Genomic DNA, 60,948 nt, shown 5'->3' with positions numbered 1-60,948 from the left:
GTGTGTGACAATGTGTTATGGGCACTACGGTGTGAGGCAATCATGTGTAATAGGATTTACGGTGTAAATTTTGACCATCACTGGTTTTGGTGTGTGTGTGTGTGTGTGTGTGTGTGTGTGTGTGTGTGTGTGTGTGTGTGTGTGTGTGTGTGTGTGTGTGTGTGGGGGGGGGGTATCAATTTGTTTTCTAACACAGGGCACCAAAATGTCTACATATCTACATATGGTATTGCTGCTACTAAGCCCATTACGGGCAGGCATTGAGGGTGCAAATTTTTAGTTTGCAGGGGGGTGCCGAACACCCTAGCACCGGCCCTGGCTGTGAGGCAGTAATACTAACCATTACACTGTCCGTGCTGCATGACAATGACTTGCTAGCTGCCTAGTAATCTAGTTTGGCCAATATTGACAATACTAATAGAGGGGACTGTTAAATCAGCTCAGCAGGATTGGAGGTGGCTGGACACTGGACAGATAGGTCAGCTCAGCAGGATTGCAGGTGGTTGGACACTGGAGAGAGAGAGGTCAGTTCAGCAGTACTGGAGTAGATGGGCAAAGGACAGATAGGTCATCTGTGCAGTACTGAAGTGCATGGACACCAGACAGATAGGTCAGCTCAGCACTGGAGTGGATAGACAAATAGGTCAGCACAGACTGCCAGCCGCACACAAATATAAGTTCCTGCACCTGAATCTCTGCTGCAGGAACTTATATTGAATCAGAATCCTACAAGATCTGATGCTGAGGTGATGACGTTTTTCCTTCTTTTTTCCTTGTCTTGTGGGATTCCCTGAGATCCCTGAAGTATGGATGGGCTTGGTTTTCCCAAAAAATCAAGCCTACACATCTCTACACAAGTTGTACCACCAATCCACCATTTGTACTGTCATCCAGTTGTGCTGAAATTCACCATTCAGCATGGTGAGAGCGACTTAGTACACAACCACTAGGAGGCACCTGGGAGGCAGGTAGAGAATGCTGTTTGTCTGATTGTGGGTAATTTGGCTGACTGGGGGTAATTCACAATCATAGAAGCCAGACAGCATTCTCTGTTTGACACCCAAGAAGCTCTGGAGCCACCACGACCAGCCTGATCCTGCTTGAATCCCTCCAGAATCATGGGGCCCTGGGCAACTGCCTATACATTAAGATGTCCTTGCGTGTCCGCACCCACTCTTATCCTTCTGTTGGGAGACTTTGCACTCTTAAATAGGTTAGAGATAGCAAAATGGAGCTATTGACCACACTGGACTTCTTTTTATGTAATGCATAGAGAAAAACCCTCAAATGTTATTTTTTGCTCAAAAAAAATCTTTTTTTTATCATTTATTTGGACATCACTCTGAAACAATTACTTTTCCTCTGCATTTACTGCTGTCTCAAATATCCACTGGTGCCATTGTAAAAACTTGCAATTGTTACCCTCTAGGGCAGTAGGTGATACTCTGTCAACGTGTTTATATTTTGTAAGAAGATCCTGTTACATATCCTGCTTCTCTTTTGAGGCGGACTACCTCTACCTGTCTATGACAGCAGACCGTTTAGCATTTTTCTTGCTGAAGGCTCAGAAGGACGAGGTCTAGGTGTCCTAGAGAAAGCTTCAGACTCCTTCTCCCTCCAGTACTCACTTCCCAGCACCCTACATACTTTACTTTTGTAAAATAGAAATAATGTATATTTGACCTCTTCTTGGCTGGTTGCCTGAGTAGTCTAAAAATATATATTTTTCTGATAATGATCTTTATAAAGGCTTCACTGCTGTCCTTAAGAAATCAAAGAGACAACAATTATGAAAGCATGAGAATCTCCACCAGCTCTTCCCTTATATATCCCTCTGTCCACTAGCTTTCCACTAAAATATCCCTCTGCCCATCAGATTTCTTTCCTTTGCCTATCTGAGCATCACATGTCACCCCCTTCCCACCAGCATTTTCCTTACATGGCCCTAATGCCCATAGATTTTCCCCCTCAAGTTCCATTTTTAAGCCAGCTTGTTACTCAATGCTTATCTACCCATCAGGTTTCACTAACGACCATTTGCCAGGACTATGTAAAAACCGGCCCCCCAGACCGGACATCAAAATCTGCAGTTCCGAGCTTGTATTGTTTGGTCCTGGGGGAAGGGGGGGGGGATGCCTGTGATAGCTTTCAGCTTTCACCTGGGACATGGGGAAGGGGAGATTACAGCCTCACTGTGTGGTACAGACTGTTCCGGTTTTTGCTACATGTCCAGACCATGTCCCCCTCCTCTCCCTGGTGACAGCTGTCATGTGAAGCCCCCCCAGACAGGACACCCCCAGGACAGGACACCCCCAGGACAGGACATCCCCAGGACAGGACACCACAAGCTCTGGACTGCAGATTTTGATGTCTGGTCCGGCGGTTTGTCCTGGTTCATTTTATACCCATACCCCCATTTGCCCACCCTTTTTTTTTCACATGCCCCTTTGAATACCATCTTTTCCTTTACGTGTCAACTGTTACCCACCACCTTTTCATGCACATGCCCACCGCTGCATTGTAACTTTTCTCTTACATACCACCAGTTTTCCAACAGCTTTCCCCTCCCACATTCCTTACTATACACCTGATTTTCAATTACATGTACTGCAACCCACTAGCTTTTCCCTCACATGCTCCACTGCCTCCCAACTTGTTGATTACTCTTAATAACAGTATACTTTTGAATGTTACTAATTCAGACTTAAACATCTAATATTAATCTTTGCTCTCTTGGTGCTAAATATTTTCAGAAGGCTTAAGACTGAAGACCAGTTGTACGTTGTTCACACAAGTGAATGTTATATAGTATATAAAATAAATAAAAAAATAAAAAAAAAACAGAAAAAGAGTGAACCAGAGTTTCTACAGTCACTGAAAGGAAATGCCAGAGGACATACATAGCTAATCTTAAAATGTAATTTAGTGTATTCTAAGCATAGTGCTCCTAATTATAAAGCAAACTCTTATCTGGAAAAGTCACAAGCATTCCAGATATTATATAACATGCATGTATAATATTTCCAGGAGTTGTTAGAATAAAAATCAGTTTATTTCATGGGTGTTATGTTACGAAACATTTAATATGTATTTCCATAAATCTCCCCTTAATTAATACTTACCCAGCTAGTGCATTTACAACATCTATTTGGTTTGTTCTCTTGGACATAGTACTTTCAGATACTTTATGCAAGCTATGACATAGTTATACATTTCCTCTGACATCATTGATTGGCAGCTGTGTGATAAGAGATATTTTTTTAGTTTCTGGAGCATCTAAATGTGGGGCATAAGAATTAAAACAACCCAGGTCACGGCTTATATGCCTTTTACACCAGCCTAAATTCCCAGGTTGGGCCTGGGAACAACCCGCGACTAGCTCTGGTGTGAAAGGTTCCCGGGTAAATTTTCCGGGATTTCAACCCTGCTTACTAGCAGGGTTGCATCTGGGCCCTTCTCGGAATTCATGACGGTGTGAACGGGACTTACCCGGCATCCTGGTTTTCTGACGCTGGACACGGTGCACGCTCTGCACTGCTGGTGACTGCTTTGCTTCATCCCTAAACCACCAAATAAATATCCAGAATGACAACCTGGGTGCAGGCGCCTGTGCTGAGGCAGATTGCGGCTCTGTTCTGCTCATTTAATAAAATAGTGCTGTGAGCTCAGAGGTGTCTCTTAGAATGCCATCATCATTTTTCAAGGGCATTAAATTGGCTGCAGCCTGTTAGCCTAGTAAGCGGGTTTTGTGGCCACACAGAAAGCCCCTCCCACAGCGCTGTATATGCTGATATATGCTACAGCAGCCCATGGTTCTGCCACATATAGCCCCCTCAAACCAGAGAATGCAGGAACCAGGCTGGTGTGAAAGGGGACAACCCATGAATGTCCCTGCATGACCAGGGACCATATTCCCAGGTAAGTCCCTGCATTTTCTGGTGTGAAAGGGGTATTAGTGGAAAAGGGTTCCTGAAAAATAACCCGGGTCCAGTAACCCCGGGAATCCTACCAGGGTTGCTACAAGGGTTGGACCAGGGTAAGGCTGCAGTGTAAACAGGTGGGTCCTTTAAAAGGCCATGAATGTCTGGCTCATCGCACTTAGCAATGATGTAATCTCCAAGGGCCAGCAGGGGAAATACCCACCAATAATCTAGGTCTAGCCTGTAGAGTAAGAAAAAAAGGGGGGGTCAGTTACCAAAGTAACTGAAGGGGCGCCTGTATGAGTGGCCTCAACCAGCGGCTGCCAATAAAGGGATTGTCAGATGCGCTTATTGATGACAGAGTGAGGAAAATTAAAAAATTAAGTTTTTAATACTACAATAGCATGCTACAATGTAAACACATAAAATACAATTTACACAGTAAAAGAAGGGGGGGGGGGGGGAGAGGGAAATATAAAATGCTGCATCCACTGAGGTATTGATATCACCTTTGTATGTCCACAGTTCAATGGGTACCCGATAGATGGTGTGATCCTGTAGTGCTTGGCCACAGCGGTGCTCAGTAGTAACCTTATCCAGATTTGATATGGGGGTTGCAAGGTCTGCTGCTTTTTGCGGCGAAACGCGTTGGCCCAGGCTCCTAACTGCCCACTGAATACACTGCTTTCCACCATCACCATCCACTACCCAAAACCAACTGGAGATCCACACCTGCTTATTACCATCGGCACATTTGACCTGGAGTGAGGCACTCACCTTCTGAAGGCAAGCCGCCTATCTAATACCCACCCAGAGTCATCCTGCGGACGTCTCAACAAAACTTTCCATTCCGAATTGGGAGGCTTGCAACCCCCATATCAAATCTGGATAAAGTTACTACTGAGCACCGCTGTGGCCAAGCACTACAGGATCACACCATCTATCGGGTACCCATTGAACTGTGGACATACAAAGGTGATATCAATACCTCAGTGGATGCAGCATTTTATATTTCCCTCTCCCCCCCCCCCTTCTTTTACTGTGTAAATTGTATTTTATGTGTTTACATTGTAGCATGCTATTGTAGTATTAAAAACTTAATTTTTTAATTTTCCTCACTCTGTCATCAATAAGCGCAGTCTACCTCTCTCTTTTCTAGCCTGTAGAGTGAATGGGGTTTCAAGCCGCTGAGAAATGGCTTGAAACTCATGTTCAATTACCTGGGTTTCAAGTGGAAAAGTGGTAATAAAATCAGTACAAATTGGTTATAAGTAAAAGACTCAGGGGTAGATTTATTAAATGTTGATCAGGGGAATATGCGCTATCCCTGTGTGTTGTGGCAGGGGTTATCACTTCCCCTGATCTATGACTCCCATGCTGCAGGTGTTAAACAGGCAGCGGTGTGGGGCAGGAGGCTTAACACAGATGCAATATTTTAAAATTGGCGCCTGCACCTTACCTTATGTATGATCCGGCGATGTGGGGCTTTGTTCGTTATGGAGCCCCATCCCGGATCGCCATCTTTTTCTGGCACTGCTGGTCTCATGTTTCTAATGGTCAGCACAGCTTGCTGGTCTCCGGCATCTTCAAATTAAAACAGGGCCTGCACCGGGCAGAGCCAAATTAAGGTCTAAGTGGGCCTGGAGCTGAAAATTATCAAGGGCCTATTATGCGCAATGATAGGGGTTGTGGCCAGCACCTAATAATGTAGGGGGCGTGACCAGTGTTCTGTTTTGGTGGTCTGCTCATGGGTGTATCTCTATTTGTGTAAATACTTTCAACTAATTATATATGCCTGGAAAAGGCAGGCTGCTGGCCTAGGAAAAATGCAGGGAGATATATTGCAGGGTGCCCTCCAAAGGTGCACCCGCAGGATGCCGATGTCCTAAGATACTTGTAGGGTGAGGCAGCACTCCAGTCATAAAAAAAATACTGAAAGCCGAAACTTGGTAGACAACATTTCAGCACCTTTTATGTGGTCACCTAAGTTTACCACACCATATACTGTACCCCTTATACTAATCATGCAACACAATAGTAACCTCCTTATACTGTACTTGCCTATTACACAATATGCCACATGGATTGAGTCAAAATTCACGTTATATCACACAGATTAAGGCAAAATTCACATTTTGCCACATGGATTGACCCAAAATAAACACTATACCAAACAGATTAAGCAATAATGCACAATATGTTCCATAAATGGGGCATTGCGCGCCGAAGGCGTGCATTAAAAATTTACACCATAATGCCCATTACATGTTAAAGCCACACACCAAAATGTCTTATACGTATTATGCCAAACACAATAATGCCTATTAAAAATGATGCTACATAAGTGCTGCTTACCTACATGCTCATTGCCAGGGGTTCCATGCTCATTGCCAGGGGTTCCATGCTCATTGCCATGTGGGATTACATGCTCATTACCAAAGGGGAATACATGCTCCCTGTAACTGGGGGACAGCTGCGCCGGGCAGAAAGGACAGCCGGGCAGAGAATAGGAGGATGCCCGGCTGTATTCAGAGCACTGCAGGTCCCGGCTATTTGAAATAGTACCCCTTTCACACCATAAAATGCAGGGACTTACCCAGTAATATGGTCCCACGATCATGCAGGGACATTCCCAGGCTGGCCCCTTTTATACCAGCCTAGTCCCTGCATTTTCTGGTGTGAGGGTGAAATAACCCCTCCTTTAAACAACCAGCTATATCTTCGGAACCAACTGACCCATTTTCATTTGGGCTTCAAATGATTTTGGTCCCGTGAATCTGGGCCATTTGGTTCCAGAGAAATATGCCCTCAAACAACATGAACAGCCATCAAATTACATTTCAGAAATGAAAAAAATCGGTTTACCTGCAATATCTCTAGAACCAATGAACCCATATGGACCAGCCTGGTATCAGATTGAAGGCCCAGTGATTTGAGATCAACCTCAAGCTTCAGTGATGCCAGAGGGGGAACTGGCAGCCGTTGGAACAGGGTGGGGTTGGAATTAACGGGTCCCATGTTATCCTATGGGGAAAACGTTCCAGCTTTGCCTGGCAGTATCTCCAGTTCCCGGAAAGCTAGCAATGCAGGGCCAGGCTCGTTGGAAAGCCCTGGCCCTCAGCTACAAAATGGGCCTATTTTGAGAGTGGGCCTGGAGCTGTAGCTTCATCAGGCCCATTGTTAATCCGGCCCTGGCACCGGGTATACAGCATCCCCTGCGAACATTACCCGGCGCATGTGCAGTTTTAATTTGAAGACACGGAGACCAGCAATCGGCGCTGACCATGGAAAACAACAGCACACGTGCTGGAAAAGAAAACCGGTACATGTGCAGTACAAAAAAAACAGAGGGACGCACAGCAGCTATGGGAGGAAGTGTATCCCTGTCAGGTGTGGATAATGCACTCCCATAACAAACACTTGTAAAATGATACATTCGTGCGATGTGCGGGGTTACTGAGGATGCTAGAAGATGCAGTATCCTCTTCTAGCATACTTAATTACTGACTACTGTAAGGGGTGGCCATTTTGTGATGGGCATTTTTCATTGGCAGCAGGGTAGATCTGCAGGTCCCAGCTACAGACCCAGCAGTGGCGGCAAACAGACTGGTTACACCACTGTACAGGACATATGTGCAAGTAATCCCCTCACTATTTTTTCTTTTGTATCTTATTATTTGGAAAGTAATTGCAGTGAGATGGCAGCTGCTTACAAGCAGCAAGTCAAAGAGTAGCTGATTAACATTTGATAGCAGGGATATTTAGCCTGTACAGACCATTCTAAGGAGAGAGATGGTCAAAAATATCATCATGAAGGCAGCAAATCAGTATGGGCCTTATTCTAGTTCACTCTTTCTGACAAAATCCTTCTTAGATGGACAAAACCATGTGCACTGCAGGTGGGGCAGATGTAACTTGTGCAGAGAGAATTAGATTTGGGTGGGGTTTTACTTCAAAATGAGATCTATATTGCAGTGTAAAAATGAAGCAGCCAGTATTTACCCTGCACAGAAACAAAATAACTCACCCAAATCTAATTCTCTCTGCACATTTTACATCTGCCCCCCTGCAGTGCACATGGTTTTGTCCAACCAAGAAGGATTTTGTCAGAAAGAGTGAACTAGAATAAGGCCCTATGTGAGGAGAGTTCTCCTATTAGTGCTGCTGGGGTAGAATTTGGACTTTGTTCAGGTCATCTATTTTCTGCTAATAAAAACAGTGCGACTTTGGACATTTATTCAAATATCATGTGTAACATGTGGGACCAATGTTAAGAAACATTGAGGAACCTATGGATATTTCTGCAAAATTAGACCTGATGATCTGAAGGTTCCAGGAGATACAGGTGAATTTTTTACCTCAGGAGAGAGATGGTGTTTATATGCTAGAAGCAACATTAAGCATACCTCCCAACTTTTTGCGGGAATGTTCCCGCATCCCCCCAGCAGTGTCCCATGGTGGGGGAGAGGGGGTTATTAAGCTATTATTAAATATTAGACTACTACATACTCAAATATAATTTTCATTAAGTGTCTTATCCCTAGACCCTCTCATGTAAACATTAGCATCTATACATTGTGTACTAGTATTTATTTTAAATTATTGCTTTTTATTTTACACACTACTGCTGAGTTTCCCCATTTTTTCTGGCAAACTAAATTTACCCAAATGAAAAAATGTAGTTTTTATTACCAGTTTCTTATATAGCGCAGATATATTCCACAAGTGCTGTACAGAGAATAATTGAACATTCACATCAGTCCCTGCCCCAGTGGAGTTTACAATCTACTGTATATTCCCTACAGTACATACCTTTTGTACTTTGCGATGCGTAGGAGCATGTATCACCTCGAAAAGCAGGATCGCTCTGTGTATGGGCACCTATAGGTTTTGTAGAGGAATATTTATGGCTTTCTCAATCCGAATGCAATGTAAGGGGTGTTACTATACCCTTAATGTATTTGGGCTACAGCAACCCATCCCCTTCAGTTCTCCATTTAGCTTCTCTAAGCACATTCATATTTAAGAAGTACATATCAATCTGCATACACTGTGGGGGTATTAGAGTTTGATCCACAGTCAAAGACCTAACCACAAATAACCATTATTCTCATCAGAGAATGAGGAATTTGCAAAGTAGCATTTTGCATAATTACAGTGTCATGTTGGGAATGGTTACACAAATATGGGATTTTTTTACACTGATCTATATTGTTGCTTTTTTTTTGGCACTTTACCCGTACAGCACTGTGCATTTGGGAGGCCAGCAGGCTATAAGAATGATGTTCTAGCTACTCCAGCACGTACTATTTTGGGGCAATGTCCAATGGCTGCGTACAACTGGGAAGATTTAACAAGTGATATTCCTGTTATCATTCACTACAAATTATAAATGCTGCTCATGCCTATTAACTCCTGTCATGTGTTTGAAAAATGACGAGATGATTAACTAGAGCACCATTTCTCATTCATAACAAGTGAAAATATCTGTACCAATGTGTGACGTCTCCCCTTTCTCACATCATAAGTGTGTCATAACCATTACCTTGTACAAGGTATAGGCAACTTTTCAATCGTGGCATGCTCAGAAAAAATATCCTTGTCATACTAGATGCCAAGTACAAAACTTTATTTAGGACAGAAATTACTGCTGGCCACACATCAGACCAACTGTCCTCCAAACATCCAACTAGTTGCTTGGATGGAATCAAAATATGGTACTGAATGGGAGCAAAGAACAATCAGAAATGTGCTAAAAAATCCAGGAAAATGGACAAAAACATTCAGTCAAATTGTTTAAATCAAACAGGTTCAACTTCAGCTCTGTGTCTGAGCGACAGTTTTTGTCCTTTTAAAGATTTTGGGAGTAAATGTTACATTTGCTCCCATCCAGTACCATATTTTTATTCCATGCAAACAACTAGTTGGAACTTGGATAGTTGGAGGAAAGTTGCGATGATGTGTGGCCAGCATAAGGGCTGGATGTACTAAACTTCGCCGTTGCATCCCACCACACATCAGATCTATACTAATTGCATATACACCAACATATGCGATTAGTAATGCAAAGTACAGCTCTTCCAATAAGAGCTGTCCGTTGCAATGCGTTCCCATCCCTGGACTTCCAGGTGTGAAACCTGGGAGCCCCACTGTGCATGAGCAGAGCGACACTGGTGGGCACGGGGCATGCTGGGAGGGATCTGTGCAACCAGCGCTGTGGAATAAAATACATAGGCTTCCATAGGGTAATGCTGATGTGCAGACGTTAGTGCACATCGTAATACATAGTCCCTAAAGATTGTAGACTCACAGCAGGGCCCTCTTACCTCCAAGTCTGTCTGTTACCCAGTTTGTTTTATCACGGTGTACAATTTTAAAGCGCAGCAGAATCTTAGAAACTGTAACTTAATAATGCAGTAAAGACACTGAAAACGGGGTTTTACTGCATTTCTGCTTTAGTGCATCTCTTTCAAAGTCTTTTATAATGATGAAGACACTTACACAATATCCAGATAAAGTATGGAGTGCATGGGGCAAATAAATCTATGGAATAAAATCATACATATATTATTACAGTTGAAGACATTGATGCATGTTTTTTTCCCAAATAAAGCAATAGGTTTTAACAAAATATAAATGTAATTACAGAACTTTTTTTTTTTTTTTTTAATCCCATACATTAATGGCTGATCAAAAGTGGTTTCAGGACTAAAGCATTATCTCAATAGATTGGCTTCACTCTGAACCCTTCCTATTTCATTAATGATGTCCTGGATAGTAGATTAAGGGCAGATGTACAAAGCCTCAGATAATACAGGGGTAGATTTATGAAGCAGTGAGAAGACTGGAGAAGTGTGCCATGGCAGCAAATCAGCAATGAAGTAACATTTGTACAAGTCAATGCCAAAAAATTATACCTAGCAACAGATCTACCCCCCAAAGTACCAGCCAACCAGCTCCTGTCATTGTTCAAACACAGCATGTCACATGGCAATTGGGCACTGACTGTTTGGCACTTCATCTCCATCCACGGCTTAGTGCATATGTACCTAAATAAAGTCTCATCTCAGAGCAGTCCGAAAATGGGTATGGTATGGGGGACCTACAGTCGGTACAGACTTGGTAATTCACCACAGGTGCTATTCTTTCTCTACGGGGTCGTGGATCCACACGAGGAAAAATAGCGCCTGCAAGTAGGGATGCCGACTGTAAGGGTTTTAACCAGTCGGGATTCCAACATCGGTCTACAAATGTATGTGTGAAACCATGAAATGTGTTTTTTTTTTTCTTAAATAAAACTTTTACATTCCATCCCTGTGAGTATGAGCAATGTAAGTACGTTTGTAACTACTGCTTGCAGACTATAGTCAAATAACCCCATGCTTCTAAAATTAGAACACACCTAAACATTCATCAGCTTACAGCTAGTAAAAACGCTGAGACTATAGTCTTTTAGGCTGCTGACATGCTACGCTCTCTGGAGGATGCTGATGACTCCCTTCACAGTGTGTTACATGTAATGAATGGCTTTGTGTGAGGACTTTGCAAGCAAAAAAAAAAAAAGTAATGCCCTCTACACATGACTTGATCACAAGTTTTGTGAACTTAGGACAAGTAATGTTAACCAGTTGAACCACAGCAGCCGTGTTAATCTAGGCTCCCTCCGAAATACCTAAATCATTGATGTGCCAAATCTTCGCTCATTTCCTAACTATAGCCAATCACTCAAGAATAAAGCTGTGTACACACTGCCCGATATATTGGCCATTTCATTAAACACATTGTTACGTGTGTACGGGCAATCTACCAACTACCCATACAGCCACACTGGGAGCCGCTAGTGATTGACAGCTCAGTGCGAGGTTAGTCCTGACAGAAGTCTGTAATTTCGTTAATTTAAGCATAGATGACATTTAAGTGACTTCCTTGCTAGTTTACTTGTCCATACATTATTCTCTGCCATGCCTTCCTCCTAAAGGAGCTCATGACCTTAATTAGCAGGTCAGAAGTGCTTAAGTAGCAAAGAATAGTAAATGGATTATTAGGCTCCAGGACAAAAACCTTAGCAAAGAAGATGGTTGACCGTAATGTATCACTGGTTAGGGATAACTACACCATTACAAAAGGCAGCAATGTCTGCATATATTGCTAAAACAACCATGTACAAAGGCTAAAGAAGCAGCACAGCACATGTATAGACCCAGGAGTGGTGGTATGGGAAAAAAATAATTTTCTGCTTTGTCCAGTGTTTAAATGCTCTAGAACGGAGTTTCTCAAACTGTTTTCATGGAACCCTAATAACACATTTTAACCCTTTCAGGTCTATCTAGTCAGGCTTAACAGAGCCCTAGTAGAAAATCCAATGGTGAGCCCCTTTAATATAACATTGACATCGTTCAATATTCAATGCAGACCATTTTTGTATTAAAAAAAAAAAAAAAGATAGTTAAGACCAGCCGCAGGAACAATTTGTACAGTCTGTTTATCTATTGTTTTCATCATCTTACACACTTGTGTACTAGCTAAAGGATCTGGATAACATGCAGTTTGGGTTTAATGAGGACCAGGTATGAGAAGCACTGTTCGAGTGAAAAATCATATTGAATCTGACCTTACCTTCGATGCAGTAATGATCACCAGATATCATACAATGTCATTCAAGATTCCGAGTTCAATAATCATTAAGCGAAACTGTTACCGGTAGACATTAATCATGTAAGTAAGCCATAAACACAGAAAAGAATGGCAGAGAATGCACAGAATCAATGATACATCAAAAGGTGAATAGGAGAAAAAATATCCAAGTTAAAAAAAAAAAATATATATATATATATATATATATATATAGCAACAAATTTGCAGATGGCACTCACAAGATTTAAACGAAGTCTGCACGGCGGCAGCAACAATAGAACAAAAAGGAATCAACACAAGCTTGTGTTGATTCCTTTTTGTTCTATTATTGCTGCCGCCGTGCAGACTTCGTTTAAATCTTGTGAGTGCCATCTGCAAATTTGTTGCTACATCTTTCCTTTGAGAAATTGAGAGGCACCGCGAGTAGTTGAACCTTCCAGACGAGTGCCAGGACCCCCTTGCCATATATATATATATATATATATATATATATATATATATATATATATATATATATATATATATATATATATATATATATATATACACATATATATATATATATCTATACACATATATATATATATATATATATATATATATATATATATATATATACACACACACATATATATATATATATATATATATATATATATATATATATATATATATATATATATATATATATATATATACACATATATATACACATATATACACACATACATACATATATCTACACACACATACATATATCTACACACACACACACACACATCTATATATCTATCTACACACACACACACACACACACACACACATACATACATACATACATACAGGGGGCCCTAGAGTGTGTGGTGTGGGTGCTGTTTGCACCATATTCTTATGCTGGGTACACACCAGGACGACTAGGGCCCGATCCCCACAATCTAGATCCAATTCCGATCAATTGGATGTAGATTGTGTGCTGATTGGGCCCTTTTCTGACCTGCTGTGGACCGATACCGATCCGATGCGCGGTCCCGCGGGTCGGTCGTTATTGAGATCCTACCTGCTGCAGGTAGGATCTCAATGACGACCATGCAGCCGGGTGCGGGTCGCCATCGGATCGGACCCGCTCACGGTGCACATCGTGAGCGGGTCGTGCCCCCCCGCATCACCGTGAGCGGGTCGGACGAGACACTGACGACCCGCTCACGATGTGCATCGTGAGCGGGTCGTCCTGGTGTGTACCCTACATTAGGAATGGTGAGTGTGTTTGTACGTCTGTTAAACAACTTAGTAGCTTCTTAAAATGTATTCAGTTTGAGTATCTTATCCAAAATGCTCCTGGTTCTGAGCATTTTAGGTAACTGATTATTCTGGAATATTTTTATATTTCAATGAGGTATCTTGGAGTGATGATCACAAAATGAATTTATTGCCCCATGCACACAATTCAATTTGGTCTATTTTTCTATTTGATTTTGCTTATATAAGCAAAATCAAATGGATTACAGCAGCATCCAGCAAAAAATAATAATAATTCGACTGTGTAGGCAAAGATAGAGGATAGTACAGATCTGTACTATACAATCCAAATAGAAAGTTTTGCTTGCCGTTCAATTCCAATTGAATCGGGATCGAATTGCAAGCAAAACACCATGTGAACACCCCATATTATGTATCTATATGTCTAGTGTCTGTGAGTCTCTGAAACACTGCCATCTGCTGGCAAAGAGTGAAACTACATCTCTTCCTCACACATGCACAAACACAGAAGGTGGCAGACTAGCTTTCAAGGCTTTTGCTCCAAGCGGGCTAACTAGTGTGGTATGAACACATAACTTACACAAATATACATGAAACCAGTTTGTGTACTATTTTAGGCACTGAATTTGAAAGCTACGCAATTATTGCACATAATGCCAGTTACTTATCCCCAGTAGTGCCAGTTACAGATGTTCATAGTCATGCTTTTAGTAACAAAGTACATTCTGGAAACTATGGTTGAATGAATGCAGCACGTTTGAATATGTGTCCGTTCTAACTACACCTGTGCCTTAGCTAGTAGCTAGATGTTCTGCAAAATTGAACAGATAGTAGATCTCAAGGCTACCCAGAGCTTTTATGCTCATTGATAACCATTGTTGCTGTGGGGGCAATTAAACCCTGATTATCTGGAACAGAATTATACACCAACTGTACACAAGACGGACATTCCTCTGGTCAATTTATTGACTTTACACGAAGACTGCATCATATCGTACCAGACTTCGGAAAGTCCTGGTATATGGCTGTGAGTATGGTCATAGTTATTTCAAGCTCAAAGACTTGACCACCTGGCTCGTGGTCATTTATGCGCAGACAACCCCCACTTTTTATATGCCTATTGCGTTAAGTTGAGGATTTTTTTTAAATCATGCTTAGGTAGGTTCCACTATTTTGTTTGGCCAGTAATCTGCTTGCCAGACAGAAATCCTCAACACATGACCTACAGATGGACAAAGACTGCCTTACTATCCATCCCAATAAAACATTGCAATTCTACTTTTTTTATTCTATCGTGCCTTCCAATTACAAAATCACCCAATAAAAAAAAGTTCTGCCAAAAACACACCAGTTCAGTGAAATGCATGTTTGAGCCAACTTTTGGAGATTTTCCTTTGCCTGCCCGAAGCAGGTTATACAAAAACCCCAATGAGCAGTGGTATGCCCCAGCGTATCAGGGTGGATAGAATAGCCCCCAGCAAACCAATATCCTGTGATCAGCAACAACGGGTAATAGGTATCCACTCATAGCTGGACATTACTTCTAAATCCTCTCTTCTCTGGGTAAAAACTCGTGTCAACCTAAACATTGTGAGCTGATCCTGAAAATGTACCCTGCAAGAGTCATTTTGGACACACACACAAAGGGCAAGTTATGCCTATTTTAAAAAAAAAATCTGTGTAGCTAGATTAGAAATTCAGCACAAATTGCTCTGTGTGTACACCCCCTAAAGATGGCGAAGCAGTTCCACATGTCAACACATAGCCAGCTCAGATATTGAGCTGGTAGGTAAAATCTAGTTAGATCGCCTATCAAGTGGCATACAGAACATTAGTTAGCACAGATCGCTTCACACACAATGAGCAATCTAGACACCGGGGAATCACCTAGCACACATCCCTAAGAACACATCTCAACGTGTGCATGGGCCTTTATAGTCAAATTGCAGTGAATGAGATGCATTTGCTGTGATTACTTTACCCGCAGGTAATTTGCACGCAACCACGATCCATAGGATCACATGGTACATATGTGCCCGTGAATGGTTCGCAGATTCTGCAAATAGTCACGATGGTGCCCAATTCACAGGTAAGATGATTGGGCATATAGTGTATGTGTACACATAGGGGCACCAATTATTATTTTTTTATCTTGGTCCTCCCCATCCTCCATAATACTTAAATGTTCAAAGTGCCAATTATCGCTCTAGAATACAAATCCTTGATGCGTTCCTTTTGTAATCCTAGAGCACTGGTAGGGAATACATATACTATTTTCAGGTGAGGCCCTGCTTGATTAGACTCAGGCCCACAGCCCCACTACAAAGCAGAAACATTTTAGCATTCCATTTATCTCCTCAATAACTGCTGGTAATACAGTATGGAATCAAAGAAGTCCCTACATAAATTTAATAACCTATTCTTAAATTGAAGGTGAAATGGGTCATCCTTGACTGCCATATGTTTTAAGTACAAATATATAGAATATACACTTCTGAATTGTATGGAATTTGTTGCAATATTTTGCCTTTTAATTAATGGATCTGGCTTTTAAATTGCATCTGCCAAGTACAGTACTAGATACACTTTTAAAAAGGATTTATAATCTTTATTAAAAACTTCACATAAATAAAACCAATACACATTTTATTCAAAAGAACATCTGATCAATTTAAGGGGTGTCATTCTACACCACATACAAGTACTTAAGCAACGGCTTCTATTCGCATTTATCCACTTTCAACTGGAACCTCTAAAAAAAAAATTAGAAAAAAAAAATAAATGTAATAAGTTGATATGACATTAAATATTTTGTTATAAAAACAGTCTTGCCTAAATATTGTAACATATACGCTGTGTTCAGACCCATACACACTGGGCAACTGAGCTGAAAGTCGCTCAAAACAGGAGGTTTGAGCGGCTTTCAGCTCAAAGCCGCCCAGTGTGTAAGGCCCGGCGAGGAGCACTGCTGCACGCTCCCGCAGCATCGCCGGGAAAGCCGTTCATCTGCTAGTTATACCAGAAGATGAGCGGCTTTCAGGAAGGCGTTGCATAGCGCACCGCTATGCAACGCCGTCCTCCCCCCCCTCCATCAGCACCAGGCAGGGGGAAACCTGCTCAGTGTGTATTCACTGAGCAGCTTTCCCCGCAGCGATGAACGCGATCATCACTGTCCATACACGCTGGGCATAGTCGCCCAGTGTGTATGGACCTTTAGACAACAGCAACTAAAAGGATGGAAGCCAAAAAACCCAGACCCAACAATGCAGCTGTTCGCAAACTCTGTCCTCAGGACAGTTCACGTTTCCCTGGTCATCCGGCAGGTGCACAGGTGCACTCACTGACATTTTAAAAGATCCACTGGTGGAGCTAATTATTTCACTTGTCATTCTGTCAGGAGACCTGGAAAACAAACTGGGTCCTGAGGACCTAATTTGGGCGCCTATGCAATAGTTATATTAACAAAAACATTTTGCAGACATATTTGTTAGGTTTCATGTTTAAGCGCATTTTTATGTAGCAGCTCCTGTATAGTTTCATAAATTGTTGAGATTTCCTCTTAAATCATAGCTGCAGTTGCACCAAATATATTCCTTCATGGAGAGCCAGGTCCCCATGAGGGACTACTAGTCAGGTATCTTTTTGGCAAAAATGTATCTATCACAATGCAAATAAACTAGGATGAACTGGACTAATTTAACTTAGTATGTGGTGCTTTTTTCCCATACCAAGATCCATTGTGCTTCGTATTCAGACTCCGTCACACACAGATATACAGGTGTCACCTGAGGCATAGTAGTCACAACAGGATTAAACTGCATTTACAGCAAAACTCACACTAAAGGTGCCCACACAAGGTGAGATGTGCGCGTGATGCGTTTTGTACTAGATCTCATCTAGTTGAAATTGCAAACAATACACTAAAACAGCATACGATGTGCACTAGTACAAAAAGCACTGCCTGCACATACTTTTGGTACTTTGCAATATGCAAAATACGCCATACAAACACGGTTTGATTTGAACTACATGTAATGCGTTTTGAACTAATGTTCAAAATGAATGCGACCATCGCACAGTGTATGGTCACCATAACAGTTGTACAGGACCTTGTACCAGGCATTTTATTGTGGAATATTGACACTACATGAAGACATCTGCATGTGCCACAAGCAGGAGATTTAAAAAAATATTCCGGAAGCAATCTAATTAGTGCTACAGGCTGCATCTCCACTTTATCATCAAAAGGGTTATCATATGATCAATATGTACGAAAGTCTAAACCTAGCTTTATGCCCTCCTCTGATGGTGTAAACCTAAATTGCTATGAAAAAATATTTACAGGAGAGGGAACAAAAGATTTCCCTCCTGCAACACTTTGCATGTAACAGCTAAATGTGCCCGTGCAAGTTACCTTTAACATCGCCATGCAACAGATTTGGCACTTTAGCAATTACATTAGGATATTATATAGTCTGGAATATACTACTAATGCCTTTAAACAAAGTGATAATTTAACACACATTTAAAACCTCAAAAATATAAAAGCCAAGCTCAGGGAGTACAAAGGCTCTCATTACAGAACAGCATTCTCAGTGAGGGCAAGTGTGTCATCATTGCTTGACCAAGGAATTTTAGTTCACCCAACTACACAAAAAAAGGAGGCCACTGCTTACCAAGTTTGACTGGAAACTGTCAGCCATCTCCCACAGCTTAAATGGAACTAAAAAATATAAAGTTGAGATTTAACAGTAACTATATATCTACAGCCACTATTCTAATCTGTAACATTGCTATGGACTAGACAAAAAAGTAGAAGGCCCCCATACACTATACCGAAGTATCGCATGCAACATTGCAAGGGATGCCTCAGCAACTGCTTGCCAGGGGCTCGGCAGAATCCCAAGTAGCTGGATCGCACATGGCGCAGGAATCGTATGCAATCCCAGTCATGGCTGTGGGATACAACTGATCCTTGTGGAAGCCATGAATATCTTCAGATCAGATTCAATGTGCATGGGAGATCGGAGGCAAATCACATTCGATATGGCAGTTTACACGTGAGTTATTGCCTCCATGGGTCTTGGGTATGGGATCCTTTTGACTTCAATCACCACAATACAGCCTGGCTCAGTTGAGTACAATATTAACATCACAGAACCAGACCTCAGTGAGGGCAAGTTTGTCATCATTGCCAGGCAGTCACCCATCAGGACAAAAAAAAAAACACATCATAATTTGCTAACATTAGACAACATGGACATGTGAACCCAGGATTGGGCAAGAAACCACACATAAACAAAGTGTGACTGCCAGTTCCTAGGTCTACTGCTAGCAGGTCTGACCTCTGACTTGAAGGGGAATGGGGTTGTATGCGATACATCGCATGTGAAAAGGCCACGTGATGTATCACATGCGATCCCGACACTCAGGAAGAGGTCCCAGGTGGCTCAAAGGTGGTTGTATGGCCATACACTGCTGCAATACATCACAGTAGTGTATGGTCAGCTTTACTCACACCCACCTTTGAATCAACCAGAATGTGAGATCAACAAGAAGTGTTACCAATCTGAATGGATTATTAGGTTAAAGTCAAAAACTGAACTCCCATTTTGAGACTGCTTTGCAGATTAGTAAAGTGGAGCATGTATGAGATGTTTGGGACCAGAAAGCTATGGAGTTAAATGAAAACGACAAATGTAGCAATGATTTGTTTTTATGCAGTGTGGACCTATATACTAACCTGGAATTCTACAGCAGGCCATTTACATTGTATATCAAACAGTGAGGATATGGACAGTTCTCATACAGAATGTAAAGGCCCCCCATACACTAGCCGATTTTGGGCAGATTTCGGCCAGATCAGTCGGATCTGGCCGAAATCGGACCAAAATCGGCTAGTTTTGATGTCCCCTCAGATCCGATGCGCGGTCCCTGCTGCACGTCCGACCACCCGACTTGGGACCTAGTGGGGCGGCGCGGCGGTGGAGGGAGCAGGGGACGCTGCGGGGGACACAGGCGGCATAGAGCCGGGCAGGGGGAGCAGTCAGTACTGAATAAAAAAAAAAAAGCCCATACAATGAATGGGCGGCCTGTGATTGGCTGAGCGCTCTCTCAGCCAGTCAGCAATTGGCTGAGAGAGCGCTCAGCCAATCACAGGCTGCCCATTCATTGTATAGGCTTTTTTTTTCTAGCACTGACAGCTCCCGGCTCCCTCTGCCCGGCTCTATGCCGCCTGTGTCCCCCGCAGTGTCCCCCGCAGCGTCCCCAGCCCCCCCTGTTCCCACCAGCTGCCCTGCTCTGTAGCACCCCCCCACTGCTCCCCGGGTTTTTTACATGTGATAAATCGAGACGATCACATGTAAAAAATGGCACATCAAGTGCCAATCTAATCAAGCTCCCCGGGGAGCAGCCGGGGAAGCTCAGGGGGAAGTCGGGGGTGACTTGTCCTAAGGACAAGTCGCCCTAGTGTATGGGGGCCTTAAGCCTAAACCTTGCCCAACCCCCCCCCCCCCCCCCCCCCCCCCCCCAGCCTAATCTGAACCCTCCCTGGAGTACTTACGTTCTGGATGGCAGTTCCCAGCATCTGTATTTGAAGAAGTATTCGTATCCTGGTGCTGGTCTTCTAAACGTCAGGATGCTAACTACATCAACAATGAGATCTATAAAGCACATGTTCTTGTAGTTAATATATGGAGACTGAATTATCACTACCAAATGTAAAATAAATAATTAAAATTAAATTGACAAGAGTCAAAGGAATCAACCTTATATTTATCAAGTATAACAAAACATTGGATGGTGGTTCTAGCAAACTAGTATTTTGCAAATACTATTAGAGTCATTAAAAAGTGTGGCTAGATTAAAATAGGATTGTATGTATTGTAGAGTCTGGATTATAATCTCACTTTTAAACAAAGTGACAGATTAGGACATACTTTAATAGAAAAGAAAATTCACAGGTCAAGCTCAGAGAGTACAAAGGTTCTCATTACAGAATGGTATTCTCAGTGAGGGCAAGTGTGTCATCATTGCTTGGCCAAGGAATTTTAGTTTACCTAACAGGAAGTAGGTCACTGCTTACCACGTATGAATGGAACTAGCCAGTCTTCTCACAGTTTGCTGGGAACTATACAAAAACAAACAAAAAAAAAAGGATATATATCTCCACAGTAACCTTCTGCATTTATGCATATGAGCAAAGTGATAGGACAGTACAGCACTACTGCCAGCTTCCCGGCACAGCAATATCAGCTGGAGTGTGATATATTCTGTTGCATACCTCCCAACATATCCCTTTCCAGGGGGGACACAATGCTGTTTCTGGACTTCCCTTTTAATGTATTATTGCCATCACCTGTGTGGAAATAACTCTTACCCATTAACCTGTTTAAAACAGGTACTGGCAATCACAAATTAAGAGGGAAGTCCAGAAACAGAGCATGTTGGGAGGTATGCCGTTGTACCACTGGTCATGGTGGACGCCTAAGAAGATAACCACCTCCGGCTAAATATAGCCTTCCAGCAGGCTACACATTGCATAATCTGTGCCATTGCTATTTACTACTAGGCAAAAGTAGAAAGGCTCACATGTCAATTCAGCCTGGCTCAGCTGAGTACAATACTATCATCACAGGAACCAGACCTCAGTGAGGGCAAGTTTGTCATCATTGCCAGGCAGTAACCCATCAGGTCACGGAGTGCATCGTATTCTAGTACCTAATGTGTTAATAGATAACAAGTCATCGAAAATCCCATTAAAGAGGCCATACGCCGCAGTTAAGCCGATCAGCCATTATGAAAACTATTAGCTGCATGTCCGGGGATAACTTGTCAAGATTTCGAGTATAAAAAATGTCCTTCAGAAGTGCTAACAAGCTATCTGAAACTTGACCAGATTAATTAAGAAACTGCCTCTTATGTGGGAGGTTAATGGCAGAAGACTTCCTTTCCAGACTTACCATGCCACTCAATCTGCAGACTATGCGCTCATATACCTCCACGTTCACAAAATTTCCATCAGTTCAGGAATTTCTTTTGCATCCTTTAGGGAAACATTGTGTAGTTAGACAGCAATATAGTACTAATTGGCTCAGATCAGTTAGTGAAAAAATAAATATATATATATATATATATATATATATATATATATATATATATATATATATATATATATATATATATATATATATATATATATATATATATATATATATATATATATACTGATCTAACCACACAGAGAAAGGGAACTAGCAGGTAAGGTGTTGGGAGACTACATATATAAGCATGTCCTACTGGCAGCAGTTACATGGAGGAAAGGAGAACAGCACTGGTATGAGCTGAGCAGGTACAGCAGGCTCCTCTCCAAGCACCAGTGTGACCACCAGTTACCACACGCACCATGCTTGCTGCACCAAAACAGGACAGAAGAGTAAACATAGTATCATACACAGAGAAACATTGCGTGCACTATCAGATGCCCTGATCCTGCTCTGGAATTAAGGCAGGCTGCATGTCTGGGTGCTGTGAGTGCAGGTGTTGCACCCAGATTCCACACACTCCACTTGGCAAAGTTGCTTTTGCCTTATTACCATCTTTGATTCAAACCAAATGTGAGATATTAACAACATTTGCAAGCAAACTGAATGGATTACTAGGTTAAAGTAATCTAAACAGAACTCCTATCCGGAAACAGCCCTGCAGATTAGTAAGGTGGTGCATGAATTAGATGTTTGGGACTAGTAAACTATTTAATATTAATGCAGTGTTTAGATAACTTGTATACTAGCCTGGGAATCTACGGCAGAACCCAAGCTACATTGCATATCATGTGGGACACTAATGAAATCTGTAAGGCAAGACTTCCCACAGATAATATAATGGAGCGTGTGAATTAACACTACCGAAACTAAAAGGAATAATTAAAATTACATTGACATGAGTCACAGGAACCCACCTTATATTTATCAAGTATAACAAAAACATTAGATGGTGGTTATGGCAAACTCTAGTATTTTGCCAACACTATGAGACATTAAAAGTGTGGTTAGAAGCTGGCAAGGCATGATAAAGGTCTCATGTAAGAGGAAGCCATGCGACATTAGCAGTTATATTCGGATAGTATGTATTGTACAGTCTGGATTATGCTACCAACGCCTTTACACCAAAAGATAATTTAGGACATACTTTAATAAAAAAAATACACAGGTCAAGCTCAGCGAGTACAAGGGTTCTCATTACCGAACAGTATTCTCAGTGAGGGCAAGTTTGTCATCATTGCTTGACCAAGAAATTTTAGTTACCCCACTACACAGGAAGTAGGTCACTGCTTACCACGTATGACTGGAAGCGTTCAGTCTTCTTACTCAGCTTAAATGGATCTAAAACCCAAAAAAGTAAACATATTAGGTTTTCAGCCACTGTCCTAATCTGTAAGATTGCTATCGACTGCACAAAAGTAGAGAAACTCTCATATATAAATTCTGAAGACTACCACCAGCAAATACAGCCTGGCTCAGCTGAGTACAATATTATCATCACAGGAACCCGACCTCAGTGAGGGCAAGTTTGTCATCATTGCCAGGCAGCTACCCATCAGAACATAGAGTGCAACTTGTTCTAGAAATTAATGTGTCCAATCAGAAGACTAGCCTAACAAACAAAACATGCTTATATGAATTACTCAATCAGCAGAAAGTTAACACTAGAACATACCTCCCTCATTATAAAGCTACGCAAGTCCTAATAAGATATATAAAACAATCAAATTAGTAAGAAATGGACACTTATGTGGAAAGTTAATTATTGAAAACTTACTCACCGTCATTCAATCTGCAGACAACGCGTTGCTATACTTCCATTTTAAAGATCTTTCCAGCAATTCAGGAATTTCTCTCTCATCCTATAGGGAAACATTTTAGTCAGACAGAAGTATAGTACTTATTGGCTCAGATCAGTCACCCAGATGTAATGTGTACTACTTATAAATGAACAGGTTTTGATTTTACCTCATATGTGGCAGCTTCTTACCCCACAAGGTAGCATATCTTTGTAGACAGGTCACTAATGCTATGATGGATGTGCTGCCTGCATTAGGGATAAGGGAGAGGAACTAAGTAGGGAGCAAGAAGACTATACACACACGAGGACACTGCTGGTAGCAGAGTTTCATGGATGCAAGGATAACAGCATAGGTATAGAAGACTCTTCTTACTGCCTTGTCACCTAGCATCAGTGTAACCCCCACATTAGTTCACACACCATGCCACCACGGTACAGAAAAGTAAACATGGTGCAGCACAGGAATGAACATGCAGTGGCCGTGCACAATCCAAAGACCTCATCCTGCTCTGGGCGTAAGGGGGGCTATGTTTCCAGGGTCCTGGAGTACAGGTGATGCAGCTGGGTTCCCCACACACCCTGTGCGTCCACATAACCCCATCACCATGCTGCCTGCAGTACTGATGGGGCTTGGAAATGGCCACACAACAGGTCCAGGTTTTATTAGACACCATATGACCTAATTGTGAGCAAATGTAATTGGGCAGCTCTGCGACTTGGAAGTATCTTGATACTAGAAATGTGCAAGCTTGGTTTTACTCTGTTCTTAAATCGGGATCTTATTGGCTATCTTCTGTCACATGTTTTGAATAGCCAATAAGATCCGTATTTGAGAACAGAGTAGAGGCGAACCTGCACATCTCTACTTTATATGGAGAACTTTTGAAGAATTAGGTAATCTTATTTGCAGCTGTTTCTTACTTTTCAAGCAGAGTAATACATTTAAAGTTTTGCTCTTTATATATCCCATTTAAAAAACAAATACATCTGTGTACTGCGCTCTCAAATAATTTGCCAAAATTTGAATGCTGAATTTTAGGAGATTCTGTAGGGGGTGGTCCTAGTGACATAAGAGGCCGGGTGCAGTGTATCTTGGCAGCATTGCTGAGTAATCACTGTACAATTGTGCATTGGGGGGTGTGTGTGTGTAAAACAAACAGAGAAGCTGGCAGTGCATAATAAAGGTCTAATGAAAGAGGAAGCCATGCAACCTATTTGACTCTCACTTCATTACTATAGTAGTATAATCCAGTATCTACAATACATACCAATGCCTTTAAGCCGAGTGATAGTTTAGGACTGGGGTAGCCAACTCCAGTCCTCAAAAGCTACCAACAGTTAATGTTTTCCAGATCTCCTCACAGAATCACAAGTGATGTAATTAGCTCCACCTGTGGATCTTTGAAAATGTTTCAGCTAGTAATGAGTGCAGCAGCTAGGTTGTCTGGAAAATGTGAACTGTTGGTAGCTCTCGAGGACCGGAGTTGGCTACCACTGGTTTAGGACATACTTTAATTTAAAAAAAATTCACAGGTCAAGCTCAGAGAGTACAAAGGTTCTCATTACAGAATGGTATTCTCAGTGAGGGCAAGTGTGTCATCATTGCTTGACCAAGGAATTTTAATTTGCCTAACTACACAGGAAATAGGTCACTGCTTACCATGTATGACTGGAACCGGTCAGTCTTCTCACACATCTTAAAAGGGAGCTAAAAACAAGAAGAAATAAAAACAAGTTCAGAACAGCAAATATATAACTTTTTAAACCACTAACCTGGTCTTTTCCAGGTTAATCTGTGCCATTGACTAGAAAAAAAAGTAGAAAAGCTACCACCACAATACAGCCTGGCTCAGTTATGTACAATATTATCATCACAGAACCAGACCTCAGTGAGGGCAAGTTTGTCATCATTGCCAGGCAGTCACCCATCAAGACATGGAGCTCAGCTCATTGTAGAATCTAATGTTTTAATAGATAACAAGCCATCTAAACCCCCCCCCCCCTCCAAAAAAAAAAGGCAGCCATACAATGCAGTTATCAGCTATTATGAAAACTTCCAGTATGCACAGCCAGTGACCATTTGCAACATGGAGATGGGAACCCAAGAGACCATGCAGAGACACTAGTGGCAACCACCGAAGGAGAGTAGGGTGGGTGAGGAAAGCTTAAGGTCTGGCAGGAACCAGGTGGTGCTGCATAAGTATCAAAACTTACCATCAAAAAGACCAATATGCTGTCCATATATGGCCAGTCTAATACCTGCTATTACCTACCTTTGCATCAAAACACACACATTTCTAGCCATTGGTTATTTAGCACAGATACGGTAATGCAACAGGATGGAACTGGTATAAGTAGGCGCCTCCTGCATGCGTTTGTTATCCAGTGCTATGTCCTAGTGTGCAGCATCACATCGTTTGTGATAGCCAGCATAGTGACCCATGGGGCCATGTAAGCCAGTCGCAGCAGCTGCTACCAGACGACTCACCGACAGTCGGGATTCCGACAGTCATTACTCAGACGTCGGAATCCCGACTGCTCCCTCGTGGGGGTCCACGACCCCCATAGAGGGAGAATAAAATAGGTGGCGAGCTGTGCCCGCAAGGGGCTTCATTGCGCTCCCCCCCCGCCGTGCAGTTGGGATTCCGACGTCGGGCTAACGACTGTCAGTGTGTTATACCACACCCCTGCTACCAAGGAGGACAGGAAAGCTCCGTCACATGTGGGGCAAGATGGGAAGAGTTTGGGTGAGGCGGTAATAAGGTGGACAATAAAAAAGGTCATGGGTTCGATTCTCACCATGGCTCTAACTGTATGGAGTTTGTATAGTCTCCCTGTTTTAGCGTGGGTTTACTCCGGTTTCCTCCCACAATCCAAAAATATACTGGTAGGCTAATTAGCTCCCAACAAAAATTAACCCTAGAATGTCTGTGTGCGTCTACATGTGGCACAGGGAATGATGCGAATATTTAAACATTCTCTGTAAAGCGCTACAGAACGTGTGCGCTATATAAGAAACTGTTAATAAATAAATATATATCCGGTACAATGTTCCTCAAGGTCAACCCATTATGTACATTTCATGAAGATCTTCCCAGTGTGTCCAGAGAAAAAAATTAATTTGAAAACGTCCTTGCCTTTGAGTGTCGACCTAAGGCCTGTCGACATTCAGCGGTCGAGCTAATGATCCATCCCCCCCTTGGGAAGCTGTGAACCATTCTGAGGCCATCAGACATGAATGTGTGGCAGGTGCATGCGTTTGCACCTGTGAATCTCAAAATTATTTTTTAATAGAAGTGCAGCATGGGCTCGGGGCTGAGATTTTTACTACCTAGTAGGGAGGGGTGCCGGACGGGATCCCAACTGTCAAAACACTGATAGCCGAGTTCCCGACGGCCGTAGGCTGTTTTCCCTAGTGGGGGTCCACGACCCCCATAGAGGGAGAATAGATTAGGTGGCTCGCGTAGCAAGCCACCGTGCCCGTGGCAAGCCCGCAAGGGGCTTTGTTGCGCTCGCAATGCTGTCTGGGTCCGGCCTATTGGGATAATGACTGCCGAATCCCTATACCACACCCATAGGGAGGTGGAGCTGCTGCCCAGAAGCTGTGCACGGACTTTGAAGGAAGATGGAGCCGCTGATCTTGCTATGGGGTCCATGAAGTTCTAATTACACCCCCGATTTCAACTTACAATAGAATTAGGTCTTTAAGTATGTCTTTTCTTGAACAAATTTGAGTGTGATGAAAGGATTACCATAGGTTACAACATAAGAACCCTGGGCTTAGATATTACCACATGATTAACTAGAGATAAAAAAATCTTGACTTTAAAATGTGGATACAGTAACAACCTCTGAATGTATCGATCTTTAAAATATTTTATGAAAACAAGATTCTCTTATATGGGAGAGCTTTATTGGCATTTTTCCTATTATAGGAACCAGTAAGAAACCGCATGATGCGGTATGAAAATAACTCTTTATAAGAGAAAATAACGATTAACAAGCGACGACATTAAACTGCGTTAGTGTGTAAAAGTTAATGACCCCACCTGGCTGGAACCATAATTCATTTGTTTTGTTCATACATATACCTCCACGGGGTATAATCAATTAGGGCACAACATTATTTATATATATATATATATATATATATATATATATAAACCGCAGATATAGATATACACAGAGACAAGCAGTAACTATTAACAAACCTAAGAGCCGGGGATCTTGCAGTTTCTGGTGCCTCCGGACCGCACTAGCAGCCCGCTCCACATGGCATCACCTCGTGCAGCAAATGGACTATGTCGTGTCACGGCAGCTGGAAGCAGCGTGTGACGACCCGCGTCACTACACCCAGAACCACGCCCAACGTAAGGTGACGTGTTGTACTTGGCAAAGACGCAGACGTCACGTTAGTAAGGAGATGACGTTCAAAACGTCGCATCTTGCACCAGCCAGTTGTTCTCCTGAAGTCCGGACTGCACCTTATGAATGAATCTGTTTGTAATTGTATGGACTCGAGGTGGAACCATGTGGCCTGCCCGGCTAGTGCGGTCAGGACTCCGGAGGCATTATTAACCACAAGGACCCCCGGCTCATGAGTCCTGCTTGTATTTGATACGTAACATGTGAGCAGTATATAAGTAAAACCCTACCTTTTTGTATACTTACTTGTGCGCCCTCCATTCTTTCCCCACTTGCATTGGATGAATTCTGTCTAAAATTAGACATATAAGCTGTCCTGGCAATACAGCATAAATAAAGTTACACTTCTGCTGTGGTGCTTCTAGCACGGGCTGGTCTGCACATCAGTGCTGTAATACAGACCACATTGCTAGACAAACCACAACAGAGTGCAGTATTCAATGCCGGTGCGAGCGGCCGGCGAGGGGGTTAAACTGCGAGGATCACAGAAAACCAGTGATCCTCGCAGTTTAACCCCCGCGCCGGCCGCTCGCACTATGCAACGTTCCGGGGGAATCCTCGCAGTCACAGAACTGCAAGGATTCCCCTAAACTGCGAGAGCCGCGGCTAGTGCAGCAAACTCGCTGTAATTAGCCTCGGCTCTCGCAGCTTTTGGAGGCACATTCGCAAATTCCCCCTCGCTCAAAAAACGGAGCGAGGGGGAATTTGCGAATGAGGGGGGGTCAGTTGAATACTGACAGGGTGAGCGGTGACTGCGAGCAAAAAGTCCTGCTCGCAGTCACCGCTCGCCCACGGCATTGAATATATGCCAGTGAGCAACACCCCGCGTACCTCTTTTCTACTGGATCTGGTGAGTGTTTTGCCTATAGATTGTAAGCTTGCAGCAGGGCCCTCTTACCTCCAAGTCTGTTGTTACCCAGTTTATTTTATCTCTGTTTACAATTGTAAAGCGCAACGGAAACCGGTATTTCAACACGTTTAAAAAGCAGAGTCCTACACGTTTCAGAGCTGTTTTTTATGCAGTGAGAATGGCTCTGAAACGGTATTTAGCAAAAAACAACAGATTACAGACCTGTGATAGGCTGTCCTCTGCATTCTTTTAATGGAAAGCTTAGATTGGCGCTGCCCTGGGAGGTGTAATCTAAATGAGTGCCTGTACCCAAAGCTATGCGATTAAATTCATTAATATGTATTGCGGGTCTACAGATGTGGTTACGGATCAATATTGTAAAATAACAGTGGTTTTATTCATATGAACAAGTGATAAATAAGCGCTGTATCATACAATGAAAAGGAGGTTTGGTAAAGCACAAAGTCTTTGAACCGGTGATGTTAAAGTGGAAGGGAGTTGTAGGGAGCTGGCATCCCTACTCCCTACAGTGCACAGTACTCCCTGATACCTTAGGTACAGTCCAAAGTCTTAGCAATGGTCCCTCGCCGAAATTTCCATCCCTCGGTGCCGCTTCCTGGCTAATATCCCTCTGAAAAACCTGCACACAGACCGGAGCTCCACAACCGAATACGCTCCGGGTGACGTCATCATCTGGCGTCCCGGGAACTAGCGGAGGCTGTTTAGAAGCTCCGGGCAGTAGTCAGGCGCCCGTCCCTCTGGGAGATCAGCGAAGCATCGCAACTTCGGCGAATCTCTACTGACTGACTCCACGGCACCCGGCAGATTAGCCAGGAAGCGGCACAGAGGGACGGAAATTTCGGCGAGGGACCATCGCTAAGACTTTGGACTGTACCTAAGGTATCAGGGAGTACTGTGCACTGTAGGGAGTAGGGACGGCAGCTCCCTACAACTCCCTTCCACTTTAACATCACCGGTTCAAAGCTTTTGTGCTTTACATCTCCATTAACCCTCCTTTTCATTGTATGATACAGCGCTTTTTTATCACTTGTTCATATGAATAAAACCACTGTTATTTTACAATATTGATCCGTAACCACATCTGTAGACCCGCAATACATATTAATTTAATCGCATAGCTTTGGGTACAGGCACTCATTTAGATTACACCTCTCAGGGCAGCGCCAATCTAACCTTTCCATTAATAGATTATAGAGGATTGGGGAATCCTCAATTTTGGCTGCGCCACATTTAGAAGGTGAAGTGCAGTAACACCTTCCGATATGTCCTCTCCATTCTGCCTTGAAACGTGTTGAGGGGAAACTGGTTGATGTGAATGGTATTTAAAACGGTAATCTAGTGTAATGTCAAGGCTCAGACCCGTTTTAAATACCGTTTTAAAATACAATTTTTCAAAACGTTTAGGCAGTGTGAAAGTGGTATCAGAAATTGTAAATAAATAAATACATTTTGCTTGTGGACTGGGCACCGGAATTTGTTTATTGATGTGTGCTGATAGAAAATATAAGTGACCACTGGGTGTCAGTACAGCAACATACACATTCCCCAATGTACCAGCATCTCCCAATGTCAAGTATAAAACTTATAACAGAAATTGTAAAATATGCTGCATGATTCTGAGACTTATATTAGAAAGCTACAATAATGTACAAAATGTGGCTTTGCATGCATGAGTACTACAAGGGTGTGTAATTGTAGAAAGATATATACATCTGCCCAAGTTGCATGCAATTGCTAATGGCTGAAACATGCTAATCATAATGGTCACAACGCAGGTCCCAAAGAGCTAGAATCTGACTTTTGTTGGGCATTGAATAGGGAATCCCAGGTGATGGCCTTCAACCATTGATGTTTCATAATCATCAATGATTTATGGCTGATGTAGAATACTTTTACAAACATTGGGGCAGATGTATGACCGGTCGTTATGAGGGCGAAGGGGTATCAGCGCACGTTATTTGCGCTGAAACCGCTTCTCCCCCATGTATTAAGGAGCCAGCGTGCAGTAAAGGACAAGGATGCTATGCGCATCTGTCCATATCGACGCTACTATCTAAATGCAGAGGCAAAGCCACATACAGTAGTATCATGGCACTGTGTGCAGCGTTGCAGCTGATCGGGGACCTGGGACAGCACAAACACATTTTTATTTTATCAATGACAAGTTCAACATGGCGATGGGCGGCGCCAGCATTGGTGAGTGAGTGGTGATGTAAGAGAGGATCCTCAGGGAGGTGGGGCTAGCACCGCTCAGAGAGAGCCAGGACTCAGGCTCTCAGAGAGAACAGCGGGCGGGAGGAGGTGGGCCGGGCCACTATCTCTGCTGCACTGCAGTCACCAGCAGTGGCAGTCGGAGGAGGCAGGGCCTGGCACACAGGGACTATACTGGGCTGATCCTGCTGACACTAGTGATGCCGCCTACTGCTCAGCCTCAGCGGCTGAGTCTGAGGTGAGCTGTAGATGTGTGCTCACTGCTGCCTGCAATTTTAAATTCTGCCTTCTGGGAAAGTTCCCGGTAATTATAATGTCCAATCTGCCCCTGGACTAGCTTTCGAAGCATTTGCTTCAAGCAGGCTTACTAGTATACTGTAAGGTTGTTATATAGAGCTTGTAATTATGATTTTTCTAAAAGGTTTTGTGGCTTAATTTACAGTGGAGCTTACAGTATCTTCTGTTCCTTCCAGCTCATCTCACTATTCTATATGGTTTCCACTACAACCACGCAATTGTCTCTTCGTGCTCACATGATGCAAACCAGGAAACTAATGCTGCCCCATGTTGTTCACATGTGACTTAATGGGTTGTATTATTTTTACTTCCTGGAGTGCATAGCTATTCTGACACACTTACTGCATCAAAAAGGAAATATGTCCAAACCCTTCCTGCTGGATGTGGACGCCCAATGTGATAGGATTAAAATACAGACAGTCAGGATCTTGACTATCAGGAGACCAACAGAAGATCCTGGCAGTCAGTATAGCTACACATCCTGAAGGCTATTAGTGGGGTTGAGCTGGGAGGTTAGGGTTAAAGCCTATTTTTGCCTCTTTTCACCTGATTCTGAAGGATCCGGCCGAGAAATCGGGCCAAATGTGTTTGCCATCCGAGTCCAAGACCGCGTAGTGAATGTTAGAACTGACTGAGAAAGGAGGGAGATCAAAAGGCAGAATGACACCCTCTACCGGGTAAACCCATCATGCCACTGTTCTGTGAGTGCCCACCAATGGGGACACTGCCCAGAGGCAGTCAATAAGCACAGAGATCCTTCCCAGGCTGATGGTGTTGGTGCTGTGCTACATTACACAGTATTATTGTTATTTTGATAGCGCACACATATTCCATAGCACTTTACAGAGAATATTTGAATATTCTCATCAGTCCCTGCCTCAGGGGAGCTTACAATCTATTTTCCCTACCAGATGTACATGCGCACACATATGTTCTAATGGTTAATTTTGTTTGGGAGCCAATTAACCTACTAGGATATTTTTGGATTGTGGGAGGAAATCAGAGTATCCGGAGGAAATCCACGCAACCATGGGGAGAATATACAAACTCCGCACAGTTAAGGCCCCCTTACACTTGTCCAACAAGTTGGACCTGATTGACTTGAGATTTATCATATGTGCAGGAGGATCAATCTCTTGGTTATAACCAATGGCACGGGATTGTGCATTGGGTCCTACACATCAGGCACATAAGATTTTGTCAGACAGGCACATCAGACTTTTTCATATAAATTGACCCAGTCCACCGGAATTGGGTCAAATCTGACAAAATCTCACAAGTGTAATGGGCTAACCATTATACCGTCTGTGCTGCCAGTAGAGATTTTCTGTAAGATTCATCAGGATCTAGTGGAATACGCTGTGCAGTGTGCACTAATTTACCTCCCTGACTGAGAACCAGATGCATGAAAACCCCAGCATCCTGCCCATTGGATCAACATTGATGGGTATCCCATGCAGATGGGAAGGAGGAGGACTCCAATGATTCCACCTTTCAAAGCAAGAGGGCAAACCCCAGTGCCTGATACCCCTCCTAGCTTCCATAGTGTGGGGTAGATAGGCCTGTAATCCTGTCCTGGGGATCTTACAGTGCATGGTGGCACTTAGTTTCCTTACAGGTATCTTTAGCATGTTGCATTGATTATGGGTAAAGGTCCCTGTGGTTGTGGTGAGCTATTAGCTCCAGTTGTGGGGGGGGGGGGGGGGGGGGTACATGATATTATTGAGTACCTTGTGTTTTGTATTGGTATCAGTACAGGCTTCTGTATATGTTCCACTCACCAATAACCGCTTACCCATCCCAGTATATAGCCCAATCACCAAGAGCTGCACCCTTGTAACGGTTTACATCACTCAGGGGCTGATTCAGACCGGTTAGCAAGGCTGCAATTTTTGCAGATGGACAAAACCATGCTGCACTGCAGATGGGGCAAATGTAACATGTGCAGAGAGTTAGATTTGGGTGGGGTGTTTTCCAACAGAAATGTAAATGGATACTTTTCAGTCCCATTTCTAAGCGATCTGACTAGATTGCTTAGAAATGGAGCACAGATCGCTCCGTATGTATGCCCCCCAGCGATATTGATGCGTGATCCCATGCCCCGCCATCACTCGCAGGGAAAGACTTTCCTGCTAATCGCAGTGTTCTGCCTATTAATATAGAAAAAAAGCTGCTCAGCACATGTAGCGGGTGTGCAGCAATATGTGCTGAGCAATATGTGCTTAACCCTCTGAAGGCCAACGTTGCTGTGAGAGATCCTCAAAATATCCACCAATAAATGTCAGCGTCACTTAGTATAAATACAAATACAACCAAGTCAATTAATTGAAGTTTAGTTAAATATTACACCCCAAAAAAAGGAACAGTCTCTGTGAGCTGCACTGCCAATTTTAGCAGATATTTTGAGGATCTCTCACAGCAACGTTGGCACTCAAAGGGTTCAGCACGTCGCTCAGCATCGGCTTTCCCATTGCCCCATGTGTACTGGGCTTTAATTGCAGGTGTAAGAATAAACAGGCAATATTTACCCTGCACATAAACAAAATAATCCAAATCAATCCTCCTGCCATGGGTCTTGTGGTACTATGAAGCCTAGCCTCTTATGGATGAAGAGGTTACTAGTTCACCATGCGGGATACTCATATTCAGTTTGTCATAATGTGTACTTTTCCTCAGTTTTGTGGAAATAGTATTAGGGTTGTAGGATTGTGTTTGGTCACTGCCATGTCCGGAGCACAATAAATGGGGCTATTTTTCTGAGATTTTAGAATAGGAGCTGTGTGGACACGTCTGTATTCGGGATATGTATTCAAGCATTCCTCAAGATATTGGATACACTTTAATTTATATATTCATCTCCCACATTTATCATTGCAGAATTCTTACTGGTCCTCACCTACACAGACTTTCACCTCTGTTATATTTTTTAAATGTAGCGACTAGATTGTTCTTCCTCTTCTCTGTCGGTCTTTAAATTGGTTGCCTGTATTTTTCAGCCATACGACATCTCTTCACTCATCTCAAATTAATCTCCTAACTTGAACCCCGCTGCTCTGCCAGATTTCTGAGTCTAAAATCCACACTTGCTGCCATTACTGGTTCCAGGACTTTTTGGGGGCTGCACCCACATAAGTCTATTTTTCTAGCTTCCAAACTTTCAACTGGTCCCGGAAATTGTACCTTTTTATATTCCTGTAACACACATTAACCAATATAAAAGTACCTTATATACATGAGTATAAGTCGACCCGAATAGAAGCCGAGGCACCTCATTTTACCACAAAAACTGGGAAAACTTATTGACTCGAGTATAAGTTTAAGGTGGGAAATGAAGCAGCTAGTGGTAAATTTCTCTGTATAATAATACCGGGACACCACAGGATGCTCCCCCTGCATAACAGGACACCACAGGCTGCTCTCCCTGCATAACAGGACACCACAGGCAGCATTAACTGGCTGCCAAGATGGCCACCATTACCTCTGTGAAAGACCAGGACTGGAGCCTGCAGTGCTGTTTACCATCCAGGTAATGGGGATCGGAGGTCCTGGGTGAGATCCAGTGGCTCTGGGGGCGCAGGCAACCCGTTCTGGACTGTAATCGCGTTGTCCCGGCTCCGTTTGCCGCGATCCCCTCTGAGGATCTCAAACGGCAGGTAGCCGGCTAAATAGAGGTTCCGGCTTGCAGGGAGGCTAGGCCACAACACGCGGAGACCTGAAGACAGCATCTCCCGGCTCTGTGGCCACACTGTAGTGGCCAGGCCTCCTGCACTTCCTAGACATGTCCTCAGTGCAGGAAGCTGGCGGCATTGTTATTAAAGCCACTGACTCGAGTATAAAGCGAGGGGAGCTTTTTCAGCAAAAAAAAAAAAAGGGGGGGGGGGTCTAAGAAACTCAGTTTATACTAGAGCAGGGGTGGGGAACCTTTTTTGTGCCATGGGCCGTTTGTATGGGGAAAAAAAAAAATCATTCAGGGGCCATATGTAAAAATTTGTCTCACAAATTGTCCTGCTGCAGCCGTCCCATGCTTCGGCGGCTGCCGCTAATTAGGACTGGCAGTCTCCGGCTGCTGTTGATTAAGAGGAATCTCGCGAGAACTACCAACCTCTTGCGAGAATTCCCCTGTACTTGACTCCCGGAAAAGCCACGGGGCAGTTGGGCGGGCCACTCAGTCCGCATACGGACCCGGGGCCTTAGGTTCCCCACCCCTATACTAGAGTATATACTGTATAACTGACTATGCTGGCACTATATAATTAGGTGTTTCCAGGTACAGATTGAGAATTTTCCTGATTATATGTGTTTTTTTTTAAATATATACTGTATACTGACCCACTGCTTAAAACTACTTCCCCAATTTTGTTTGCTTGCAGTTCTGCTTCTGGTACAGGATAATACTGTTCCTGAGATTTCCCACTAGGCTAGATGTTCTTTGGGTAAACACAACAGGCTGGACCAAGCCTGACACCTAAAAATCTACCTCTGCCCTGTACACTGTAGAAGTTAAAATGTATTACAACTTGACAGCAAACTGCTTCCAATTGGTAAAGAAGTATGAACTCCTGGCTGGCGCTCTCCGTGTTTATAGTGCATACAGTACATGCTCTCTCCTGTTCTTTGATAAAGTATTTCAGCAGTTTTCATTGCACTAGCAGTATGAGAATATGAAGTAAAAACTTAGGGCAGTATTCAATGCTTTTTGCGAGCTGTAACAGCGAGCAGTGCGGACTGATCGCTGTTACAGCTCGCATGGTCAGTATTCAACTGACCCCCCTGCACATGCCATTTCTACCTTCCTGGGTTTTTACAGCAACATGGAAGCGGTGTGTGCGACCTCCAAAATGGCGAGGTTCGCGGCTAAATGCAGTGGGCTCCCTGCATTAGCCGTGAACCTCACCGTCTGGGGGAATAGAGGACAGCGAGGAATCCCCCAGAACATCAAATACAGTGAGCGGCCAGCGCGGGGGTTAATAACCCTTGCCTACATAAAAGTGTTTTGTCACAGCCCAATTCCATCTCCATTGTAAGTATACATGCAATCAAAATGTGTGCTTAGGATTACCTGAGTTTTTTTTAATGTTTTATAAAAAAAAAAAAAATCTCAATGCAATATGCTTAGATTTATTAGTTCACGATAAATAACCTGCTTTTCTGCATTCTTCCAAAGCCATTTTATTTTGTGTTCGCTACTAAATCAGCAAGCATAGTACAAACATTTGTTAAAATTTGCCTAAGAGAGGACCAGCCCTTTTAAGATCGCAATGATCATCAAAATATATAATGAAAAATAAAAAACACTTTGTCCAGCTACTGAGAAAGAAATAATTTTCAAGGTTACTGTAGTTCATAGTCAAGTTTACTACAAGCAGGAAGGAAGCTTTTAGCCACTTTGGTAGAGCCACAAATCTTGTCTCAGGGTGATACTGCCTAATAATCGTAGATTTCTGATCCAAAGAGGACACCATAGTCTTCCTAGTATTCATCTTTCTTCAGAAACTATTTGTAAACGTCTAGTTGTCCATATAAAGGCAACATGTTCCATCTCTCTAAAACAACTATGAACTGTTTTTCATTCTTGTTTAATATCATTTAATTGTATAGTATAAACCTGGAAAACCATATCTGATGACAGGACAATAACAAAGATATCAAAGCATGACAAAAATCAAGGTTATAGAAGTATTATATGATCTTAAAACATAGGAAATGTAAATATAATATCATTATTGAGCTTTTATTTGGATCGACCCGTAACCAACTACAACAGGATTTCAACCTTTACTGTTTGAGACCGTATTCTGTGGGTCCAACAGGCTTTCTGCAATGGATTCCTTATATTCCCCTAAGCCTGCTACCACCCAATTATATAGTGCAAACTCTCTGAAAATAATCTGCAGGACTCACTGGACATTTTGCACAGGACCCAGCAACCAATTAACAATAAGCTACTATCTAGTGCAAGTTAGACAAAGATCTTTTCACCAGTCTGTTTCCACCATTTTATGCCAGAACAATGACCATATAATCTGTCATCCATCCAAGGCATCCTTATCATACCACATTGTCAAGAGCAAAGAAAATTACAGAGGGCTTCCAGGAAGCCATACACAGTGCAAATGAAGTGTGCTGGTGTCTTTAAGAAGCATGTCCATCAGCATGTCACGGTGCTAACCTGCTGTTTTCCTGCAAAGTCCAAAATACAGTCCATCTCATTGTGCCCCAGGTACAGCTCAGGCAGCTCTTCAATTCTGTCCAAGCCTAATTCCAGAACCAGAGATGTCAATACATCCTCATCAATGAGGTCGGCATCTGTCACATTTAAGGGAGGCATGAGCTGGTGGTGATTGGGTGCCATTCTGTAAGGCGGTAAGCCCTGTGTAAGTCCAGGATTACCAATCATTGGATATCCCTGGTATTGAGTATTAAGTTTTTGAAGATGCATTGTAGCCATTAATTGCTGAGTTCCCATATAGGACTGTCCTTGCCCAGTGTACATTAGAGGGGCCGACATATGCATACCCATCCGTGTCCTCATGCTTACATCAGGATGGGCAGCTCCATATTGCATCATTGGCGTTGAAGGCATGGATCGAATAGGATGAGGAGGAGGTTGACTCTGCATAGTGTTCATGCCCATCCTATAGTTGGGATGCCCATTGTGCAAGGTTGGCATCATCATAGGGTCTGCCATACCCTACATTAAGAAAACAGAATAAGGCACATTTTTTTAAATTAACCATAAGAAAATATTATATCACAAGACACAAAAACTTCAGATAAACCAGGCATTGCCAACCTCAGTCCTTGGGGCACACTAGCAGTGCAGGATTTACTGATATCAATACTTCAGCACAGAAGGTTAAATCAAAATGGTACTATTTAAGTCACCTGTGCTCAAGCCTGGATATCACTAAAGCATGGACTGCTAAATGTGCCTTGAAGACTGAGGTAAGGTATGCCTGAGATTACATATGCATACATCCCAACATGAGCCTCTCCATGAGGGACACAATGCTCTGTTTCTGGACTTTTCTCTCAATGTATGATTGCTATCACCTGTTTCGAACAGATTAAGGGCGGGATGTATTAATATACATCGCTGCCCTTCACCACGACAGCGCATATGTACTAACATATGCGGCTGGCATCGCGGTGCGGTGACCTGTTCTGTGGTGTCCGTCACCTCCCAGCCGCCTACTGCTCCCCTGCAGCTGGGGCAGCTCAGTGTTGCTGTCCCCGGGGGTCCAGGAGGATCTACAAGAAGGTAAGCTGAAGGGAGGGGGGTCGGCGAGGTGGCGGGCAAGGCGAAAAGAAGCCCATAGGCTTCTATAGGGTATCGCCACCCAAAGGTGGCGATACCCTACTATGCGGTATCGTTGCGGCTGGGTTTTAATACATAGGAAAATGCGGTAAAACAGGGGTTTTAATGCATTTTCAGCTTAATACATCTCGCCCTAAGTGATCAGAAAGGCGTCTCACCACAGGTGATGGTAATCATCAATTAAGAGGGAAGACCAAAAATAGAGCATTGTGTCCTTCATGTTGGGATACAGATAGATAATAGTTGACCAGACCTTACGCTGCTCGGAAACATTTTAATATTCTTACGCAAACGCAGTCTGGCATGTGTACGGCAACAAGCTGCCCGGAGTGAGTTCAGATTTATTTTTATTTCTATGAACAGCTCCAGCTTATTATTGTAATTGATGTAGTGACCTTTGCCAGTGAGTCAATTGCTCTCTATAATTCATATTGTGTAAACAGCCCGAAGCACAACCTCGTGTACCATTTATTTCAAGTTGTTGATACTATCCACATAATCACTAATCAGGTAAAGAAGTGCTGTTTCCTCACAAATAGTATATGCTGTATTATGGTGACATCCTCAGCGATATTGTTGATCAAACTTTGGAGAGATAAAGTAGCACTCAATGAGCTCCTAATTATAATTTTTGAAACAGCCTTCAAAATGTAAGGCAGTGGCAGGTTACTACATTATATCTCACAATTTTCTCTCACCAAGTTTTAATAAATACCCACTATTACATGAAATAATACCAAACACATGTATGATTGAGATATTTATATATATTATACTCGTAAGCCCGCTTGAAGCAAAAGCTTTGAAAGCTAGTTGCCTCTGTGAGAGAAAGGGATGTAGTTTCACTCACTGCCAACAGGTGGCAGTGTTTCAGAGACACATGGACACTAGACAGACATACATAAATACATACGATATTGCTCTAAGGAAGGAATTCAATCTTACAAAATGTTATGCATACATACATACATACATACATACATTTCAACAGTCAAATGTATTTGATTGTAAGGTTATTAAGGAATGTCATGCAAGATGCACGGGTTCAAACATTCCATAGATAAGCTGCTAGTTAGATGCAACTATGCATACTGTACATTTACATTGGGTTTATAACCAAATGGTATCTTATACCTTTAAGGTATTGGGAGCAGAAGTATACATTTGTGGGGCATTATCACTATACGCATGCGCGCACGCACACAAATACATTATATGGAGGTCATTCTGATTATCACGCACCGCTGTGAATTTGGAACGGTGGGCAATGTTTTGCGACTGTGCATGTGCATAAACATTTATGCGCATGTGCAGCCTCTTGATGTGAGCGTCCACGGCAAATTGCTTATTCGCGGGCCGCTTGCACACAGCACTGCGGGCAGCGCTTTCATGGGCATTTGCTGATGATGCAGGGGGGGGGGGGGGGGGGGGCAGCTGAAGTCAGCTGCCCGCACTCTTCCCATACTGGGAGCCCGCAAATCTAAGACACCAGAGAGAGTGTCTTAGATCTGCATACACTGTATAAATAACTCGATGGTCGGTGACCATCAAATGATTTCACTCTGCACACAAGCTGCTAATGGATGTTTATGCAAAACTTCCATTCACATGTGTGCGGGGACATTCGCGGTGCATGCAGCGGTCGTTCATGTGGCGTTTAAAGGACACGCAAAGATGCAAATTTTGCAGCTTTGCATTTCAACCAGAATGACCTCCTTGTGTATTTGGTTCATGTGGAACTATTTCTGTTGCGGCATTGTGTTGAATACAGTGCTACCGAAGCTAGAGATTGTAGGCTGGATCTGACAACAAGAGGTGCACCTAGTAAGCTCTGATCGTGTTATGTTTAAAGCAGAAATGTTTTATTTATGTATTCATTCTTATAAAATACCACCTGCTATAGATACTATATGAGAAGATAAAAGATAGCTGCACAACTTAAAACAGCCATGTGGAATGCCACTCTGAATTTAACAGTTACATTTCCTTTTCATAATAGCAAACACAATGTTGATGGAAAGGCTCCTTTTTAATTACATAAGCATGTTACATTGAATAGATTGCCTCACAGCGCTGAGGTTAAGGGTTCGATTCCCACCATGGCCCTAACTGTGCAGAGTTTGTATATTCTCACCGTGCTTGCGTGGGTTTCCTCCGGGTACTCCGGTTTCCTCCCACAATCCAAAAATATAGTGGTGGGTTCATTGGCTCCCAACAAAAATTAACCCTATAATGTCTGCGTGTACATGTGGTAGGGAATATAGATTGTAAGCTCCACTGGGGCAGGGACTGATGTGAATGTTCAATTATTCTCTGTAAACGCTGCTGAATATGTGTGCGCTATATAAGAAACTGTTAATAAATAAATAAAGGTCAATACATGTAGAGCTCATCACTTTAAAAGCAACTAATCGGACTTGATCTCCTGTTTTGTGACACAGTTTTTACCCTTCCCAAAAAGGGATTTTCAATTCAGGGTTAAAACAAAGCTGCAGTGACACACATACATGAATTAAGGACTTAAAAAAAAAAGATAAAAGCTTAACTGCAACAAGACAAAAAAACCGAATGAAGTAATACAATTGTGCCCATATAAATACAAGCCTACACTTCTGTAGGGACGGTGACATGTGCAGGCTGCAGACAGCGCTGTAATAGGATTGTTTCTCTTTTTCACACCCAGCTGGATCTGCATTACACTCACACGGGATTCACATGGAAAACAAAAGATTTTACAAACATAGTTTCACCCCTTCACTGCCAGGCAACTACAGTCTCTGAACAAAGCCGAGTAATAATGTGCCAATGCATTTCTGTCACACAGCTGCGCTCTAACCTGCCGCTCTATGGAATCATTGCTAGTAGCAGCATATAGTTAATTACAGCACATACGTGTTTTGCACTATGTATGCTCATGTATGCACAGGACAATGAAATGACAGGCTTGACAGTACTTACCCAAATCCACAGACTCGGTGAATGTGTCCTTTCCAAATGCAGTCAGTGTGCGCTGTGTGTGTTTGGAAGGCTGAGAACAGCGATCTCTAGTGATCAGTGGACACGCCCCGCCCTACTCCATGCTCCCTATTGGTAAGCAGGGCGGTGCAGGCCTGCCACCCCCGGCCCGATTGGATGGACTGCCTGCTGCACCCACAATGGGTAACATGATAGCTCAGCCCATGTGCTGCTGCTAGACTGGAATTAACTTCTGGGTTTCTGATGAGTATGATTATGCAAGTAGGGAGGCACTGTGCCCAATAGGAAATTACACTCGCTGTTCAAATAATGCTAATTTATTTATTTAAACAGATTAAAGGCGTCAATGAAAAGCTTTGTAAATTATAAAAAAAAATGATTCAGCAATTTGCTGCTTGTCAGATAGAGCTATGCATACATTATTGTGTATATAATTAATCGGTAACTTATACTGTTTAGGGTATTGGGAGCAGAATTATACATTCGTGGGGGCTTTTCACTGTCAAACATTGCTAAGAAATTGTTACAATTTCCCAAATGCAATAGTTATTTAAGAACTACTGGGAGCTGTGTATGGTATGTGTATATATGGGTAGGGCCAGAGGGTTGGGCATTGAATTTTACTGTATATACCTTCCCTTTCCACCACCAAAAACATATTGATGTTTATATTTTGTCCTTGTCTTTCATGCATTGACATGCTGAGCTTGCACAAATTATGGGACGCTCAAGTACACACCTAGCTGGCTATTTACCCCATAACATTGCTAGCTCTCATGGGCAAGACCCTCTTTCCTCTTGTTTTCCTGCTACCCCTATCCTGACCACATGCACCCTCTGTCAGTCACCTTCTGCCTGGTCTCCCTATTCTCTGACTCTCCTGTAACAGGGCATAGGAATGCTTCATGGTTGTCTATGTCCTTCCTTTGTTCAATGCAATTCTTTGCTACTTGTTCATTGTGTATGTAAATTGTTATTGTTTAGTTCTATGCCTCATTGTCAGGTGCTGCTGCTCTTTGTGGCACCTTATAAATAAATGATGAAGCCTATAATATATATCTGCACACAATAGGACAATTAGGCTCACAATACAAGTTTAAACACCAATAAAAAGCATTCTTATCACACCAGCCTTGTGCATGCATTTAGTATGTGTTTGATATGTATTAAGTCATTCAGTCTGCATTGTTAAAAAAATGGATTCACATTTTGTAAAGTACAGCCAACGGTGGCTGCAAGTGATAGCAAGATATAACAAATATGAGACACACAAACAAATCAATAGGGGGAGTAACACAGGAAAGGAAGAGGAAAGGGAAAGTTATCTGAAGACAATGGCATATTGAATGCACACAATGGATAGTAGGAAATCAGATATATAGTAAACAACGAGAAAGGAAAGAACATTAATGACCTGAGGTGGACTAACCGTATATTAGTAAACTGAGTTTGCTTTAAAATATATATATATATTATTTTGTGATAAAACAGTAGTTATATTGTTCAAGCCCAACGCATATGCAAATACTTCTGGAGTTTATTTTATTGGATCTGCAATGCATTCTCTTTGAGATCTATGTCAATTTCCAGCATCATTTATACACTGAATGAGATGGGAAGCAATGAAAACAACACATTTGGGTGTACCAAATATCGCATGTACTGTGCGACACATGTCACCCTCTATTGCATGCACTGCAGCATTTAATAGCACAACTCTTCTGATAGGAGAGACATAGGAGTCCTTTGTGTTAAGCTGTGTACACACGGGGGCGATAGGGGCTGAAATCGCTGGGAATATGGTCGCTAGCAACCATATTGCCAGTGATGGGAGTGTGCCGCTCCCGTTTTCAGCCCTATTCTAATCGCTGGTCACAGGAGCTTGCTCCTGCGACCAGCTGATTACCTCTGCGGCACCGCTGGCAGCGGTTTCCTTTCATCAGCGACCATCTCATGTCGCTGATGAAAAGGAGAAACTGAGCAATATATCTCCCCCGTGTGTACGAGGCTTAAGGAAGACCGGAAGACCATCGGCCTGCACATGTGCAAGCTGTAGAGCAAAGAGAGGGATACTCTGGGAAAGTGTCACCATTTGTTTTCCATGTTACGCTTACCAGAGCTTGCTGCATATGGGTACACCTCAGTGCCAGCAGTGCACAGCGCAAATCTCCGATATCTGCTGTGGACCACTTGAATCTGCGAGGTCTAACTAGACGAAAGCCATACATTATTCTAAAATGTCCAGTTTTTCCAGGATTTAGAGTATTTTGTGTTCATTCATCTCTACAAATGACAACCTTACCCCTGATAGCATGTGGACAACTCCTCTACTTCCTAAAGCCCCGTACACACAGTGCAATTTTAGCCATTATTGCAGGGGATATGTTCGCTGTGTGTACATGTTCCTGCGACCAGTGGCTTCCCCTGGCAATCAGTTCTTTCCCCGTGCGGCTTCCCCCAGCAGTGGCTCATCTGGAGAGAGCTGGGGCCACTGTGAGAATAATGTTTTTTGACATCTCCAGTGCTTTAAACACCATTCAGCCCACACTTCTAGGGGAAAAGCTGGTTGACTCTGGGGTGGATCATCATCTAATCACCTGGATCCTGGATATGGTCCTTAATCTAGTTCACTCTTTCTGACAAAATCCTTCTTGGATGGACAAAACCATGTGCACTGCAGGGGGGCAGATTAAAATGTGCAGAGAAAATTAGATTTGGGTGAGTTATTTTGTTTCTGTGCAGGGTAAATACTGGCTGCTTTATTTTTACACTGCAATATAGATCTCACATTGAAGTAAAACCCCACCCAAATCTAATTGTCTCTGCACAAGTAACATCTGCCCCACCTGCAGTGCACATAGATTGTCCATCTAAAGCTGGGTACACATATATACAATTGTCGGGCCGTTCTTCCGTTCTGGGTCGGACAGCCGTTCAATTGTATATGTGTGTACGCTGTCCCGTACGAGCGATAAACGGCAAAAAACTGTCTTGTCCGTCCAAACTCGGTCGGTCGAAGGTTCTTTGCAGTTTAATATTCATCCGACAGGACGGCCTCATATCGGAACAAAAGTGCAGTGTGTACGCACGTTCGATCGATATGCTGCCGTCCTTGCGACTATACTGCCAAAGCTGGAACGCCCATGTGGGCGTTCCATAGCTGCATCATCTCTCCTACAGCACATATAGACTGGTTATGCGTCTAAACTTTAAGAAGCCGCTTAGAGATATAGAGAGCGGCGGTTAAATGATCATTAGCCGCAGACACAAATAGAATCAATTGTGGACTCATAATAAAGATAAATATACAAAAATCTGGATATCAGTCTACATAAAAAATTCTAATAAAATCAGCCAAAAATCTGCCAATTCCCTAACAGCCTGAGACGGAGGAAGCGGCAGGGGAAGCTTAAGGTAGATTTACAGCATCAGGAAAGGCATTCAGGATCGTCCTGCCCGCTGCACTAACATCCTAAATTATCCCTCAGCATACAGCAGGTCGCCCCGTGCCCCCTCTATATAGCTAAAAATGGCCCTGGGTGGAAATATTACTGTTTTACAAGCACAATTACAATTACCGCTAAACCCATCCACGGCTGATACATAATGCGCCCAGCGCACTACAGTCTTCTCCAGCGGCGCGGAGGGGGGGTTCATCTTGTTTGCAGCCCAGCTTTCAGAGAGATTCATTTCAATGGACCTCAAACAGCAGCAACTTCAATTTCCAAAGGGAACGACACATGCAGCGTTTGGGAACCCCAGTAAAATCCCGACTCCCAAAAGCCCAACCTGCACCAGCCCTGGAACTCTGACTCCTCACACAGTAGCTCTGCAGCTGCACCACGCACCCACCAGCAACACTGTACCCATAGGCATGGAGGGACAGGACAGCCCGGGTCGCGCGACTTCGCCCGCAGCTACAGTATGAATCCCTGGCACATACATGACTAGGGGACACTACCATGCCTCACACAGGGGACCTGCTGCTCCTTGACTCGGTCAGTAAGATCCACTAGATCCAGAGGGGGTTGCAGCACTGGTACCAGTCAGACACATCCAGATCCAGGCACAGAGAGAGCGACTGCAGCAGCGCTGCCGGCTGACTAAAGTTTACACGCATAACCCGTCTACATAGAACTTTAGTCACCCTGCCGGCTGACATATATATATGACTATCGGCAGGGTGACTAAAGTTCTATGTAGACGGGTTATGCTCCAAAAACTGTGGAAGCCCGTACAGAGCTAGACACAGATATTAAGCTGGAAACAACTGTTGTGTAACAAATAATCACTCATATCACACCAGTGAAGGGAATTAATAATTGAATGACACACAAGGATTTGCATATGACTGAGTATGGATGCCAAATTATTCCAGACAAAGGATTAATTACTAAAGAAGGAATTAATGCATTCACATGTACACCTTAAATCAAACTGCCTATATGCAAATAAGAAATAATATATGAAACAAAATAACTTCACACATGGTCTTTTTAAGAGAGAAGCTACCAGAATACAGCCCCAAATTACCTGTTTAAATAAGAAAATATTGCTCTCCGATAAAACTCTGCTAACTCCCGTAAGAAGCTTAACCAATGAAGAACTAACCATAAAACAGTTACATTGTATAACTGGCAAGCAGCCCAGAAAACAGATCAAAGATTCATGATATAAGCAGAACTGAAAAAGATACAAAGTACAAAAATATATTGAAAAAGATACTGTACATAATTTCTTACCAGCGCTGTTGCTAGACTTGATCTAGAGACCAGACTGACAGGCTCATAGTCCCTCTATGCGGATGCCCTGCGCACCATCTACCGTCTCCCCACTCAGTGCAGGCACAGGAGGAAGAGCCCCAGGTCAAGGAAGGAGAGGCGCAGTGTAAGGGGGTCACAGGAGCAGAAGTGGTGCAGTGTATGGGGAGCAGCAGCACCGTGTATATGGAGGAGTGGCGCCATGCACATAATGAGCACCAAACTGCTATAAAGCCGGGTATGCGACTACAGGGTGACTACCGCAAACTGACAAGTTGCATACCCGGCTTTATAGAAATAATGAACTACAATAGTTACAGTTGCGGTAGTCACCCTGTAGTCGCATACCCGGCTTTATAGCAGTTTGGCAGGGTGACTACTGTATCTCTTGCGGCGGATGGCGGTGTCGGCGGTCAGTGTCGGCGGTCCCTCTGGCGCAGGGGAAAAGACCCTATTTTGAGTGGAGATGGGGTACCTGTCAGCGGCCAGCCTGACACGGCGCTGCCACTGCTGTATCTCCCCCGCTGCTGTATCTCTTGCGGCGGATGGCGGTGTCGGCGGTCAGTGTCGGCGGTCCCTCTGGCGCAGGGGAAAAGACCCTATGATTGCCGGCGCTGCTGTATCTCCCCCCGGCGGCCGGTCCTTGCGGCGGATGGACAGTCAGTGTCGGCGGTCCCTCTGGCGCAGGGGAAAGAAATAGTACTATTTTCCCTGCGCCAGAGGGACCGCCGACACTGACTGTCCATCCGCCGCAAGGACCGGCCGCCGGGGGGGAGATACAGCAGCGCCGGCAATCATAGGGTCTTTTCCCCTGCGCCAGAGGGACCGCCGACACTGACCGCCGAGGGACCGCCGACACCGCCATCCGCCGCAAGAGATACAGCAGCGGGGGAGATACAGCAGTGGCAGCGCCGTGTCAGGCTGGCCGCTGACAGGTACCCCATCTCCACTCAGTAGCCGCAGGGACCCCCCTCCTCCCGCAGCACCCGGGGACAGCTTCCCCCCTCTACCCCCACAACACCCGGGGACAGCTTCCCCCCTCTACCCCCTCCAAGCTATATAGATAGATCTATATAGATCTATATATATATAGATATATATCTATATATATAGATATATATATCTATATATATATATATAGATATATAGATATATATCTATATATATATAGATATGTATATCTATATATATATAGATATCTATATATATCTATAGATATCTATATATATATATATATATATATATATATATATATATAGATAGATAGATATATAGATATATATATATATCAACAAGGAAAGGCAGGGCTGACCCAGGTCTGCGACTAGTCAGTTTGCGGTAGTCACCCTGCCAAACTGCTATAAAGCCGGGTATGCGACTACAGGGTGACTACCACAAACTGACTATACTCCCATACCCGGCTTTATAGAAGTTTGGCAGGGTGACTACCGCAAACTGACTAGTCGCATACCCGGCTTTATAGAAGTTTGGTGCTCCGTGTGTGTCACATTATGTAATGCATATTGAAATATTAGCAACTGTGCCTTGTATTATCCTTGGCCATTTTAAGGGCTATTGTCTGTCTGCTTGTGCCTCTCAAATTTAACTGCGGGACCAGACCGGCATTTCTATACTGAAGTTTAGTAGACGCGTACCCCGTCACTTTTGTTTAGGTTCTGTACTCACGCCTCTTTGTTTTGGTATGCCCTTAACCCAGCCCATTATGATAATTTTGTTCATATATATCGTGTCAAAAGCCCAAATCGAGAGAGTGTGTACGGTGGTACAATCTTTTTCTTGCGACTGTTTGGACGGGAGTACATCGGACGTCGCAAGTAAAATTGTACAGGTGTGTACGCGCGTGATCGGCTGTTGTTTGTGGACGGTCCGACGGGAGTACAGTCGGCCAAACGGTTGGATTGTATATATGTGTACCTATGTGTGGACCAGGGAGTGCCAGTCCGATACTATTATCTGTAGTACAGGGGCGCCGCAGGGAACGGTTTTGGCACCATTTCTCTTTATCCTCTATACTGCACACAAAAAGATGCCTTGATAAAGGACAGCTAGTCTGAAACGCGTTGGCGGAGGGGACTGATAAGCTTTGGACAGATCATCAGGACTTAAACATCTATCAGCATCCAGGGACACCTGAGGTTTTAAAATTCATTAAAAACGGTATTTCACTATCTGGAGATATCTTGTTTAATGTTTCCACATGCTGGATGATCGTGGATAAGTCAGGGGGAACTTCTGAGGACCTATTTCCCATATTTCAAATCACAAGTGAATATTGTCTACTCTTTTGTGGACAATTATATAGGGTACGATTCCCATCTTAAGGCATTACACTTATAACCCTTTATTGTCTGATGGTATTACACTATATTGTTGTTTCTCCTTTTATGTCATACGAGTAACCCCCATACATTTGGAGGAGTGACACTAAAGGAGCGCATAAAAACTGTCGTTATTTTCTGTGTTGAATTTATGTACTTGCACTATGTGGGGCATTTATGTATTTGGCACTCTGCTGCTGTAATTTGCATATTGGAGACAACTGTGCTGCGTAATATGAATTGGTAATATTTTGTGGGCACGTCTCTTTCCCATGAAGCCACTCCCCTATATTTTTGCTTGAGCACCCACCAGCAAAAACATAAATCGGCACCTATGGTCCTAGTAACGCCTTTGGATTCTGTAGAGATAGTGGGAGAGAGGAGAATGATAGGCAAGATAACATCATTATTGGATAATGCTTCACACCCGCTCAAATATATTTTGACGGATCTGTGTAGCACTTTCAGTGATAGGTTGCTTCACCCTCGATGCTCAATGGAGAGATATCACAGGTCTTTTCTTCCTGCTGCAATCAGAATGTACAACTGTCATGGTCTGTAGAGACCTGCATGTTCTTAGATTCTAGATTTATATTGTTTGGATGTCTTATCTTATCATGTGTGTTCTTATTATCTTATCTTATCATGTGTGTTCTTATTATCTTATTATGCTTTTTTCTATCTCTCTGGTCGCTGATTAAAATGGGACACTAATACCCCTTTTACACCGCCGAAAAATCCGGGTCAGCGGCGGGTCAGACCCGGATCTTCGGCGGTGTAAATCCCTAACGCCGTGTCCCTTTACACGGGACTTCTACCCAGGTCCTGACCTGGGTAGAACACGGCTAGGACCTGGGTAGAGGGCGGTGTAAATGGGAACGCCGGGTCGGATGACCCGGCTCCCATTTACATGAATGGGGAACGTCCAACCTGCGGACCGCAGCGTCCGCAGGTTGGACGGGTTGTCAGCCTGACAGTCACTGACAGCCGGCGTTGATGTCTGCTATACCCTGCAGACAGCAGCGGCGGCGGGGGAGGGAGGTGAACGGATGCCTGTGTGCGGCATCCATTCACCTCCTGTGCGACGGCGGGGGGAGTGTGCGTGGGGACTGGGGGCAGCCTAGCAGCTTACCTTAGTGCTGGGCTGCCCCCAGCAGCGTTCCGGTCCGGCGGCGGCGCGCGGCGGTGATTGGCGCTTGGAGATGACATCGCGCTGTCATCTCCAAGCTCCGGGGGGGGGGGGGCAGGCGCGGGTGCGGGTCGGGCTGTCCGCCCGGTGTAAATGGCACTAAACGCCGGGTCGCACCCGGCTTGAACCTGGGTCTAAAAAAGCCGGGTGCGACCCGGCGTTTTGGTGTAAAAGGGGTATAAGCAATATATTGTAGAGCTTTACAAGTCAGCTGCACTGTGCACTAAGAAATGTGCTGCTAATTGTTACCCGTGCTCTGTTTTATTTTCACAGTTAATGTTATGTTTAGTCCTGTGTACCTGTATTCAGGGACGGTGCCCAGGCAGGGCGGCATCCCAGCGGTCACCCGCTCCACTGGGGGGGGTGTGATGCGGCCGCGTCGCTCCACAAGGGGGGGTTATGTGGCTGCCGCATCGCTCCACGGGTGGCTAGGGGCTGGCGGGTGATACAGCCGGCGCCGCACCACTCCACAGGGGGGAAGGGGCTGGTTGGAGTCCCTCCAGGGGGGCAGGGGGGGGAGGGAGTTTTGCCGATCACCTTGATCCAGGGGGGGACCTGCTCCAAAGTGCCGCCCTCCAGTAGCTGGCACCCCAGGCAAATGCCTAAAGCTGCCGAGTGGTGTCGCCGGCCCTGCCTGTATTGTTCCAATGTGTGCTATTTATTTATTTTTTACAAAGAACACCATAGGGCTTTTTTCCAGGGTAGGACTTATTTTCATTATACCCACCATGCCCTCAGTCCTGCTTTTACCTAATATACATGCTCTCCAGTCCTGCCCCTCACCTTTCCTATCTTTCAGGCTTTCTGCCGCTGCTGAGTCCTGACACTCCGCTCCCGCATCTGTACAGCACAGAACCCGCGTGGATTGTGCGCGATGACGTCATGCGCAATGCATCCCTGGGACCGGGAGGCTTCAGTGGTACCAGGGCTGCTACCGTTCTGCTGAAGCATCCATCATGCAGGGTGGTGGTGAGGGGGATAGCGGGGGGTGGAGCTGGGGGGCACTGTACCGGTATTTTAGTGCACAGACCTGGAAAAATTGGTATTTCGGTAGGGCTTATTTTTGGGGTAGGGATTATTTTATATAGATGTCCTGAACTCAGGGTAGGGCCTATTTTCAGGGTAGGGCTTATTATTGGGGAAACACGGTATATGTATGGGCTGCGAACCATTTGTTGTGCCTTAAAAATAAAATGTAATAATAATTTACCTATAATAAATAAACCCCATAAACTTAGAAATGATCACAGAGAAGTACTGTATGTATGTATGTATGTATGTATTTATTTATGTATGTATGTATGTATGTATGTATGTATGTATGTGGCAAGAAACAATCCAAATCCAAATGCAGTTTATACTATGGAAACAGTGTATGTTTGTCTTCTAGTTTCATTTGCTCTATAGCCCAAAGCACAAATGGAAACTGCAGCAGCTGCATTCAGGGTAGTTACACCCTTATTTATAAGTCAACTACACAAATCTGTAATACATACTCATACCATATACAACTTTTTCTCAGATAGTTTGTGTATAATATAAAGTCAGTGCCATGTTTACAGACCATAAATCCTTTACATTCCAAGATAGGAATGTACTGTATGTACTGATCCTTAATTATACCCCTTATCTGATTCATCAGTACTTGTGTGTTTATATGTGTTTATTTTTAGTGTTGGGTGTGTGGATTACATGGCAAAGGCAACACAATAGTTTTGTTGGCTACTGAAAATAAACAGTAAAACTGGGTCCCGCAGAAGTACATTGAGCTAAGCGATTGTTGGCTATTTCCTTTACTAAAGAAGGAGATCATGTTACATGTTATGCAAAAAGATAGCATGTTCACACCGGGAAGCACATTGTATGTGCAAATGGATGGTGACTGTACCCTTGGGAATTATAGGTGCCTAGAGTAATAGCAATAATGCCACCTATTTGAATAATGAGAAAAGCACAGATGCCATATAGTTACTTGAGGCCCCCATGGTGTTTTCTCTAGCTACTTTATGATGGGATATTTGCTGGTGACCAGTAACAAACAGATAATCTGCTGGCATACAGTACATATACGTGATACCCTATACACATGCTTACATATAAAGAATTCACAATGTTGTAGAACTTTGCACACAAGCTGAGTGTTGTATCTGTCTATGTACTTTACGAAGCAGCTTACTTTGTTAATTATTAATTAGTTATCACTACTATTACACAAGTATTACCCATATTTCATGCAATTTAATTTTGAAAATTGAAATAAAATAATATGCATACATTGAAGGCCTCTTTTTTGATTCCATTATTTTTAAATATTAAACAGCTATGGATGTTGGGGGAAAAACACACAGAAATCTGTACATAGGGGGGTTATTCACGGCTGCTAATTTATATAGCCCCGTCATTTGTGTAGCCCTGCGATTGCCATCCATAGTGAAATCCTGCCTTGTGCAAACTTGCACAGATATTGCAGTCCAGCTATTAGAAGCAAATTCATTCACAACTCACTCACTGTCAAATGATTTTTCCAGTGTGTGCAGTCTATTTGTATCCCACGACCTAGTCGGCTAGTGCAATAGAAACACACCTAACGGGGCTGGAGCTGACAACGACAGTTGAGATTCCGACAGTCATTAGCCCGACGTCAGAATCCCGACTGCGGGGACTCGGAGACAGTGGAGGGAGCACAACAAAGCCCCTTGCGGGCTTGCTGCGCTTGCCACGCTGTGGGCACAGTGGCTCGCTCTTCTCACCACCTATTCTATTCTCTCTCTGTGGGGGTCGTGGTCCCCCACGAGGGAGAATAGCTGCTTCCCATCTGTTGGGCTTTCAGCAGTCGGGATTCTGATGTCAGTGAATCCCGACTGTCGGTGAGTCATCCGGCACCCCTAAAATTACATACCCTCCCTGAAAACAACTGCATTTTCCTTGCCCCTCCCAGTGACACCCACAAAAGCCGGTTTCCTGTCAATCCACTTGTGTACAATTGCGTATAATTGGCCAGCGTGCAAATTCACAGCAGTGTGATCTGGTCTGAATAACCCCCATTACCCTCATTACCAGATTATTTTTAGGGCAGGCAAACCAAATTCATCCGTTTAGGTTAGCTAGGTTTATGCCTCTTTCAGACCGCACATATTTACCCTTTTTTTACCATTTCAAAATGGTAATGTGTGCAGTCTGAAAGGTGCTGAGTGATTTAACTGTTTCCAAAAAAACGTTTTTTGGAAACAGTAAATATGGAGGGTCCTACCCGTTTCAGACCCGTTTATTTTGTTCCTAGAATGGGTCTGAAACGGTATTCTCCTCCCTCTCCCCCCCCCCCCCCCAGCGCAGGGAAGGGAATTGTCGCGCCGGCGTGAGAGCGGGGGCTGCTACACTGCGCCGAGGAGGTGAGCGGGGACGTGCGGCTCTGGCTGAGATGCGGGCGGCTGTCTGCCCTGTCTCACCAGTTCCGGAGCAGTGCAGCAGCGGAGTGCGGGTAGCGGGAACACGATGTGGATGTCCCGCTGCCTCTGCGGTGGGGTGGTGGTGGGAGAGACGGTGCTGAGAGACAGTCCGACATTGGCAGCAGCGCATGGTGTGCTGATGATGAGAGCGACGGAGAGCAGCCAGCGGTGCAGCTGATGGAGAGCGGGCAGGGGGGCGCAGGGTGAGGTGATGCCCCCCATCACCTCACCATGCGCCCCCCTGCCCGCTCTCCATCAGCTGCACCGCTGGCTGCCTGCTCTCTGTCCCTCTCATAATCAGCACACCCTGCGCTGCTGCTGCCTGTGTCTCAGCGCCGTCTCTCCGAGCATAGTAGGGGGGGGGGGTGGGGGGGGGGCTTTTCCGCTTTTCACTATAGCTTTCGCACCGCAAACCTGCTTTAGACCAGGTATTTACATGCGGTGTTAAAGGGGTTAAACTTGTTCTGACCCGTTTCAAAAACCGTTTTAAATACCTGGTCTGAGCAGGTTTTGCGGTGTGAAAGCAGCAATAGTAGACTTTGCATCTTATGTGTATAACAACATGACCCTGTGAAAATCTGTATGGGAGATGGCTATATTTTTATATGGTATGATTGAAGAGTTAATATAATTTCTAAAATTTCTAGTAATGTGTAATCATAGCAAGTTTATAAAAATGCATGTAAAAAAATCATACCGTTTATTGTAAACTGTTAACTGCAGTTTGTCAAGATAATATCCTGCAATCCATAAGAGATGCTAGCAAAGAATCAGGCTGTAATGAAAGGACACAGCAGTTATCCAGCTATTGTCCTTTCAGAGGTGTGATGGGAGGGGCTGGAATTTGGGCATTAGCCTGCTCCTGCTGAGGGAAGCCTGTGAAAATAGACATACTACAGGCAGCTGTCAAACTAACAGAAACTCCCTATCTTATCAGAGAATGAATTACTCTGTGCAAGTGTAACAAATGTGTTTTTACATGGGAAACAATAGCACAGGGGTTTCCAGAAGAAAAAGACAATTTCTAAAAGTGATGCAAATATGGTATTGTTTTTGAATAGAAAACTCCAGGTTGTAGGAACACTGATTTGCATACATATGCACATATATTACTTCAAGGGTAGCCAGCTTATCTGAAACAATATTCTGTTTATATCTGGACACAGATGACGAAATCTAACCACTTTAAATATTATAGAGTGGTAGACCCAGTTTAAAACACAAAGTATAAAATAAGCTTAACAGGAAATAAGAGGCTGTTTTTATCAATGTGTTTTATCATACACAACAAGATTCCAAGTGTCATTTTTCAAACACACGTTGGAAGATCATTGGCTGAAGCACCATTTATTATACACAACTGAGTAGTATTTATTCGATTTGAATATTTATTTAATGTATTGCATTTTTATATGCTTATTTCATTACATATTTAAATGATTTGACTTAATGTAGTTTATCCTATGGTATAGTTCCTTTAGCATAGATTATGTGTCCTGTACTTTATTCCAAAATAGAATATTTTGGGAGCATTTGTTAAAAATGGGTGCTCAACTGCTTTATACAGTAGATGTCACCTAGCACTGGGCTATGTCACAGAAATGTAAACTTGCTGTCAAATGAATGACTATTCCAAAAGCCATGACTACTAATGTGCCGGTGTATATATATATATATATATATATATATATATATATATATATATATATATATATATATATATATATATCCTATTCCCGGCACATATGTTAAAGGAAAGTGCACATTGATTTGTTGCTCAATTTACTGCAGAATGCTGACATATTTTCCTTGTAGCTAAGTGCAGCACAAAGAACACCTGATTGAGTCGGATGGCTCCGAGTGTGGATGGACAGCTGATGGTTGGTTTTTGTGCATGTGCGGAGGCGTATCTGTGCATGTGCGAACGCCTCACACATACGAACACGGCGTGAGGTCCGTGCAGAAAATGATTGTACGGAACCATACGAGCAGAGGGTGGAGAGGGGCGTGAAGGGCTGTTTGGGCTCATTATCATATGCGTACGCCCCGCGTTTCATGGGCGTTCCCATGAAAATGCTCGGCGTATGTATGGTAATGCGGCTGTGATGCACGTGTGGGGGGCGGACAGCTGACATAGCCGGATGTCAGCTGCCTGCCCATATTCCTGCTTTCATAAGGAAAAATGTCCGAGTGGTCTGGAGCACTCGGTGCTGCCTGACCACTCGGTCCATCATTCGATGGTCGGCGACCATCGGAGGATGGGGCAGGTTCCCACAGATGGAGGTGGTGTTCACATGATACATCCACTCGCAGTCCGTTCGGTCTGTGTTTTACCGCATTCGGACGTTGTGAGCGATCCGTACAATAGGCGGGGCTAAGAACACCCGGTTCCTGTTCGAAATACGCATCCGTCTGATTCAACTAGAATAAGGGCATAGGCCCTTATTCTGTTCTGATTGCAGTACAAATTTGTTCTCAAAATGGGCAAAACCAGGTGCACTGCAGGTGGGGCTAATGTAACATGTGCAGAGAGAATTAGATTTGGGGGAGTCATTGTGTTTCTGTGCAGGGTATATACTGGCTGCATTATTTTTACACTGCAATTTAGATTTTAGTTTCAACACACTCCATCCAATTTAACTCTCTCTGCACATGTTACATCTGCCCCACAACAAATTTGTACTGCAATCAGATCTAAATAAGGGCCTATACGATAACATGTAGCAGTGCCTCACCGAAGTGGAAAAGGTTGGGTTTCTAGGCAATTAAAGTGTTGTGAACTCTACTTTCAACAGTGTTTATATGGATAACCTTTTTAGGTATATATTTTTCAAATAGTAATCTTTTATTGTTAACAAGTAAAACAGATGCTTCCTTTTTAGGATATGATCAGTGAAAACTGGGTTACAAAATAACCGAGAAAGGAAGTGGTTATGATGCATTATCATGCCGCAGAAAAAGCAGTTAGAGTAAGGAGTTACAGGGAAGTGCCGTGTAGCCATTGTATGGTGAAATACTGTAGGAAGAGCTGTAGTTAGTTGAAGAACTAATGCTGCCCATACACTTATGCGATCAGATGCGATGGGACATCGCAATGCGATGTCCCATCGCATCTGATCGCATCAAGTGGTGCCCAGTGCAGCACCCGATGTCGCATGCTCATCGCGGGGCGGTGTGGGGCTGTGTAGGCGGGACCGGAGCTTGTCAGCAGCGGGACTTGTCAGCAGCAGCAGTGACTTTGAAACACTGGACGGCCCTCTAATTGGCTGAGAGAGCTCTCTCTCAGCGGCCTCAGCCAATCAGAGGGGCGGCCTAAGCCAATCAGAGGGCCGTCCAGTGTTTCAGTCATCTGCCGTTGCCGAGTCCCGCCACCTGAAAGCTCCACCGCTCCGGTCCCGCTACACAGTCGCCATGCCTCCCCAACCAGGTACCGCTCCTGTCCCCGCTACACAGCCTCCCCAGCCAGGTACCGCTCCCGACCACCACTCCGGTCACCATCCCGGCCCCGCTCTCCGAACCTGCCGCTGATTGCATTCGAGCAATCGCATGTGGTTAAATACCACATGCGATTGCTCATGCAATTCGATAAATATTATGTGCAGCTCATAATATTTATCAATGGGACATTCAATGGCGTGCCTGCGCATTGCGTCGAATGTCAGCATAAAAATGCATGCAATCATTTGCTTTATCAGCCAGATGTGGCCGAAATCGAATGATTGCATGCGATATCTCACATATGTATGGGCACCATAAGATAAAACAGGTGATTTCAGGACATACCTGAATAATGTAAATATCACCTGAATGTATTACAAGTGCTCCACAGTAGATATCCGATCACAAAAACAGCCCTCTACTCATAGGTTACTACAAGGCTCATCTTTGTTGTGAGCTCGGCCCTGTCAGCCAGTGCCAGATTAAGGTCTGCATTGGCCTGGAGTTGAAATTTATGATGGGCCTTTTGGGCACTGCCGCAGAGGATGTGACCAGCATGGTTATCTACTGCGCCGCCATCATCAGGGCCGGCAACAGAAATCTTGGGGAACATAAACTGGAAGTGCTCTGTGCCCATTACTGGAGTGGTGCGGAACAGGGAGGGAGGGTTGGAGGACTGAGATGGAAAACCAGCCCAGGAAATTTCTGGGAGCAGCCCTATTCCTGCAGCTAGCACTGGGTATCCAGTCGACGGATCTACCATGTTATGGTTGTCCACGCTTAGTCGAACCCATCTAGTTAGAAGCCTAAAGATATAGTCAACCACGTCTACACGGAAGTAATGGAAGTTATTCACCAGCGTTAGAGCGTGGTCGATGGTCACATAGTCGACATGAGTTACAATTTGTTTTGGATGCCAAATGTCACAGGTCAACTTGGTTCATACTTTACTGGCCAAGTAGGCATAGAGTGAGACTATAATAGTGTGCCGAGCATAGCGGGCACTGTGAACATGTATAGTGTCCACTGGCACCCCTGTGACATTCTGCATTAAAAAAAGTTAAAAACTCCTGTTGACCATATGACCATATGACCATACTCCGCTGCTCTAACACTGACAACTAACTTCCATTATTGTCCATCTACATGCAGCATGCAGTCGACTATCTTTAGGCAACTAACTAGATGGCTTTGACTAATGGTAGTCAACCATAACATGGTCTATCACACTGATGCATTCCCTCACCCTGCAGCCTGCGCTCTATCACACTGATGGAATGCCTCACCCTGCGCTCTTTCACACTGATGTGCTTACTCACCATGCGCTCTGCGCTCTATCACTCTGCACTCTATCACACTGACGCACTGCCTCGCCCTTCACTCTATCACACTGACGCACTGCCTCACCCTGCACTCTATCACTATCTTTAGGCATCTAACTAGATGGCTTCGACTAATGGTAGTCAACCATAACATGGTCTATCATATGGTCTATCACACTGATGTATTCCCTCACCCTGCAGCCTGCGCTCTATCACACTGATGTAATGCCTCACCCTGTGCTCTTTCACACTGATGTGCTTACTCACCATGCGGTCTGCGCTCTATCACTCTGCACTCTATCACACTGACGCACTGCCTCGCCCTTCACTCTATCACACTGATGCACTGCCTCACCCTGCACTCTATCACACTGACGCACTGCCTCACTGTACGGCCTGCGCTCGATCACACTGACGCATTTCCTAAACCCCCCACAGCCTAAACCTGACTCTCCACGCTAGTGCCTAACTCTAGTACTCTGTGGCTTATCCCTTACCCCCCCCCCCCACAGCCTACCCCACCCCACATATATATTTATACATACAAAAACACACACAAATCCACTCACTCTTACCTGGAAATGCAGCGGCCTCTTCTTCTCTCCCTCTTGTGCACAGCAGAAGCTGTCTGGGTCACCTGTAGCACTGCCCACCCCAAGTCCCATCTAGCCACGCCCCCTCCGAGTCCCACGAAGCTCTGCCCCATATAGCTCTGTCTCCCAGCTGGGAGTGTCGGGCAGCTGAGCTAGGAAGTGAGGGGGAATGGAGGATAGTAGCCGCCAGGCCTGGCCATCATATGCAAAAGCATTGATGCTGGCAGCATTTGATCCTCCGGTAGGGGGCAGGGCCAAGGAAAGTGCAGGCTGCTGCAGTAGGAGTGTTTTTTCCCCCCTATCTACAGCAGCACAAATATTTGCAGGTGCTCTGGGCCTGTTTTGAAGTGTGGGCCTAGAGTTGCAGATCCATCAGGCCCGTTGTCAATCCGGCCCTGCCGTCAGCCACTGTAACCTACCGCTGCATATTGTGTCATGTACTGGGAGCGGGATCCTCTGGATCTCTCCCTGCTAACAGCCACGCACACATGCACTGTCTGATGACCATGCATGTGCTGTCGTTTTTTAATTCATTTGGGGCGGTAATGAATATCCTATTGCTGTGGTGATAATAAATTCTATTTCTGGTCTAAAACCCGATAAAATAAAAATGCCCCGGTAGCATGTTTCTAACAAACAAAAGAGGTGGAAAGCAATTATATATTCTTGTAGTGTCCCCGAGCCAATAACCACATATATATTCGGGCTCGGTGGCTCGCTACGCTCGCCACACTATTCTATTCTCAACTCCACGCCGACGTGGATAGTGGGGGTATGAAAAGGTCGGAGGACGCGTACCGCCGCCCCTCTATATTGAACATTCCTTCATATTCATACTTGGAGGCATATTTAGCACATGCCTCATTTTTAATGCAGTTGAGATATGGTAACAATGATAACAGTAAGCAAAACTGAATACTCTCTTTTTTAATGATGATTCTCAGGTCTCTGGATGAGAATGCAAATAAGCCATGTCCCACTATTATCACTGTGCTTCTGGGTGCAAAAGAGTGCTTTTATTATTAGCCTATATCATGACACAGGGGGGCATCCATTGTTTTATTGCTAGCAGATGGTGCCCAATGGAGCTATTCAATTGCAAGATCGGCTACTGGTACCTGTACCTCATCAAGCGTCCCCCGTGGCAACAAGCCGAGATAGCAAAAAGTGACTAATTTTAGCTCAAATGTGATTTTTTTTTTTACACTGTGCCCATTAGTTTGGTTGGGCTTAGCTTCTATATGCAGCTAAACCAGAACATAATGAGCACAATATGCATGATAACATTGAATATCCTGTTGCAATCTCATGTCACTTTAGTCCATAGAAGCCAGAGTTTTGCACATGCGCAGTCTCACTTGGCATCTGAACATATGTGTAATTACCATAATTTTGCATAGTGTATTATACACTTTTATTACAAATGACATATATTATATTATAAATGAAGCACAATATACACAAACACATTTGATCACACTTTTAATCATTTTTTTTTATTTTTTCTTGCACAATCTTACATTTTTTATAAAAAGGTATAATACACTATAGAATTTCTTTTTAATACACTAGAATTAAAGGATACGTTTAAGTGAACATTAATCAGTTAAATCTCCAGAGTGCACCCTACACATCTCTATACCTACTTTTTTCATGTAACAATTAAATTAGAGAAAGGTACCACTATCCCTTATACCACAAGGGTCTAGATGAGTTTTGGGAGACTATACATACCCGATTTAAAAGGAGCACTCTGCAGAGTCAAAAAAGTCCTCCTCCAGAACCTAATTACCATAATAATATCAAAAAGATATTGACCCCTCCCCATTGGAGCCCAGAAACACCCCAGAAATTGTTACACCCCTTGATAGCACCCACTTCAGTCTCTTTAACAGGGATATGGATGGGTGCCAGCCTTAGATGAGTATTTGCAGCATCGGTACCCTGCTCTGTGAACCAGCAAAGGTTGTTTGTGCGAGAGACATGGAGTGCATGGGGCCACTACTGACAGATGGCCTCACAGGTGCATTGGCCTACCAGGAATCTTCCCAATCTGCCCCTGAAAGTAATGACTTTCCAGAACCTCAGGTGAAAGTGTGTAGATAGCAT

At 43.8% G+C, this 60,948-nt stretch overlaps 1 protein-coding gene, 1 long non-coding RNA gene and 8 other non-coding genes across 14 annotated transcripts; all 10 read right to left on the bottom strand.

The window, feature by feature from the left end:
* Positions 1-16,394: 16,394 nt before the first annotated feature.
* Positions 16,395-28,011, bottom strand: LOC146060338 (uncharacterized). 5 transcript variants are annotated; one of them, XR_014470417.1, is made up of 10 exons: positions 27,866-28,011; positions 25,315-25,362; positions 23,822-23,900; positions 23,635-23,715; positions 23,148-23,194; positions 21,773-21,855; positions 20,896-20,940; positions 20,374-20,473; positions 18,488-18,534; positions 16,395-16,563 (listed from the first exon to the last, which is right to left on the bottom strand). It is a non-coding gene; the product is annotated as an uncharacterized LOC146060338 (long non-coding RNA). The 5 variants fall into 5 exon arrangements; XR_014470418.1 differs by having other exon boundaries at positions 25,315-25,350; positions 27,866-28,009; XR_014470414.1 differs by lacking the exon at positions 23,822-23,900 and having other exon boundaries at positions 27,866-28,009.
* Positions 18,360-18,435, bottom strand: LOC146061821 (small nucleolar RNA SNORD103/SNORD85). The gene has a single exon (XR_014471270.1). It is a non-coding gene; the product is annotated as a small nucleolar RNA SNORD103/SNORD85 (small nucleolar RNA).
* On the bottom strand, positions 18,936-19,010 carry LOC146061826 (small nucleolar RNA SNORD103/SNORD85). Its single transcript, XR_014471274.1, has one exon. It is a non-coding gene; the product is annotated as a small nucleolar RNA SNORD103/SNORD85 (small nucleolar RNA).
* LOC146061820 (small nucleolar RNA SNORD103/SNORD85) lies at positions 20,775-20,850 on the bottom strand. The gene has a single exon (XR_014471269.1). It is a non-coding gene; the product is annotated as a small nucleolar RNA SNORD103/SNORD85 (small nucleolar RNA).
* LOC146061825 (small nucleolar RNA SNORD103/SNORD85) lies at positions 21,414-21,489 on the bottom strand. The gene has a single exon (XR_014471273.1). It is a non-coding gene; the product is annotated as a small nucleolar RNA SNORD103/SNORD85 (small nucleolar RNA).
* LOC146061819 (small nucleolar RNA SNORD103/SNORD85) lies at positions 23,023-23,098 on the bottom strand. The gene has a single exon (XR_014471268.1). It is a non-coding gene; the product is annotated as a small nucleolar RNA SNORD103/SNORD85 (small nucleolar RNA).
* LOC146061824 (small nucleolar RNA SNORD103/SNORD85) lies at positions 23,323-23,398 on the bottom strand. Its single transcript, XR_014471272.1, has one exon. It is a non-coding gene; the product is annotated as a small nucleolar RNA SNORD103/SNORD85 (small nucleolar RNA).
* LOC146061818 (small nucleolar RNA SNORD103/SNORD85) lies at positions 25,189-25,264 on the bottom strand. Its single transcript, XR_014471267.1, has one exon. It is a non-coding gene; the product is annotated as a small nucleolar RNA SNORD103/SNORD85 (small nucleolar RNA).
* LOC146061823 (small nucleolar RNA SNORD103/SNORD85) lies at positions 25,498-25,572 on the bottom strand. The gene has a single exon (XR_014471271.1). It is a non-coding gene; the product is annotated as a small nucleolar RNA SNORD103/SNORD85 (small nucleolar RNA).
* An 8,600-nt stretch (positions 28,012-36,611) lies between the features above and the next one.
* Positions 36,612-41,850, bottom strand: LOC146060337 (cbp/p300-interacting transactivator 3-like). The gene is made up of 2 exons (XM_083173429.1): positions 41,735-41,850; positions 36,612-38,149 (listed from the first exon to the last, which is right to left on the bottom strand). The coding sequence occupies exon 2, from the start codon at positions 38,144-38,146 to the stop codon at positions 37,607-37,609; it is 540 nt and encodes a 179-aa protein (XP_083029555.1). The 5' UTR covers positions 38,147-38,149; positions 41,735-41,850; the 3' UTR covers positions 36,612-37,606.
* Between the last annotated feature and the right edge of the window lie 19,098 nt (positions 41,851-60,948).

Source organism: Crinia signifera, chromosome 2 (genome assembly GCF_055691185.1).
Source record: "Crinia signifera chromosome 2, ASM5569118v1, whole genome shotgun sequence".
Classification (NCBI taxonomy): Eukaryota; Metazoa; Chordata; class Amphibia; order Anura; family Myobatrachidae; genus Crinia; species Crinia signifera.
This window is presented reverse-complemented; position numbering and strand designations above follow the sequence as displayed.

Bases quoted from the DNA above. Each gene is read 5' to 3' on its own strand.
- LOC146060337 (XM_083173429.1), bottom strand. From the start codon at position 38,146: ATGGCAGACCCTATGATGATGCCAACCTTGCACAATGGGCATCCCAAC.